General features: G+C 36.1%; 3 protein-coding genes and 1 long non-coding RNA gene across 4 annotated transcripts; 2 read left to right on the forward strand and 2 right to left on the reverse strand.

The window, feature by feature from the left end:
- Nucleotides 1–4,825: 4,825 nt before the first annotated feature.
- On the forward strand, nt 4,826–10,320 carry acot18 (acyl-CoA thioesterase 18). The gene is given in 11 exon segments (XM_042722292.1): nt 4,826–4,869; nt 5,630–5,832; nt 6,467–6,591; nt 6,745–6,934; nt 7,764–7,927; nt 8,081–8,200; nt 8,280–8,362; nt 8,703–8,796; nt 8,906–8,986; nt 9,840–9,981; nt 10,122–10,320. Coding segments are annotated over 11 exon segments (1,350 nt in total). The 5' UTR covers nt 4,826–4,852; the 3' UTR covers nt 10,253–10,320.
- Nucleotides 10,321–11,340: 1,020 nt separating this feature from the next.
- On the forward strand, nt 11,341–38,404 carry lamb1b (laminin, beta 1b). The gene is made up of 33 exons (XM_042722293.1): nt 11,341–11,554; nt 12,526–12,698; nt 15,428–15,563; nt 18,444–18,517; nt 18,772–18,960; nt 19,069–19,132; nt 19,724–19,923; nt 20,003–20,123; nt 20,242–20,430; nt 21,513–21,689; nt 21,818–21,930; nt 22,004–22,083; nt 22,216–22,351; nt 22,590–22,748; nt 22,843–22,964; nt 23,042–23,162; nt 23,941–24,130; nt 24,363–24,506; nt 24,604–24,835; nt 25,138–25,301; nt 25,389–25,613; nt 26,516–26,730; nt 26,819–26,915; nt 30,314–30,683; nt 31,552–31,736; nt 31,820–32,061; nt 35,173–35,370; nt 35,684–35,828; nt 36,100–36,304; nt 36,994–37,135; nt 37,235–37,411; nt 37,715–37,874; nt 37,950–38,404. The coding sequence occupies exons 1-33, from the start codon at nt 11,437–11,439 to the stop codon at nt 38,084–38,086; spliced, it is 5,400 nt and encodes a 1,799-aa protein (XP_042578227.1). The 5' UTR covers nt 11,341–11,436; the 3' UTR covers nt 38,087–38,404.
- LOC122137046 lies at nt 35,208–38,036 on the reverse strand. The gene is made up of 4 exons (XR_006154550.1): nt 37,911–38,036; nt 36,378–36,488; nt 36,111–36,281; nt 35,208–35,338 (listed from the first exon to the last, which is right to left on the reverse strand). It is a non-coding gene; the product is annotated as an uncharacterized LOC122137046 (long non-coding RNA).
- Nucleotides 38,405–39,474: 1,070 nt separating the features above from the next.
- Nucleotides 39,475–59,839, reverse strand: LOC109068902 (transmembrane and coiled-coil domain protein 3-like). Its single transcript, XM_042722294.1, has 4 exons — nt 59,579–59,839; nt 44,957–45,895; nt 43,937–44,071; nt 39,475–41,122 (listed from the first exon to the last, which is right to left on the reverse strand). Exons 1-4 carry the CDS (start codon nt 59,639–59,641, stop codon nt 40,820–40,822), a joined length of 1,440 nt encoding a protein of 479 aa, XP_042578228.1. The 5' UTR covers nt 59,642–59,839; the 3' UTR covers nt 39,475–40,819.
- Nucleotides 59,840–72,089: the final 12,250 nt, after the last annotated feature.

Consider the following 72,089-nt stretch of genomic DNA (forward strand, 5'->3'; position numbering starts at 1 on the left):
AGCCGCCCCTTAGAAGGGAGGATCTGTCAGATGTATTTTTGGTTTGATGTTCATGTCTTATTTTGTAATTTGCTGTAGCCATGTTTCTTGTTCCTTTTTCCCTTGCTGCTACTTGAGCTATATAGGCACATACAATGATCTGTCATGCTACATTAACCACTTCCATTCTGAGGCCTATTTATTTCTGCCTAAATTTGACATACTTGCATACCCAAGTTTAAATTTTCATCCTATACACATACAGAGGAGGAAATGTCACTGTACAAGGAAAACCCTCAAAATAATAAAACCAGACTGCAATGTCATTAATAAAATTACATGTTATTAAAATATAATAAGCATAATAGGTGAGTTTTGAGTTCTGTTTTCAAAGTCTGTACTTTAGGTTCTGTTTGCTCTAGTGACATGTTGATGAATTTTGTATGATTTTGTATAATTATAATTTTTGTGTGTTTTACACAAGAGACACAAGACTCTACAATTTAAAAAATGTATGTAGTCTATTACAGTATAGTACACATTTGTATCATTTCACTTATGAGCATCACTAGGATATTTTTTCCCCTGTGTTAAGCATAACTTTTCTCTGACCTGCCTCCTGGAGAGTGGGGCTCCTCCATGCCATCTACTGGTGGTCCACAATCTTCATCAGAATCTGAAACAAAGAAATCACTTCTTATGCACACAGTTGTTTGCACTGTAATATCAATTTCACAAAATTAAAATGTAGATTCACATGCAGACAGTTGTGCAAGCAGCCTTGAATATGCTAAACACAGTTTCAATATTTTGTCAGATAACAGGTAATTGGCTTAGTTGCTTAATTGTTTTTAGTTTCACAATGATTCTATTAAATGAATTCTATTAGCATTGTAAGTACAATGATATATGAGCTTACAAGCCAGAATCCTGTCTTGTTCTGTGTGTGATCTGATCGGCCAACAGCTCTAGCACGGCACTCACATGCGCGTCAGGAGGAATGTATACACTCACCAGAATAAATTAGGAAAACTCCCACGGTGAATAAAAAGGCTTACAGTTAATCAAGAGAGCTTCCAAATTTAGGCAGCGCATCTTCTTTAAAATGGTCACATCTGTACATTAGCCCTCATTGGTATAAAGACATAATCCACCGCCTCTCGTTTTCTCCGATGACTCGGTCTGCTCTGCTCCTGTTAAAGAAGAGATGGCAGAAACAGCATCATGTTTGTTTTTTTTATTTTATAAAAGCACAACATTTTGTTGATATTGTGAGTGCACACAAATAAAAGTAGACCCTTTGCAGTTACGAATGATTACTCTTACTGTACCTTTATGAGCAAAAAATAACAGCATATCCACTGAAAAGTGATCACACTGACGCCTCCATGTCCTGCAAAGCGTCTCTGCACAAACTATTGGATATAGCACACATTTATCTGGGTATAACATTTAAACATTGTTATATGCTTGAACTGTTTTATATCTATAGATTTTATTTTAGGAGAGTCGTGATGATTTGAGAAGGCTAAATTGATCAAACATAGGCTCACTGTCTGCCGCTGGCCGCTTGGTCGTTATTAAAAAAACAAACAAACAAAAAAAAACCTAAAACTTATATTTAACGAACAAAAAAAAAAAAAAAAATGCTCCAAACGTTTTCTAAATTAACTTAATAAAAAAAAATAAACGAAATATAAATCACTTTGCTTTTTTATAAAGTGTTTTAGTATTTTTGTAGATTAATAGTGTTAGTTCACACGTGTTTTAGTATCGATGAAAGAAAATATGGGCTTGGGTCGGTAATTCTGATAAGCTGTCGGACACGGGCCGGGCTAGAACCTGAGCGTCTCGAGCCAGGGCCTAAATTTGTCCTGTTTACACAATTTCAAACAGGGCCCACAAGCACAACCTGCACTGGGGACCACAAACCCCAGCTACAGCCCTGCCGTCCAGATGCCAATTTAGAAACCAAACCATTCCATATTCTATAAATTCACAACCAAATCTTCCATCAAAACAGCTCTTTACTCATCACTTGCAGGGGTGTTTGCTGGCTGAAGTCTTGAAAAAGATACCTACTGTATACGGAGATGTGAATTTCCATAGGTGTGAAAATGTCCCTCTTACTGGAAAAAAGACCAGGTAGTTAGATGACAAGTCACTTTCAAACTCTTCACATTAAAATGAAACCTGAATTTACACCATCACATTGTTTTAGTCCAAGTTCCTGTCCAAAATGGCACACTTCATGAGCACTTGCGGTCCTGCCGACTAACAGTGGCTGCTGCATGTGCATGTCTGTCCAGTCCACGAGACCGTAGGATGTCCCATTCTTCATTTGAGCTTTTAGAAGTAGTGAAGCAAGTGCCCCCTTTTCGGCCGTTATGCACCCTCGATTTCTGCAAAGCCCACACTTAGGCAAGTTCTGCAGCAGACTTCTACCCGACAGTCAAAGTGGCATTACATCACGAAAGGGTGCACTAAGAGGAAGACTACGAGGGTTTAGGGTGTGATTTGGGACAGGGACTTAGTTCCCTGAGTCCATGTCAGTTTCCTGGTATGGGCTTCATGCTCCACAGCAACCGGAGCAACAAGGAAGAAGTGCTTCAGCGCTGGGCTGAACACTTCAAGAGTGTTCTTAACCGCCCGTCCTCCATTAATGACGCAGCGATTGCCTGTCTGCTGCAAGCTGCAATGGATCACTCACTTGCCACCACCTTTTCCAACCACCCGCGACAGCGACATGTGACAATAAGCAACATGGGATTCTATTTTAGGAATGGTTTTTATTTTATGCGATGTCGCGGTAGGAACAACAAAATATGACAGTGATAATCTCAGATAATGATTATGTGCTTTGTTCGATGTTAAAAGTGTCTAATGTGAGTTGGAATATTATTTATTATATATTTATTATTATTTATTAATATTATATTGTGTGATCTTTATAGCCATAGTGAAAGCAACAATAGATATTTTACCTCAGATCTTGAAAAAGTAAAATAAAATTGGCTAAAGCACATCTGGTGTAGACATGATGTAAGTTAATGTCCCTTTCTGATGATTGTGTTTATCGAACAATGTTTTTCCTGGCTTCCACATCAGTGGCGTTTGTTCTGATATCTGTAGCTTTAACAGAATTCTTCGCTGAATTTGAATGCTTCTCACAAGATTTCACAGAGATGTTATTGATTCTGCGGCAAATCCGACTGCCGAGCCGAGTTTGCCAGAGTTGACAAACTCGACAACATCCAGTGATTCAAAGAAGTCGTGGTCATCTTCGCCAGCGAAGGACGAACAACATGTATAACAAATACCTGCAGAGGGCACTAACGACCTGGTGATGTTTCACGTTAGCCTACAGCTTGATTCAATGACGTCTAAATCCATGTAATTTTAATATTGGTGTGGAGAAGGGATTTTGGAAAACTGTTGTAGGACAGTTAAGTTGATTATCTGAATGAGCGCCACCTGTGCTTAATTAGTTGATTATCGGAACATTCTCCTGCCGAATTTTGTTAATAAAACAATTTTTTTGGGGTGAACTATCACTTTAATTACAGATTTATGTTTAAGATTTCTCATTACAGTGTTTAGCTTCTTTTATACATTTTTTAACATTCTTTTTATTTGTAATTATTACAGAATCACAAAGATCAAGAAAAAAAATCCTAATTTATTGTTTTTTTTTTTGATTTTTTTTTTGTGTTTTTTTTTTTATTTTTATTTTTTTTTATTTTTTTATAGAAATATTTCATTTCAGATATGAATGTGCTTTGACTGTCTTTAAATTAAATAGTGTGATATATACAGTACATATTGGCTTTATATACACCCTGCTCTCTAAGATATCTGCATTAGCCATCAAAATTCATATCAGCGTATATGACTAATTTTACACATTTGACCTGATCACTTTCATCTTTCATTGTAATGTCTCAACCCAAAATTTTGATTTTTCTTTAAAAAAAAAAAAAAAAAAAAAAAAAAAAAAAAAAAAAAGGGTGGCGGACAAGCTGTGCTTAACATACACTGGACCAAACTATTCCTTTAAATAATTAACAGTTTTCCTTTAAAGGCGTTTAAAAAAAAAAAAAAAAAATCCAAGTCATCACAAATTCGTCTGATTAAGCGGAAATCCGCCCAATCTGGCAACCCTGCAGTTGGGTTATGTAGTGAGTCAACAGTCAACACTGGATGGAAATCTAGGAAAACTGTACAAGGACATAAAAACACATGGATTGAAATGGCATTATTATGGTATGCAACCGATCGTTATGTTGTCATTTAATAATGTGCAGATTACTGCAATGAAATAGACGCGTTTTCTTCAGGCTATTGCTACACCGCGGTGGTGCTTGTGTCGCAGGTTTTGGTATGTTTCTCCCCTACAAAATGACATGTTAATTACGGTTTTTACACTGTATTACACAAAACATAAAACATTGAAACGGAAAAAGTATACTCTAAAAGAGTTATAAACGACCTTTGCTGCTACAAGCACACAAACAAATGTGTCAAAGGTAACATTTCATCATCAGCACTAACGTTAGCCCGCGAGCTGCACTTCAGGTTACTCATTATTACAGGCATTTTCACGACAGTCTGATAGCTAGATCATCTCTCTTCCATCGATATTTCGTATTATTATTCAGTTTTCTAAAGGTAAGATTTTAAATATTTGCACAGTTCGCAGTTTTAAACGCTTCTCTTAGTTCCGGCTGGGTGTCATAAACACCCCCGAGCACAACTTTAGCTCATGTCTCATGCTAAGCTGCTGCTGTTTGGATCAGTCTAATATCTGACAATAAGGAGCCCTTCTCAGAAGACACCTGGGGTCTAACTCAATCTTACCGCACTCATTTTCATCATGTTGGCACCTATAAGGTAACGTTACAGACATTTTTTCACACATGTCCCTTACAAAAAAAAGTTAACATAAAGACTATATGTTTACTACAGTAAAAATATAAATTTGTTCAGAGACTATTTTTTATTTATTTTGTTGCAAAGAGACAGTGGTGGCTAATACCAGGTTAGCGCATAATAGCATGCAGCGGGAAAAAATTATACCATGTTATAGTTAATTTCACAAACGCTTATCGTATCATCGTTTATAAGCACGCTAAATGTTTATACTTTACTCTCCTTCATTGTCCCAAAACCAATTTTTGTCTTTCTTGGAAAATTCTTTGACAATGAAAGTCAATGTTGACTGAATGTTATAACTTAAGTTACTTCAAAAAGCATGTGGAGCACCACAGAAACATCATAAATGCGGTCGACTTGACTCTTGCCTTGTATTCCAAGTCTACGGAAGCCATATAACAGTTGCTTGAAGAACAATCAGAATTCTCGAAATAAACGTCATTATTGACTGAAAATTCCAAATCCTCCTTAGCTCTTCTGATGGAGAGAACGATGCCCGATTCATAACCGTTTGTGAATCGGATCTTTTCAGTGAATCAAATCAGAACTAATTGGTTAATCCTTTGGTTAATTTACCAATAAATACTAACCCAAACTGCTACCACTACTTTTTTTATTATTATTATTTAAACATACTAATTGCTTATGCACAACCATGCTGTTTAATAGAATAGAAGACATTGGTTATACAGTTTTCAATCTCATTTAATTTGTATAGGACTGTGAGCACTGAGGTGGGGACTTGTCCTCTGCTGATTGTTCAGCCCAGTAGAGCACTGGTGGACGAGAAGTTTCAGATTGTCATAATGAATTTACTGCCGAATCAAAAGGTGACACTACACTCTCTGCATCAATCAGAGGACAAGGACTTCTGGGAGGCATTTGGACACTACATCAGTGATGAATACGGGACAGTGACAGGTGCACAGTCAGTCTAATGCATGACCCTTAGAGTTGTTAAAGTTATTACGGTAATATAGTACCTGCCAAACAACATACGATACCATTCAAAAGTTTGGGATTTTTAAAATGTTATTGAAAGAAGTCTCTCATGCTCACAGAGGATGCAAAAATGGAGTAAAACAGTCAAAGTAGGCCTATTAAATATTATTAAAATTTAAAATAACTGTTTACTATTTTAAAATATTTTAAAACGCCATAGCCAAAGGTTTCAGTGTCACATGATCCTAATGTGCTAATATGCTCAGGTAACATTTGTCAATATTGAAAACATCTGTGCTGCTCAAATGTTTGCGGAAACCATGATACATTTCAGGATTCTTTGAAGAACAGAAAGTTCAAAAGAGTATTTGAAATATAAATTTTTGTAATCTTATAAAAGTCTTTATTGTCATCTTGGATCCGTTTAGTTAATCCCTAACGAATAAAATCCTCCTGAAGGTGGTGTTTAGGGTACAAATATGGTTAATTTCATAACATAACTCTGTTTACTGTAGGGAGATAATGAAAGGAAATCCTCACCTAAACTACCTTGAATGATGATGAATAACCTACATCGACCAACTTAAAATTATTTTATCCTTTTGAAATTTAGTGGCCAAAGATGAAAGTCTGGGAGGCACCTATGAAGGCACAGAGCAAATGGGGTTGCTATGGAGCATGAAGCCCATACCAGGAAGTCGATCTGGACTCCGGTAACTTAGGCTGGCAAATTCTGATGTTTTGTTGATTGCTGTCTGTCTCACAAAGTTTAAATTCCCTTTTTTGCCAAATGAATACAAAAAGTGAGAAGTACTGTAAGTTTTGGGAAAAGTCATCAATTTCTTCAGCATTTGCCTCAACTAATCTTTGATTCCTGTCTCTTTTATTCAGCTGCGTAAGATGAATATACTCACACCAATAGTAATTCACATCTCAGTATATGGTGGGCATCTGTCTCAAGGATTCAGCCAGCAAACACCCCTGGCAACCAGTGTCATAGAGCGCTGGTATGTTGCGCCAGGTGTGCAGAGGGTGAACATCAGGGAGAATGGAGTACGAGGAACTTTATTTCTTCCTCCAGGTAAACACAACCACACGATGTAGTGATGCATTAACTGTTGATGTCGTTATGAAAAAAGCAATAAAAATAATAATGTTCCTAAAAAATATTACTTGAAGTAGTTTGGCATAATCTTTTATTAGCATTTGAAATAACTTTTTAGCATTTGAAAAAAAAAATTGTCTGCCAATTCAAGATTATGTTGTGCTATTAAATTTGTTTAAACATAAATGTAGAAACCCTCATAACATGTATGTCAAAGTCACTATATCTTTTAAAATATATGTGATAATTTAACAAATTTATGACAAGGCAATGTTAGTTCAAGTTCTAAGATGTCAAAATTGTGTGAGTTAGTAATCCAAGATACTTACAAATACCTTTATATTGAAATATATAATTAATTTGTATACTCAGATGTAAGAAAAAAATGTCTGTTACATTTGATTCCTGTTATATCAGTTGCTTGACACATGGCATTTTTTTAATAGTTGGTATGAAATTATTTTTTTTATTTAATTTTTAATATATTTGTTCATATACAGTATAAATGTATTTATCTATATGTACTTCTCTGTGGTGATGCATTCCAAAATTCTCCAGTCATTTAGTCTGCTCACACCAGTAATGCAATGCAATATTGACTGCAAGATATTTTTTGTTAATCCGTTTTACTTGATGTATGTCACAATACAAAAGAAAAGATCTTTCCATTTAAATTAGATCAAAACACTTGGCACATTTGACTGTGACTGTATGCTGTCACACAGCGGGTTATTATTGAGTATAAACAGACAATTTTCTTGGAGACTTTTAGATCCTGTAAATTGCTTGCCATGTGTTTTTTTAGGTCCTGGGCTGTACCCAGGAGTGCTGGATCTGTGGGGAGGAGGTGGTGGTTTAGTTGAATATCGTTCTGGCTTGCTTGCATCTCATGGCTTTGCATCCATGGCACTTGAGTACCTCGGTCCAGAAGACCTGAGAACAGCTGATGTTGATGTGTCATACTTTGAGGTAATGTAATTCAAAACGTTTGACTGTCTCCTAAAGTGTAGCAATTCATTTCATTTGTTACCCATGCATTTTCTTGCACTTCCAGTTTCCCTCTTCCCAGGTCTTTTTTGTTTACTTCATATTTGTGTGTGTGCATATATATTGTTCCTGTAGAAAGCATACCAGATCCTGCAGAATCATCCAAAGGTACAGAGGGACCGTATGGCAATGCTCGGGCTGTCTTTTGGAAGTGCCGTCACACTCAGTATGGCAGCCTACTCCAAAGTCATCAAGGTTTGCTTGACCTACATGTACAGTTATATACATTTAAATGCAGCTTTTTAGTTTGTAATGTCATAATACTGTTTTGTAGCCCCAGTGCTGTGTGTGTATCAGCGGAAGTCATGTGTTTCCTGTTGATAAATCCCTTTTTGAAGTCTTTGAGGGAATGAAAAAGTGAGTGAGCCTTATCCAAAGCTATATTAATTCATATTTCTTGATAGTGTAGTAGGACCAGAAACTTATTATAAAACTCAAAACTTTGGAGTTTGAAGAATGTTTAAAGAAAATATGACCTTTTTTTCCTTTTTATTAAAAATAATCATATTAGTTTAGTTACCCAGAGCATTTAAGGGGAATTTACTCACACATTTAATTGCTTAATTGATTGTAAAAAATGTGATTTGAGTTTTATCTACCCAGATATAAAATAACAGTCAATAAATTATCCATATGAAACATTTCCAGTACAAGACTGATCCTAATCATAAAGAGTAACAACAAATGTTTTTTGCAGGTATATAGGTAGGGTACAAGTGAATGAGGAGAACCAGGTAATACACAGAGACATTATCTTGCCAATTCCCTCAGACCCAGCTCTCAAAGTGGATGTGAGTACAATTTACAGATTATATAGGTTTGTTCATACATAGTCTTTTTCTTTGTCTGTTGTTGTTGTGCTTGTTTTTAATGTTAGATCTGTTTTTCACATACACAAAGGTTGGGAGAATAAAGTGTCCTCTTCTGTTGGTGAACGCCGGTGATGATCAGAACTGGGCTTCTGTTGAATCTGCTGAAGATGTGAGTCACATATGTTTCACTCTGGCTAAACTGAACATATTACTAAACATTTTTTAATTTCATAAGATACCTGAAAAGAACAACCCTTGTAAGACAATAAGACAGTTTTAAAGGAATAGTTACCAAAAATGAAAATTATGTTAATTCATTTTTTTTTGTTTTTTTCTCCTTTGTATCAGTGTTATTTATTACTAAAATTATTAAAAGCTGACATTAAATATTATTAGATAAAAAAAAAAAAGTAGTATTATTTGTTGTTTATTATTGTTGTTTTGTTTGTTGTAGTGGTGAAAACAGTTTTGGTTACCATTGACTTCCAGTGAATGGACAAACATAAAAGACTGAGACATTTCTCAAAATATCTCAAAATATGACAGGTGTGGAACATCTTGATTGTGATTATATATTCACAGAATATTCATTTTTGAGCTGTCCTTTTAACATGCGATATCAACCTTGGCCACTAGGTGCCACTATCACTATAAACACGAAATCTTAGGACTTTTAATACATTAACAATAAATAGGTGAATGAGTTTTTTAACCTTCAAAAAGACGTGAACAATGCATTAAAATGTGCACTATTACAAAAATGTTGCTTTGTACAAGGAACAAACTAAACGTATTTCGTTATTTGCAAACAAAAGAAAGATCAAGAACAAAAAGCACTGGTCAACTAATGTCTTTTTCATTTAGAGTAACACAAGGGTAAGTAAATGACTTACTTTTCATTTTTGGGTTACCTGTTCCTTTAAATTATTTACAGCAGTTAATCTTGGTGTAGTGTTCTCACCTGCTATGACTGAAATCCTCTTATCGGAATTGGATCCTTGATATGGGTCTTTTACGCTCAGATGGAGATAATGATGGAGAAAGCAGGAAATCGAGACCTGTTGACGGTCCTGACGTATCCTGGAGCAGGTCATCTGATTGAACCTCCATACTCTCCTCACTTCCGAGCATCTAACTTCATCCTCCAGGAAGTGAAGGAGAAGAGTAAGCATGCATGAGCTACTGTTTCTTTTCCTTTTTGCATTTTTTTGTATAGGATCAAAGTATTTAGACCTTCTTAAATGTATGCTTGTATATGCAGTGTGTCCCTTGAATATTCACTGAATGTGGTGTTGTTGCTGCAGTTGTCATGCTGTGGGGTGGACAGACGAAACCACACGCATACGCACAGGAGGACTCATGGGAGAAGATTTTAGCATTTCTGCGGAAGCACCTCTACTTCAGTTCAAACTTTGCAGTGAAAGCCAAACTGTAGTTCTATCATCTACAACTTTATTTCAAATAATGTTTATAATGATTATTTTGTTGTTTTTTGTAAAAAAATAATAGTGGTGGGTAGTTAGTTTTTTTTTTTTTATTTTTGTGTTGTATGTTTTACATAAATGCATTATTAAGGTTTGTAATGATGTAGGTTATGATGACAATAACTTAAGGCATTACAAGCACAGTTTAGGTTGTGTTGGGCAATATTTCTTGATACACTAAATACAATATTTGGGCAGTATTTCTTGATATGCTTCAGTTTGTACCCATAATCCATTTCTAAGAATGTGTTAGAAATGCAAAGTTGAAATGAGTTTTTTTTTTTTTAATTGAAATAACAATTATCTAATTTAATTGTTTAAAATTTATTTTGATAAAAAATGTGTATTTTCTAAAGCGAATATCAGGATTGTTATATAATTATGATAATATTTTGAACAGAAGAATTGATGCAAAAGCCACAAGATTCCAGATTTAAAATAGGAATGTAATTAACTTTGAATGTAATATGTTTTCAAAGTTCAATGTCATGTTTTTAAATTCACAGATCAGTTGTGGATGAATAAATATGCTATTTTAAAAATCCTGTCTTTTTCATTTAAAAGTGAAAGTGTTTTATTTATTTATTTATTTTGTATATTGCATAATGCTTAAGTAATTACAATTAGGCTTATGTTTTGTTTTTGTTTTTTTCACCATAAAGTTCAGAAAAATCAGTACTGTTGCATCTGGCTTTGGCGGTATCAATTTTAAAGGTATTGATGAGGGGAGTGACAAAATGTTAGTTTTAATGTCTAAAATGCAGAACAACTAATTCCAATAATGGTGATAATCTTTTATCCTGTTAACATTAGGCTTCCGGAGAAGTAGCTGAGAATAATTAAGAAATGTTTTTTCATTATCCATAATGCCACATAGAATCGTATATTTAAGAAGCTTTTTGTCTCGAAAGAATAAGAAAGAGTGTGGAAAGCATGAACGTTTTAACGTAATAATTTGTCACCGCGTCTACAGTATGATGGGCAAAAAATGTTGTTCGCGCTTGCGCCATAAAATCACGCTTATTCTAAAATGTGCAGCCCCGACATACTGTTAATTTGAGGCTCCGCCAGAGTGTTTGGCGTGATCCAGGGTTTGCAGTAGCAGCACAAGCGTAAATCAGCGTTGACTAAGTTCATGATGGGCGGGAGCTTCGCTTCTCCCACGATCCACACACACTTCTTCAGCTCTGGAAAACATTGCTGGAGAACGACAGCAACGATGTGGATTCTCCAGATTACAGCTCTTGCGATGTGTAAGTTTGTTTATTTGTATTCTTCCATTCATAACGTAAATGTAAAAGTCATTGGCTTTCATTTGATACAGTTTATGTTTGAAGTTTGACTGTGATCCAGAAATATTGTTTTTACACAGATCAGTGTGTTGGGTTTTTTTGTTTCTGTAAGGTAGACTTCGAAAGAACTAGATAATAAAAGTTGCTTAAGAGTTCCTGTCATGATTCAAAACAGTTTTAGTTCTAGTTTGAAGCTTTATTTTATTATTTTATCTTCTTAAGTGTAAGTGTGGAAGGAACGGTACAGGTATGTAGTATTTGTGAAATGTTATGTGGTCCAAAAAGAGCATCCAATATAAATGTATTTCGTTTTGGTGTTACATCGTGTCAAGTTTGGTGTCTAGAGAATGTGTGCATCCCATCTGGTTTCCTGCGAGCCACATTCAGCTGTCCATCAGGTCATTAAAAGTTCTGATGTGAAATAATTTCATTTCAATAATTAGAAACAGACTCCAAATACTGTAACCAGAAGCCAATATGAATAACCATGTACATAGTTCACCAATGTTTCAGTGATGTAATAGTGATATAATAGTATACACATTAAATAGAAATAATGTTTTTATTTAAATTTAAAATACTATTCTATTAATAATTAAATAGAAATAATGTTGCGTAAACTAAGGGGCTAGTTGTCATAAGAGTTGTATCACAGAAACGGTAAGATTTTGAATCAAAGTCACAGGTCAGTGTTTGTTTATTGTGTGATGTTAGTGGCTGCATGACAAATTGAAAAATAAAAAATGACCCTGAGAAACATTCACTGGAGCAATAGGTATGACATCTGGCTCCGGTCTTCCCTATAAAGGAACTTTTATTGTACACTTGAATGTCTTTGGTTATCATTTGGGATTCATGACACTTGTTATGCCACTCATGTTCAAAAATATTAGGATGCAATCTAATCAATACAATCAATGTGATTCCCATAGCTATTGCTTTGCACACCCTGGCACAATCACCCGATCACAATGACAAGTGTGCAGAGGGGAGCTGTTACCCTGCTACAGGTGATTTGCTGATAGGACGAGCACATCGGCTTACAGCCTCCTCCACCTGTGGACTGGATAGACCAGAGAGATTCTGCATTGTCAGCCATTTGCAGGTAATGCATAGTTAGACATATACAGTCATGCACTATAAAAGACAGACATGCACTTGAGAATTACTATCAAATATCCAAAGATACGTTAAATTGGTTTAAACACAAAACATTCTATGTATAATTATTTGTTATGCAATATAATGTAAATGTACTTTTTTGGTGGGTGGGTTTCTTTCCATGCTTATATTCACTGTCTGATAAACAATCAGATCTCTGTGTGGAGAGTATGTGGTGGGAGGATGAAGGCTCCACGTCAGATGTTCCAGACCCCCCTTAGGCCACTGTTTTGCTCATTACATTATCTATGTGGCCCTTTTTTTCCTATGTATTCTGAGTTCTATATTGTGAGCGATGAATTGAGCAATGAGAAGCTCAAACTAAAGTCTGACTGTATGTAAATGTCAATGTGTGATATGCGTGTGATCTGAACTGTATAGTCCAATGTCTGGATTCACAGATATAAGATGCTATCAATCCTTAATGACGTTCCAACTCCTTGACTTTCTTTCTGATCAAATGACTTACTTACTTTGTGGAGAAGGAGATGTTTTTCAGAATGTCCTAGTGATTCTTTTCCTTGCAATAATAATAAATGAAGTTGGAAGCTATTTAGAAACCCACCAAAAAAGTCAGCTAATTTGTGCAGATCTTGCGCTCTCACAATAATTTGTCCTGTTTAGTAAATCTGGCCCAATATTGTGCATTATGAAGCAAATATAGTAATTTAGACTGCTTTTATAATGCATTTTTGTCCGTTTTTGAGCTTTGCAGCACCAGTTGCTGTTAACTTTTATTGTGTGAAAAAAACATAACCAACCCAGAAAATTTGCTACATTTTTCTGTTTTCCTGACTTGGTCATGTACAGTCGTGGCCAAAAATATTGGCAAAATATGATTGGTAAATATGATTAAAAAAAAAAGACTGTGAAAATTCATCTGCATTGTTAATCCTTTTGGTCTATTATTTAAAAAATTCACAAAAATGTATCCTTCCATTGGATAATAAGAATTTAAAACGGAGGGGAAATATCATTATGAAATGAATGTTTTTCTCAAATACTCATTGGTCACAATTATTGGCCCCCCTATAAATTCTTATGAGTAAAAATATCTCTGAAGTATATTGCCATTCATATTCACAATTTTGAGCACTCCAGCATGATTATAAACATGAAATCATCCAGCTCTGGCTTCCTGTTTCACAGAAATGTAAAGCGGAGGGAAAACAAAGCCCAAATTCCCTTAATCATCCATCACAATGAGAAAAACCAAAGAATATATTTCTGATGAGCAGCAAAAGATTATTGAGCTTCACAAATTGGTGAAGTGGCTTTAAGAAAAGAGCTAGAGCAGTGAAAATTCCCATTTCCACCATCAGGGCAATAATTAAGAATTTCCAATCAACAGAAACTGTTACAAAACTGCCTGGAAGAGGACATGTGTCTATATCGTCCTAATGTGTGGTGAGAAGGAGAGTTTGAGTGGCTAAAGCCTCTCCAAGGACCACAGCTGGAGAATTGCAGAAAATAGTTGAGTCTCTTGTCTGGAAAACCTTTAAAAAAAAATGTCAAACAGAACCTACATCAACATGTTGTTTGGGAGGGTTACAAGAAAAATTCTCCTAACTCATCCAAAAACAAACTCCAGCATATTCAGTTATCAGACACGACTGGAACTTCAAACGGGTCTGGCTTCTATGATCAGATGAAACTAAAAAATTAGCTTTTTAGCAGCAAACACTCAAGATGGGTTTGGTGAACACAGCGATAAAAAGTACCCCATGTGTACAATGAAATATACTGCTGTATTTTTGATGTTGTAGGCCTATATTTCTGCTGGAGGTCCTGGACATCTTGTTTAGATACATGACATCATGGATTCTATCAAATACCAACAGATAAAAAAATCAATAAGTGACTGACTTTCTGTTAGAAATCTTATAATGGGCCACGTTTGGATCTTCCAACCGTACAATAATCCAAACACAAACATCAAAAACAACAAAAAAATGGGTCACTGAGAACAATACCAAGCTTCTGCTATGGCCATTCCAGTCCTCTGACCTGAACCCAACGGAAAATGAGAGGAGTGAACTGAAGAGGAGAAGCATCAACATGGAGCTGGGAATCTAAAGGGTCTGGAGTGATTCTGGATGAAGGAATGGTCTCTGATCTCTTGCCAGGTGTTCTCTAACCTCATCAGGCATTATAGGAGAAAATTTAGAGCTGTTAAACTGGCAAATGGAGGTTTCAAAAAGTGTTGAATAAAAGGGGGCCATTAATTGTGGCCAATGTGTATTAGAGATAAACATTTATTTCATAATGATATTTCCTCCCATTTTAAATTCTTATCATCCAATGAAAGGATACATTTTTGTGAATTTTTTAAATAAAAATCCACCAAAAGGATTAACAATGCAGATGAATTTTCACAGCCTTTTTTGATCATATTTACCAAGGGTGCCAATATTTTTGGCCACGACTGTATGTAATTTTACTTGACCAAGTCAGTTAGATTTAGTCTGTGTGAGTTCTTCTGTGTACATGTATACATGTGTTTGTGTTAGTGAGTCATGTGTATGAGAGGGTGAGAAAAACAGGTGCACGTCCAGAACATCTGGATTCCTGCTGTCCGCATGAATGTGTTTTTCTTTTTGCTAAACCCCAAAAGACTCTATATGTCTCACACGCTCCACTAACATCTGCATCTCGATCTCTGTCCATCGTCAGGAGGGGGCAGACTGTTTTCAATGCAATTCTCGGCGGATGTACAACGAGTTCTCCAACCCCAACAGCCACACCATTGAGAATGTGGTGACAACCTTCGCTCCCAACCGCCTCAAAACCTGGTGGCAGTCCGAGAATGGTAAGTTCTCACACAACAGTAAGAACAATCACAAATAATATCTCATTAATATCTCAGCTGTTTCTCCTAGACAGATTTCTTAGTTGATCGAATATGTCTCCTGTAGAGTTTCAGAGGAAATCTCAAGAAAGCACAGATTTACAAAGATAACAAAGTTGCAAGATATTTTGAGATATGTCTTTTTTCCATGCTGTGGAAGTCAGTGGTCACCAGAATTACTTTGTTACCAACATTCTTCCAAAATATTACCAAAATGTATTTCAGTGTGTTCTGAACATGAAAGAAAGTCACAGAGGTTTGGAATGACATAAGGGTGAATAATTGATGACAGAGTTTGTATTTGGGGTGAATTGTCCTTTAAATGCAACATAAATGAGACTCAAATCACTCAAATTTTTTGAAATAATGAAATACACCTTCAAGTCTCACAAAAACACACAATTCTCTTATCATTGGTCCCAGAAGAAACTTGGGCAGACAAAGAGAGAACGGGAGGGAGAACGAGTAAAAGAAATAGTTCAGCTGAGAAGAAGAGCTGACAGGAAGTAGTGGGAATGAGAGAGTAAGAGTCGGTATGAATGCAGCCGCTGGGCGTGGGAAACAGCTGCCCTGCTCTCTCCCTAGCTACTAGCTTCCACAACACTCACACTACCGGAGTGTACAGTGAGTGTAAGGGTGTGGCACGGCATCACTAATTCAGGAAATTTATGACTTTGGATGCTTTATTTGCCATTGTGCTGCTCTTTTGTTGCACCCTTGTTCCCACAAAATATAAAGAAAATGTGGACATTTTCTATAATGTTTTTAATAAAAGGGATTTTAAAATTATGCTTCTTTACATTTTCAGCTTCCTTTAGTGTGTAATGTTACTTTTGGTATTGTGATAGTTTGTTAATTTATGGATTGCATATACATTTAACATTTTTCATAACCATTTTCCATCTGACTACTAGAATTAAACAGCCTGTTTTACAGTTGCTACTGTACCTTTAAGATTTGTATTGTATGGAGCCCCTAAAAGGACATGGTGATGGAAAAATTATGTTTCAATGCTTTTGCATTCTCTTGCACAACTTTTGCATTTCCTCAAGAAACTTTGCATTCTCTTGCAAAAACTTCTCCATTGCCTTAAGAACCTTTGTGTTTGCTCACAAAAATGTTGTGATGGAAATTATATCAGGTGTGAGGGAAAGCTATATTTAATTTCTCAGAGGACTGCAGTACTTTTGGAAGAGAATGCACAAGTTTTGAGAGTGAATGCAAAAGCTTTGTATGTATGCACGTAAAATCAGTTATAATATTTATTCGTTTGCTGTGGGTTTTCCATCAAGTCTAACATTGTTTAAGCAGCCCAATCCTCCTCTTTGCAAACATAATTTAAATTGTGGATGAAAAAGCTATCCAACTATGTTGCCATCAACCACTATGTTGACTATGTTAAAGTTCAGCATTCCTGAGCATGATTCATTGAGCATGTTTTCCATTTCCCTGTACTTACATTATCCTCTTCTGGGGTTTTGGAATACTGGTATCTATCTTACTTTGTACTTCCGTTGTATTACTTCACTATGACTGGATGTTTCTCAACACCCAACAGAAATCCATTGATTGTAGAACAAGTCATTTTTGCAGCTAAGCTTAAAAAAATTAGCTGCATTTGGAATTGCATTCTATTCTAAGTAGCTACTACATCTGATGAATAAACATCACGGCTGTTAACAAAATACTAGACATGCTACTCATTTTATGTACTGTTTTTTGCCTACTATACTATATGTTAGGGAAGCAGGCATATTTGGCTTGAAGTTACATATACACAAGGATCTTTATAAGCTCTATTCGCACGGGATTAGTATTACCCGGTGACCATGTCTGTAATTTGTTAAGTAAAATTTCCCCTTCAAAAGACCTACCATATTTTGCCGAACACCGAGGTCCTGTGATAATATTAGTCTCGTGCGTATCGACATCTCTGTGATTTGGCCTGGATTTGGCGGGTCGTATATAATTTTTCGAGGTTTTTGTTTCCTGTGCGCCTTTTTATCCATCTTTCACAAAGAATGGAGGTGCGTTGGAGTGTTTAATAGTATTTTGGGTGCTTTCATCATATCGCTACACCATACAATTTGCAGAAAGAGAAAGCTGAAAACATTTTGAGTTTAATGTGTTACAAATAAATCAAGCATAAAGCTTGAGATATTATTTTAACCCGGTGAAATGTAAATGAAGCGCAAGAAACTATATCTATATATATATATTAATCTATCTGAACCATAGAACGGGACTCTCAAAGCCTTGACATTCGGGTATGCGGAAGATAAGTCAGTAAATTCGAGTAGAATCACAGGCTTCGCTTATCCCGTGCGAATGCACCACACGAAATTCAGATGTGGGAGGGTAATTTCAAAATCACACAAGGTCCCTAGATAATACTAATCCCGTGCGAATGGGGCTTTAGACTCTAGGAAGTTTTGACTTCTGAAACTTACAGTATGTTTACATAAGACAGTGAAGTCTTTTGTTTCAAAAGATCAAGGAACATTCTTTTTTCATGAAACAACCCACTGACTTTGATATATTTTGAACTAGGAAATGACCAGATCCTTTGCAGTTAACAAATATTTATATTTTATATATATATTACATAATATTAACATACTGTGCTTTTCTAAAATATATAAAATTAAGAGCATTTCAAAAATCTGATTGTAATATTATTTAAAAATATATGTAGTGTAACAAGTGTAACTTCACCAATCAAATCAGATGACTGGAACTGTTGCATAAAATATTACTTAGAAAGAGTCCAGTGAATTTCAACCTCTCTTCCTAACCTCATTTATTTAGTTCTTCACTCATTTATCCATTCCTTTATATTAGGAGTTGAAAATGTGACCATTCAGCTGGATTTGGAAGCCGAGTTCCACTTCACACACCTCATCATGACCTTTAAGGTGAGAAAGACACTGCTACACACACATAAACACACTGAACTAGAGCAGCCTTGAGGAATGCAGAACATATGTGCAGATATGTTTGAAGTTCTTGTCTTTAAGTCCAGAACTGTGTTTCTGATTGTAAGTTGATCGTAGAAGCCATTGGCGGCCTCTATGACCTCCTTGCTAAGTTGCTATGATGCTTTTGAAAAACTTTAGCTTTTTTAGTATCTGACCCTAAGTGAATTTAAACTTATTGTTTTTTCCCACAGACCTTTCGGCCGGCAGCCATGCTGATTGAGCGTTCCGCAGATTATGGGCGAAGCTGGCAGGTGTACCGTTACTACGCTTTCCACTGTGCTGAATCCTATCCACACGTCCCTCAGGGGCCAATCAGAAAAGTGGATGATGTCATTTGTGACAGCCGCTATTCAGGCATCGAGCCATCAACAGAAGGAGAGGTGTGTAGTACTCATGCATAAACAAATATACACATAAGTACTTATACATACCATGCAAAAATTAGTATTTAAACTCCTGAGCCACTGTTCTTGTATACTTGTACACAGGTCATTTTTAGGGCACTTGATCCTGTATTTAAGATTCCTGACCCTTACAGCCCACGCATTCAGAGTAAGTAAATCAGTGCAGCAACCCTCTTTCTACTGAATTTTTACACAATTGTGTTTATTTTGACAACTCAGTCTTAAAATAAGAATGCATATAACCCCCATAGACATTTGGTGCACCAAAGTATGAAAATAAATCAAAATATATAAAAGCATATAAAAATCACTCACTTTTCAGGAAAAAAATTATTTAGCATTTAAAGCATATTAAAATGTTAAGCATTTAAAAAAATATATATAGTAAAAGTGTAATATTTGATTTTTAATAAAAGGAACATTTAGGTAGAATTTTCCGAGAATGACAACTATAGTAGTCAACATTTGAAGTGTATCAAAAAAGTTAATCAAAGCTGTCCTAAGACAAGAACGGGTATTGTTTTTGTTTAAGAACAACTTTAATGAAAGGTTTTGATCCACTTCAAATGCTGACTACTATATAAATCAAGAGGGAAATTTAACCTGTACAGTGACTAATTGTGTCAAAAAGCTGAGAAGTGAATTAAAAAACAAAACAAAAAAACAATTTGTTTTCTTTGAGTGTGTGTATATATTTTTGGTCTGACTACTTTTTTGTATGTGCGATACCTACATGTAGACTTACTGAAGATTACAAACTTGCGCATACGGATGGAAAAGTTGCACACTCTAGGTGATGACCTGTTTGATGACCGAGAGGGGGTGAAAGAGAAATACTATTACGCTCTGTATGATATGGTCGTCCGTGGCAACTGTTTCTGCTATGGCCACGCCTCCAAGTGTGCACCGGTCGGCAATGAGGCAGGGGTCGAGGGCATGGTGAGTAAACAAAACAACAACAATCACAATCTAGATTCACTCGCACTACTCACCTGTGTGTGTGTGTGTGTGTGTGCAGGTTCACGGTCATTGCATGTGTAATCACCACACTACTGGACTGAACTGTGAAGAGTGTGAGGACTTTTACCAAGATCTGCCCTGGAGACCTGCAGTGGGTCGAGAGACAAATGCATGCAAGAGTAAGACAGCCCACAGCTTAATACAAATCATAACATTATTTCCCACTGACATTTCTGCATTCTGAGATGAAATTGAATGCTTTAAATGTAGTTTACTCATCTTTTTTCTTTCTCTCAGGATGTGAGTGTAACCATCACTCGAATTCCTGTCATTTCGACATGGCGGTGTTTCTGTCATCGGGAAACAGGAGTGGAGGAGTGTGTGATGACTGTCAGCACAACACAGAGGGCCAGTGGTGTGAGAACTGCAAACCCTTTCACTACAGGCACCCTGGCAGAAGCATCAGAGACCCCAGGATCTGTGAGCGTAAGTGTGTTTAACACTTTAAAGTGGATAGATTTTGTTACGTTACAATGCAGAAGGGAAGCTCTAAAGCTGCTTATGATATGCATTACTTGAAGGCATGTTATGGGGTAAATGTTTAGTTCACTTCCAAAATAAAAAGTTCCTGATAATTTACTCACCCCAGTGCCATCCAAGATGTTCATGTCTTTCTTTCTTCAGTCGAAAAGAAATTAAGGTTTTTGAGGAAAACATTCCAAGATTTTTCTCCATGTAGTGGACTTCAGTGGTGAACAACGGGTTGAAGGTCTGAATTGCGGTTTCAGTGCAGCCGAGGAATAAGGGATTTTTTTTATATACGTTTTAACCACAAATGCTCATCTTGCACTAGTTTGACCTCGTGCATTACATAATAACCTTGGAATGGTCACGTGTGACGTAAGCGGAAGTGTTTACAAAACTAATGTGCAAAAAAAAAAGTCAAACGCTCTTTACAAAAAAAAGTAAAACAATGATGTCGGACGATTTTGAAGTTGGAGGAGAGAATAAGATGTTACGTTTTTCACCCTACCCTTCCTTTTTGAACCGAAGTACACAAACGAAGAACTAACCGTGCGTGACCTTTCCAACGTGATTACGTAATGCGTGAAGTTGTGGACGTGCATCGCAAAGCTAGTGCAAGACGAGCATTTGTGGCTAAAAAGTATATACATTTGTATTTTTTTTATAAAATGACAGATAGTTTCACTAAATAAGATCCTTATTCTTTGGTTAGAGCCCTCTAAAGCTGCATTCAAAAATGCAATTTGGACCTTCAACCCATTGGCCACCATTGAAGTCCACTATATGAAAAAAAATCCTGGAATGTTTTCCACAAAAACCTTGATCTCTTTGCGACTGAAAAAAGAAAGACATGAACATCTTGGATGACTAGGGGGTGAGTAAATGTTTTTTTTTTTCTGGAAGTGAACTAATCCTATAAGAACAATTACATTTTAATTTGAATTCAGAGTTAAATAATTAAAGTAAACTGGCTCTGCATATTAAACTGAGAAATGTAATTAATTTGATCTTATTTTATAATTGTGTAATTTGTTTGTATTTAGCCTGTGATTGTGACCCACTTGGTTCTCTGCACGGAGGCTTATGTGACAGCGCTACGGATGTTTTAAGAGATATGATTGCCGGACAGTGTCGCTGCAAAGCTAACGTGGAGGGACAACGTTGTGACCACTGTAAAAAAGGACATTATGGCCTCAGTGACGACCCATTAGGCTGTCTGTGTGCGTAAACACACACACATTCACACACCAGCAGCTTTTTTCATGTTTTTTTTCAAGGCTTTGACCCCTGGCTTCCCCTATGATCATGTTTGTTTTATTCTTTCTTTTGTGTGTTTTTGTAAACCCAGCATGCAGCTGTAATCCTCTAGGCACACTCCCAGCAGGACGTCCCTGTGATATACAGACAGGAAGCTGTTACTGCAAACGTCTTGTGACTGGACGAAATTGTGACCAGTGTCTGGTAAAAGAGCGTTATTACGAGTTTATGTAATCTGTGTATTTGTGCTTGTGCATAAAGCAGTTTCCCCTTTCAGCCGCAGCACTGGGGTCTCAGTAATGATATGGATGGCTGCAGACCATGTGACTGTGATGTAGGTGAGGCTTTGAATAATAAGTAAGTACCCACATAACAATAATTGATTAGCATAACCTAACCTATGTCAATTGATTTCTAATTGTTTTATTATAAATGAATTCATCCGGGCCAACTTAAATATTCTTCCTTATATTTTTGTTCTCTCTGTAGTTGTTCTCGGGAGACAGGACAGTGTGCTTGTAAGGAGCATATGTTTGGTAGGCGATGTGACCAAGTGCATTCTGGGTACTACTTTGCGGCACTGGACCACTATATTTACGAAGCTGAGGATGCTTCCTTTGGACCCGTAAGTGTAACATTCGCCTTCATTCATGTAATAAAAGCAGATTTTTTTTATATATATATATATATATTTAAAAATACATTTTTAATACATTACTTTATTACTCGGGTATAGTTTGTTCTGCTCATTCTGCTGTTCTATGAATGATGCCCAATGAGTGTTTGAGTTCTTCACGGTAACATGTAACAGAACTAAATTTATTCGTACGAGTAAATTCAGAGCATTTATTGATTGTATGCAGAAAGTAAAAGTGCTTCAGAGGCCGTCACCTTTGGATCGTAAACCAACCTGGACGGGTAAAGGATTTGCAAATGTACCAGAGGGTGAAACACTGAGGTTCAACATTTACAGTTTACCACGATCTATGGAGTACAACTTAATGATCCGCTATGAACCACTGGTAATAAACACACATACCATATTCAATTTAAAACTTATCTGCTACACAGGCAGCATGCACGAAGAAACACATGTGTTTGATGCATTTATTGTAGTTGCCAGATGAATGGGAGCAGGTTGTAGTACAGATAGAGCATCCCACAGGCACTTACCCAGCAGCACACTGCACTTCTGCATACAGTGATGAGCAGATTGTCTCACTGCACCCTGGATCCAGGTAAGGTTGCATTAGTGTGTGTGCAGAGTTTAGTTTACCGTGTATTTGACTCCTGAACGTGTGTTTGTGTGTTTCAGACATGCAGTTCTGCCTGGTCCTGTGTGTTTGGAGAAGGGTCAGAATTACACAGTGAAAATTAGCTTCACAAAGTACTCATCATACATCTATCACTCTTCTCCTCACACACTTGTTGATTCAGTAAGTTTATTTAATGTATATATTAATTCAATTTATAGCCATTTTAGAATAAATATTATATCATTTACAAATTATGTACAAATCAAGTGGTCAGATTTAGCTATACTTTATCAATAAAAAAAATACATATTTTTATGTAATGGTGATGGCTTTCCGTTTACCTTTAATGGATTTAATGATATTGTTAACCTCTATCACTAAATTAGTTCTTTTAAAGACAACTTTTTGCATTTTTAAATTTTGATTAAAAATGTTATTATGGCTCATCGGGAACATTTATATTCCTATCAAAAAAAAATAATAATAATCTAAAATACCAACTAGTATATCTGGATGTGAAATAAGACATTATCGTACCTTTATGAAGCTGTACACTGTTTTGAGAACTTCACCATACTGAAAAAAAATATATGTGTATTTATTTAACTTTAAATTTGGTGGATTTAATTTGAAACAATTTCACTTAGAAATGGCTAGTTAATTAAAAAAATAAGTACAAAAAAACATGAAATAACACTTTAAATTAAACATAACATTTTGAAGTAGAAAGACTGAAATCGTATTTTCTTGCAAAACATACTCAAATAGTCTTTGTTTTATTTACAATGTTTGAAAAATCTACAGTGCATGAATATAACATAAACCATTTCACATCTGCAATTAACACACATATCCACCAATGCAAATAAATTTTTCCTTTAGCTCTACATTTACAATGCAGTGGTTTATTACAATATTCATTCAAATTGACTTAAACCGTGACCTCTGTCTTCTGTAGATAGTGCTTTTGCCAGAGGTGAAAGACCTGGATCTATTTTCTGGCGGACCCCAGCAGCAGGAGGACTGGGAGATGTTCCAGAAATACAGATGTTTGGAACGCAGCCAGAGTGTTATTAAAATCCCCCTAACGGATATTTGCAAAGATTACATCTTCAGCGTGTCAGCACTACTACACAGTGGAGCTCTGGGTGAGAAAGACAGAAGAATAACAAATGCAGCTAGATGTATTTAATACTAGAGTTTTCAAATGAAGTACCTGTTTATGCTTTTTTTGAGTTTATATTTCCCACAATCTTTTGCTGCTGTTTTTGGGAAACCTACTTTAAAGCAGTCATTATTTTGCTATTTAGTTTGGTGATGCTAGTGGTGGAGTTTTGCTGAATAACTCCCCTTTGTCTCTCAATTATTTATCATTGGCAGAGTGTAAGTGTGACCCCCAAGGTTCTCTGAGCACAGTGTGTGACAATAACGGCGGGCAGTGTCAGTGTCGACCCAACATTTTAGGAAGGAACTGTGACACCTGTGCCCCGGCCACCTACCTGTTTGGACCCTCAGGATGTAGATGTAAGGGAAAACTACACATACACAAACCAATGAACACCAATATAGCCATTAGCATAGAATAACATCAACAATGTTTTTCTGATCACTTCCTCATTAGCATGTGACTGTAACCCATTGGGCTCTCAGAACCCATTCTGCCACCCCACCACGGGCCAGTGTTTATGCGTGCCAGGGGCATATGGGAGGCAATGTGACAACTGTAAGCCCAACCATTGGGGCTTCCCTCAGTGCCAGCCCTGCTTCTGTAATGGGAACAGTGAACAGTGCCACCCAGTTACGGGCGAGTGTCTGAACTGCAGGGGTCACACCACAGGCAACAATTGTGAGAGGTAAGAGAGGATAAAATATTGTTTAATAGGTCTGACACTGTACATATGATTTGGTAGTATAATGCCATTTTGATACCATTTTTCACACATTTAAGAGATAGTTCACCCACAGTTAAATAAAAAAAATACCCTGACATTATAATGGCAATAAATGGGTGTCAAGATTTTAAAGCCCCAAAAAGTGTGTTAATTTTTTTTAAGGCATTTTATGACATTGGGGTTGCTAGTGTGATGCTCTACTGTTTAAGCTACATTGAATATTTAATAAAGATGCTTGTGTTTCTTGAAACTCTCTGTTCCAGGTGTGAAAGTGGTTATCACCGTAACACACTGCTGGGCTCCAGTGAGCCGTGTCGCCCTTGTATGTGTCCTAACGGACCTGGAAGTGGAATGCAGTTTGCTGAAAACTGTTACCAAATTCCCAACTCTTTCCAAATGGTGTGTGTCTGCAGCTCTGGCTACAAAGGTGAATACAGCAGTCTGAGAAATGAACAGAACAAGCTATTATTTAAAACTCACATAAAACGAATTTCACTCCTGTTCCATCCTATAGGACCTAAGTGTGAGGAATGTGCCTCTGGTTACTATGGTAACCCTCAGGTCCCTGGAGGGCGGTGCCATCCGTGTCAGTGTAACAGAAATATTAACATGCAGGACCCTGAATCATGTGATGCCCGCACTGGTGCCTGTCTTAAATGTCTGTTTCACACCGATGGCAATGCGTGCCAGTACTGCAGTCGTGGTTATTATGGAGATGCCCATACTCAGAACTGCAGGAGTGAGTATACAGTCTAAACAAGTGTGGGTTTTTCTTTAAAAATCCATACATTTTCAGTGCTCTTTTAGTATGTGATATAGTTGTTCTATGTTAGATGTCCTACTATAGAGAAAATAAGTTCTGTCATGACAACTCTTGGAGTGATTTGCATTGTAATTTACATGACAATGTTAATGTATTTGGTCTTGGCTGAATATATCTGAGAGAGCAAGTACCGAGACTTGTTACTGCCAATACATCCACAACATGCTGCCATGAGTGTAAGAAATATTGCTGATGCACATATAACATAGCATACCTGAATCACCCCATAGCAGATCTATACAGGTGGAGCTGGGGAAGGTGGAGGGTTTATGAAGTGTGCTGCTTCTGCTACAACATACACTAGCCAAGTATTTGAATGTTGAGCAGCAAGCTCATTGGCAACCGATACAGGAGAGAACCAGTCAGCTGTGACATGTGAATAATGATGTCATTATGTCATATTGAGTTAGATCTATCGGACTGCACCATCTAAAGTTCCATGATAGAACTTCGATACAGGAGAGAACCAGTCAGCTGTGACATGTGAATAATGTATATACCTCTCATTCCATCCGACGATTCCGCTGCAGCTCGCATATAACAGACATTTCTTGCGACATGTGAATAATGATGTCATTATGTCATATTGAGTTAGATTTATTGGGGTGCAAAATATAAAGTTCCATGATAGAACTTTGTAAAAATATTTTAAAGAATTTCTTTTTTTAATTTTTTTTGTATCTTTTGTATTTTTTGCAGTAAAAATTTGATTTTTGTTTATTATCTATTTATTTGTGTTGTCTGAGTAAAAGATCCTTGTCAAGGCATTGATGTTTGCATACAAAACCAAGGCCTTTTTTGTTTCGCTTTGTCTTCAGGATGCATGTGCCATCTTGTGGGAAGTTCCAGGCAAGGATGTGTTGACGGCTTGTGTGAGTGTGACAGGGTTAGTGGCCAGTGCCCATGTCTGCCCGGTGTGGTGGGTCAGCACTGTGACCGCTGTGCTCCCAACACATGGAACATCAACAGTGGCAAAGGATGCCAACCTTGCCAGTGCCACCCTGAACATTCTTACACTTCCACCTGTGATCTGGTATGAACACATACGTCTTAATTTTTATCATATCAACTGAATCACAAACTAAACACTTTTTTTTTTCATGTGTTCATGCTCGTCCCAGGTGACTGGTCAGTGTTCCTGTAAGCCTGGTTTTGGAGGCAGGACGTGTGAGGAGTGCAGGGATCTGTTCTGGGGGAATCCTGAGGTCCAGTGCCATGGTGAGTCTGCACTGCGTCATTAAAACTGCTCCGTGCTGTGCTGTCAGTGCAGTTGAGTAGCACATTTACAATCTCAATTTAGTGCCGCACATGTACTTCACTAATAGCAGAGTTTTCATGAACACATTTGTATGCAAATTTTGGCATAGTGTATAAAAATGAATGGATGAAAACACCAAGATGCAAATAAATATTCCAAAATTCAGAAAAAAAGAATACCTTTCATTTTAATTTCTATTTTGCATCTGTTTTTTCTTGACACTTCTTTTTTCACAAATTGGTTTTATTTTCTTGTTCATTCATATTTATTTATTAAATTTTTTTACTTAAAAGTCTCATGATTCAGGAATTTCTCTTTTTTTTTAACATGGCTCAGACATACAACATAACCAATTCTGTATGTAACAATGAGAAGAAATCATGCATTAAGATTTTTTTTTACACTATTTCATTATTTTCTTGACAATATAACATGTTCTGTGCCCAAATTCTTATAATTGTAATGCCTTTAAATGTATTACTTTCGAGGTTTTGTAGTTATCCTCAGCGACAACCCTAGATTTTCATTAAACTATTTCTATTTCAAAATAAAATTATAAATAAAAAGATTATTTTTCAATGTAACTACACTGTAAGAAAACAAAAATCCACAGAAATGTATCACAAAAAAATAAAAATAAAATAAAAATAAAAAATTAATTTGTAAATAAAGCAGTGTTTCTGTTTAATGTGTTTAAGAAAAATATTCAGAGAAGCTGACGCAAAATAGAAATGAAAATGAAAGAGATTACATTTTTATATTTTTGGGATTTTATTTTGGAACACATCTTGGTGTTTCCATCCATTAACTTTTATGCACTAAATTAGCATTAAAATGTGTTGATTTTAACCCCGGTCAAAAATAAACAAGGGAAATTCCTTCATATTATCATTGGACATTGGGCCCTATTTAGACTTTTCTTAGAGTGTATTATTTAAAAAATATACACTTTATGTGGAAACTATTATTTTGTTCTCTCGAACACATTAGATGGAAATGCTTGTGATATTTCTGTGATATTGTGATTCATTTGCAACTTAGATGAGAACATAGTTGATAATTCATGAATTCTCATGGATTTATTAACATGACCTGAACATCAAGTAAAGATTTCAGACCAGACTGAACTAATTTGTCATGAAGCAATGACAAAAAATTTTGCATGAAGATACAGTATGCCTGATACGTATGAAAAAACAGAAAACAGCTGAGAGTGTAAACGTGGCATAGAACACATTAACCACATACATTTACATACTAACATACTCTCATGGAGAAACCACCATCTCCAATTAGTTCACTTTTATAACCTTATATTGTAGAATTCCACAAAGTCTTAATCATGCTCGCACCTTATTTCAGAGAAATCTCCAAAACTTTTGCCAGCAGTTGATTTTAATGTGATCTGGTTCTATTTATGTGAGAATTTCTAAGTATTCCTTATTCTTGTGTTACTCAAATACAACACAGCATCCAAAGTCATAATGGATTTCTCCAATACACAGTTAAAAAGTTACCAGACAATGTTTTCGTGGTACGCTGACAAAGTTTCCCTTGTGAGACTGGGCTGCTACAAACAAATACATGCAGAATGTTTAAACTGGTTGGAAAGTATATGCATAGGTGTTTATTTGTGTCAGTGTGATTTATTCTCTTCTCTCTAATATTCTACAGATAGAATTCAAGAGACCCAGAGTTTATTGTGTGTATGAGTATTCTTGTTGAACTATAACCAAACAAACAATAACTCCTTTCCTGCTTTTTATCTTTCTGGTACACTTAATTAAGCGCTAATGCAAAACATCTCGAGATTCAAGTGGATTTTAATGGTTTGGGGATAATGACTGCGTTTACATGCGCAATCTTTGATTTGATCAAATAAACACCTTTAATGGTTTTCTTTTGTCAGAGAGAGATCATAAACCTGATATACCGTTAAAATGCTGTTTGTTTATGTTTTGTCTCCTCTAAAAAGAGGAGGAGGAAATTCCAATGGAGATAACACAAGCTCTCTTAATACCAAAATAAAAAAGGTTAAAAATTCCAATAATATTCCAAAGGAATGTTATGAACCAAACACTGTTTATAAAAAAAAACAAAAAAAAAAACTAATATTTTATCATTTATCATTTGTGTTCATACTAGTGCTATTTTAGTATCATGCATATACTGTGTTAATATATTGAATAAGATTTGATTTTCAATTTGAATTTAGTTAATTTTGTTGGGTGTTTTTGTCATTTTTATTCATTTTTATATAGTTTATTTAGTTTTAGTTAGACTTTTTGGCCTTGGCAGCTAATTGAAATAAAATAAATATAAAAATGTTTATATAGTTTATTTCAGTAAATTTTTAAGTCATTCAAATTTTTTTTTTTTTTAGTTACTAATAACCCTGATCCATGCTGTACAATTTATTTATTTGTTTACTTTGTTTGTGTACACAGAAAAGGATTAGGGCCAAACAATAATAATAATAATAATAATAATAATAATAATAATAAAAAACATCTCAAGATTAAAGTCATTATAATGCGAGATTAAACTTGAAAAATTTCAAAATGAAATGTTGAGACGAAACTTTAAATTTTGAGAATAAAGTCGTGTTTCGAGAAAAACTTCCCAAATTTTATGGCTTATTCTAATTTTATTTCAGAAATCTAAAAACATTATAATGGCTTTAAAATCATCGTGTTTCGAGAAAAAAAATGGTTAAATTTCAGAAAAAAAGTCAAAATAAAATTTTTTTATTATAAAATTTTTTTATTTTTTTAATATTTTATGAGCTTATTCTCAACATTTTATTTCGACACTTTTCTTGAAATCTAACTAGTTTAATCTTGCATTATAATGGCTTTAATCTCGAAAATTTAATGAGTTTATTCTCAACATTTTATTTCGTCACTTTTCTCAAAATTTAATGAGTTTAATCTTGCATTATAATGGCTTTAATCTCGAGATGGTTTTATTTTTTTTTTATTTTTGCTTGGGCCTAATTCTCTTCTGTAGTTTTCCCACTGCTATAATGAGAATATTTTTGTTACCTAACAATATTAAACGTTAGAAAATTTTGTACTAATAATTGAAAATAATGTGAAGTCTTATTTTTTTATATTTTTCTTTAAGTTTTGGGGTTAAATATGATCCAGACACGGCCTTTAAGAGATTCACCCAAACACACATATTTCCCAGTTTCTTCACTCGGTATATCATGCGTGGTAATAAGCAGATGTGTTCTCACACATTCCAGCGCTCACACGCATACAAGAATTCACTGTTCCTTCCAGCACTCACATCCAAGATTTTAAATCCTAAGAATTTTGGCATCATTTCATTTTTTAAATCGTTTGTGTTCCAGCATGCGACTGTGATCCACGAGGCATTGCCACTCAGCAGTGTAATAAGATGACCGGCGAGTGTGTGTGTGTAGAGGGTGTATCCGGGCGGAGGTGTGACTCATGTGGACATGGCTACGTTGGGATCTTTCCTGACTGCGAGGCCTGTCATCTGTGTTTCCGTGAATGGGATGTTAATGTGGGAGAGCTGACCAATCACACGCAGAGACTGGTGGATACAGTGGAGGAAATTAAAGAGACTGGTGTGGCTACGCCATATAAAGACATCATATCGAGTCTGGATGATGAAACCAGACAGCTCAGACAGATTCTGGAAGATGACAAGGTTCAGCAAACGCTCACACACATGCAGAGGATGCTGCAGCAAGCCAAGTGTGTATTACACATTTACACTCGTATCACAAAACTTTTTTATTCTGTTAACTCTTTTGAAGAGATTTTTAAGCCAAATAGATATTTTAGCGTAAATAAATCATAAAAACCTGATATCATTTAACCATAAATTGTTCTCGCCATGAAAAAAGCCACAGAATTTAGCATGGCATTAAACACAAACAACCAAACGCATTTAAAGCAATAGTTTTTCAAAAAATAACATTCAAACATTATTTACTCACCCTCATGTCATTCCAAACCCATATAATGTTCGTGAAGTAAAAATCATGTTCATTGTCTCCGTAGGGGAATTCATTTGTAATTATAACTTACAAACTGTTAAATCTATAGATGTTGATCATTGGTATATGCTCCTTTTAAAAAAAGAAAAGATTTTTCAAAATCTTTTGTAAGTATATGGTAAAATGGCATAAATGTAGGTCATACAATTTGTGCATTAGTAAAAAAAATAAAATAAAAAAAAAAAATAATAATAATAATATATATATATATATATATATATATAGTCAAATACAAACATCTATGATTGAAGTCAGACTGGGGGCATGTGAACTCAAATGTGAAAAGTGAAAACTCAAATGTGAACTTTTGATGTTTTCATCAAAGACTCTTGGTGTCGAAATTATTCAGTAAAGGATACGGTATGTACTCTTGAACTTGAACTTATATGTATAAGTCTAATACCTTATTATTTGCCAAGAGACTATTGGACTGAGTCTCAGAGTCACAACAAAAATGGACCAAAGAGATCTGAGTCTGCTTTCAAGACCAGGGTTAGTGTGAATACAGTTCTTTTTCACACGGTTCACTTTCTGCTATTTCGGTTTATTTCTTCTGATCTTAGTGAGACAGCATCACTGCTGAGGAAGTCAATGAACCGATCTGTAACAGATCTGGACAAGGTATCTGCTGACCATCAGCAGGCCGTGGAGAACATAAAAAGCCTAACTGAGGAGGCCCAAAACCTACAAGAGATCTCCTCTGACAAACAACAGCATGTTCTGAATATTAAACATTCAGACCCCAGAGGTGAGCAGAGCACACAAACATACAAGTTTAAATTTAAGACCCACGTGGTGTTATCTGAAGTGTGTGCTGATTGTCTTCTGTAGGTGCGGCGGACAGCATCAGAGAGTATTACAAGGAATCTGGCGAGGCGGAGTTTCGTGTCAATCAAGCTGTCTCTGGCCCAGAAAGTACAGTTAAAGAGTCTGCCCAGATACGGAAAGCTGCGGAGGCCAAATTAGACAGCACAGAGAAAGAATTTAACCTGAAACATCAGCTGCATTTACAGAGGCTGGACAAAATTGGATCTGAACTGGACTCCACAGACCTTTCACGACTAAGCCATCAGGTAACTAGTTAGTGGGTTATCTAAATGGCTAATCGGTAAGTTGGTCTTAAAGGGATAGCTCACCCAGAAATGACAATTCTGTCATTTATTACTCACCCTTATGTCGTTCCAAACCAGTAAGATCTTCGTTCATCTTCGGAACACAAATTAAGATATTTTTGATGAAATCCGAGAGCTTTCTGACCCTTCATAGGACATTGTTAACATAGTCCATGTGACATCAGTGGTTCAACCATAAGTTGTGGTACTACTGATGTCACATGGACTATTTTAACAATGTCCTTACTACCTTTCTGGATCTTGAGCGTGTCAGTTGCATTGCTGTCTATGCAGAGTCAGAAAGCCCACGGAGTTCATTAAAAACATCTAAATTTGTGTTTGGAAGATGAACGAAGGTCTTACGGGTTTGGAACGAAATGAGGGCAAGCGATTAATGGCAGGATTTTCTTTTTTGGGTGAACTTTCCTGTTAAGCCCCAATTTTTAGGGAGGCGTACACATTGCACACATTGTGTTTAGTAGTAGCTATTTTTAAACTTGGCACAAGACACTGAAAAAAAAAAAAAGATAGAAATTACACCACCTCTCATAATGGGAAGATTTTAGGATTATATCTAAACATTTATAGTGTTCCTTAAACGTTGCAGCTTCAAAAACAATGCAAAACAAATAAGATGATAATCCATATGACCTCTGTTGATGTATTGATGTCTTCTGAACAGATACGATAGGTGAATACAGATATTTAAATCTTTTTAAACTATTAACGGTCGTATGAGTTCACACTTGACGTAAACATCAGCAGATTTTGCAGATTGAAGTTTTTGAGTTTAAATTTAAGTTTTAGTCATTTTAGTACTTATTTCAGTTGCCAATTGTTCTTATTATAAAGTTTTTCATCCTACATTGTTATAATAATTCAAGTTTTAGTTTTAAGCAATAACACTGATCTAGACTCATTATTGAAGGAGCCTTTTTGGTCAACTTTAAAGGAATCAGCATGCGTTACAATTTTGGTGCTTGTGCTAATCAGTTCTCAGAAACGTATACTTCTGAGAAATATTAGGCAAAATCCAAACAATGTGCTGCTTGTTATTGTAATGTATCAGACCCTATGTTTGTCTATGATTGAAGTCAGGACTGGGGGCATGTGACCTCAAATGTGAACAAGTGAAAACTCAATGTGAAATTTTGATGTTTTCATCAAAGACTCTTGGTGTCGAAATTATTCAGTCAAGGATACGGTATGTACTCTTGAACTTGAACTTATATGTATAAGTCTAATACCTTATTATTTGCCAAGAGAGACTATTGGACTGAGTCTCAGAGTCACAACAAAAATGGACCAAAGAGATCTGAGTCTGCTTTCAAGACCAGGGTTAGTGTGAATACAGTTCTTCACACTGTTCACTTTCTGGTATTTCGGTTTATTTCTTCTGATCTTAGTGAGACATCATCACTGCTGAGGAAGTCAATGAACCGATCTGTAACAGATCTGGACAAGGTATCTGCTGACCATCAGCAGGCCGTGGAGAACATAAAAAGCCTAACTGAGGAGGCCCAAAACCTACAAGAGATCTCCTCTGACAAACAACAGCATGTTCTGAATATTAAACATTCAGACCCAGAGGTGAGCAGAGCACACAAACATACAAGTTTAAATTTAAGACCCACGTGGTGTATTTATCTGAAGTGTGTGCTGATTATCTTCTGTAGGTGCGGCGGACAGCATCAGAGAGTATTACAAGGAATCTGGCGAGGCGGAGTTTCGTGTCAATCAAGCTGTCTCTGGCCCAGAAAGTACAGTTAAAGAGTCTGCCCAGATACGGAAAGCTGCGGAGGCCAAATTAGACAGCACAGAAATTTAACCTGAAACATCAGCTGCATTTACAGAGGCTGGACAAAATTGGATCTGAACTGGACTCCACAGACCTTTCACGACTAAGCCATCAGGTAACTAGTTAGTGGGTTATCTAAATGGCTAATCGGTAAGTTGGTCTTAAAGGGATAGCTCACCCAGAAATGACAATTCTGTCATTAATTACTCACCCTCAAGTCGTTCCAAACCTGTAAGACCTTTGTTCATCTTCAGAACACAAATTAAGATATTTTTGATGAAATCCGAGAGCTTTCTGACCCTCCATAGGACATTGTTAACATAGTCCATGTGACATCAGTGGTTCAACCATAAGTTGTGGTACTACTGATGTCACATGGACTATTTTAACAATGTCCTTACTACCTTTCTGGGTATTGAACGTGTCAGTTGCATTGCTGTCTATGCAGAGTCAGAAAGCCCACGGAGTTCATTAAAAACATCTAAATTTGTGTTTCGAAGATGAACGAAGGTCTTACGGGTTTGGAACGAAAATGAGGGCAAGCGATTAATGGCAGGATTTTCTTTTTTGGGTGAACTTTCCTGTTAAGCCCCAATTTTTAGGGAGGCGTACACATTGCACACATTGTGTTTAGTAGTAGCTATTTTAAACTTGGCACAAGACACTGAAAAAAAAAAAAGATAGAAATTACACCACCTCTCATAATGGGAAGATTTTAGGATTATATCTAAACATTTATAGTGTTCCTTAAACGTTGCAGCTTCAAAAAAACAATGCAAAACAAATAAGATGATAATCCATATGACCTCTGTTGATGTATTGATTGTCTTCTGAACAGATACGATAGGTGAATACAGATATTTAAATCTTTTTAAACTATTAACGGTCGTATGAGTTCACACTTGACGTAAACATCAGCAGATTTTGCAGATTGAAGTTTTTGAGTTTAAATTTAAGTTTTAGTCATTTTAGTACTTATTTCAGTTGCCAATTGTTCTTATTATAAAGTTTTTCATCCTACATTGTTATAATAATTCAAGTTTTAGTTTTAAGCAATGACACTGATCTAGACTCATTATTGAAGGAGCCTTTTTGGTCAACTTTAAAGGAATCAGCATGCGTTACAATTTTGGTGCTTGTGCTAATCAGTTCTCAGAAACGTATACTTCTGAGAAATATTAGGCAAAATCCAAACAATGTGCTGCTTGTTATTGTAATGTATCAAACCTATGTTTTGATGAGTTATAATATCAGATGTGTAAATGTGTGTGGAGGTGTGTGGAGGGGCGTCAGGTCTAGGTTGCGGTACCTGTGGTGGTCTGGGATGTGTGAGCGAGGATGGCACGTCCCAGTGTGGTGGGGAAGGATGTGAGACCATTGTGACACGATCCCAAAATGCCTTGAACGAAGCCAAAAACTCAGACCAAGAGGTCCTGCATGCTTTAAGAGAAGTAGACAAGCTAAACAAGATGGTAAGTATTCGCAACAGTTTTAACTATTATAAATGTTTTTATTTGCTAAGTCCCCTGAAATGCATGTATATATACACATTACCATTTAAACATTTCGGGTAAGTATGATTTTATTTTTTATTTTTTGCAAGAAATTAATAGTTTTATTTAGCAGTCACATATTAAATTGATCAAAAGTGACCATAAAGCCTTATACATTGGAAATTGTAAAATTTTTTAATAAATGTCAAAATATTCGCAGTTTCCACAAAAATATTAAGCATCACAACTGTTTTCACAAAACTATAAGGACATGCATGTGTGTTTTTTTTAGGTGTCAGATGCTCGAGGACGTGCGGATGAGGCCAAGCTCAATGCTCAGGATGTGTTACTGAGAGCCAATCAGAGCAAAGCACGAGTGGAACAGACCAATGAGGAGCTCAGAGACCTCATTCAGCAAATACGAGACTTCCTCACAAGTATGAATTGTCACATACAGTAAACACTCACACTTTGGCTGTGCTGAGAATAGCATATTAACAAACTGTCTTCAAACACACAGTATGTATAGTGTGCAAGCTGTGCAGATCCACATGAAATGATACTAGATTTGTAAAAAGTATAAAAGCTTTACATTATACCCATTATGTCATTTGCTACAAACCCCTGATATCACATATAAATGATGTCACAAATACAGTAAAAATCGAAATATTGATGCTAGAAACTTGAATCTGTTTGTTTGTGTAGACGAAACTGACCTGAAGCGTATAGAGGAAGTAGCTGATGAGGTGATGAAACTGAGTTTGCCCGTCTCGCCCGGTGCACTAAAGAACGTGACCACAGAGATCCACCAACATTTGGCCAGACTGACCCAGGTGGATGATATTCTGATCCAGACGGCAGAGAGCGCACACACTGCAGAGAGACTCCTGCAACAAGCGCAGGCTGCCAAGTGAGTGATCACATACACACTTATAGACATTACACTTTCAAAACCCACTAGTGTATTTCATTTGTCCACTTACAATGTCCAACAGTGGATACAAAACCAAGTTTCTCAACCTTTTTGACTCCAAGGCCCCTCTTTGTCCAAGACAAAGGCCTTCGAAAGCCCTGCTATCTATGCTGATTTCAACCTATGGTAATAAGAATAGAGATATAATGTTAGTTTAATGCTGTACATCTCTATTTTTAGTGTTTTTTACCTTTTCCCTTAAGTTAATTAAATAACTAAATAAATATAACTGAATTCAGATCATTTTAAGACTACTATCATAGCTTGACTGGAAATGACACATTAATAAATACTAATTGACACACTTATAATAAAATCTGTTTAGTGATATTTGCTTTTTTTCACACAGTTAATATTGAAAAAAATATATATATATTTCATAGTTTAAAAAATAATTACTGGGTATGGGACTAGGGAAAACTTCAAGACAGTCTAAACTTAAAAGGCATTTGAAAAGTAGCAAAAATACATGATGGTTTGGTATAAAAAATTAAAGAAAATACAAGAATATTTAAAAGTGACCTTCAAGAAATACATAGAGAAAAGTCTAAATCTGTTACATAAAATCCCTGCATCATAAAAACATCCTTGACTACAGAACCGTGTGTTTTGTGTGTGTATCACAGTGAGAGAGCTACAGCACTGAAACAGGCCACTGATGAGGTGAAGGAAACACTGGAGGACACTGAGCGCGCTCAGACTGCTGCCGGCGAAAAACTGAAGGAGGTTGAGAGAGACATGAACCAAACAAAACAACAAATCGCTGATGTGAGTGTATATATACACCTTTAAAATCCCCATGCGTCCTTTAAACAAAATCAGTGGGGTTTTTTTTACTTCTTTTTAACAAAAGGTGTGTGTTTACAGGTACAATCAAAAACTGAAGCGACTGAGTTCAGACTGAGTAGCAGCACAGGAAGGCTTCTGGATCTTGAGAGAGAGGTTGACGAACTCTACCAGAAAACTCGAGAAACATCCAGCAGCGCAGATGAAACTCAGAGACAAACTGATTACATCACAGCAGAAATCGACCACACGGAACCGGTAACCGGCTACTACTGACAAGCACTGCTTCATCAAGTAGTTTAGCATAATCATTTTTTATTATTCCTTATACATATAAAAACTGTGTCAATGCAAGGTTAGTTCAGGTAAGAAATGTGATGGAACTCACACATGATACTTCTACCTTGAACAGCTATACTATAGATTTAAATATATTTAAGGTGTAAGGAAAATATTACTTGATGGATACACCAACGGCATTAAATTGATACTTTTCTTGAATATACTCTCATATACACGTTTGACCCTCACAGGCTGCATTTGTATATTCGTGTATTTTAGGAGATTGACTCACTCGTGCAACCTAAGTACGAACTGGCCAGTGGTCTGATAGATCAAAAGGCAGCAGGTGTGGTTGATGCACGTCAGAAGGCCGAGAAACTACGTCAGGAGGCAAAAGATCTATTAATAGATGCCACAAGCAAACTGCAGAGACTAAGAGGTATACAACTGCTCCCAGATTTGATTATAGATTTACCTATGGTTCCTCACTTTTCTTCCTCTTTAACTCTTCCAGAGCTGGAGAGATCGTTTGTGGAAAATCAGCACATTCTGGTGGAGAAAGCTCAGGAGCTGGATGGACTGGAGAGTGAGGTCAGAGATGTACTGCAAGAACTGAGTCAGAAAACCACCATCTACAGCACCTGTGCCTAACTACTACTAATCATTTTATCAGCTCAGATAATAATCAGTTGTGTATTATCAAAAACATGTTACCTGAATCCAATTCATTTAGGGTATCACGTTGAAAAAGCAATGTAAGATTTTACTATGACCCTTCAATGTATAGGTATATATTTTTGCCTTTTCTATGAAACTATGAAAAACTCATCCAGTGTATTGTGTCCTGTATGGAGAATACTGCAGTGTGCGATAATACTCAACAAACATTCCTCTGGGCGGAATAAGAGGAAGCCCCATCCGTTGTGAACAGCAAATCAGCTTGGATTTGCTTGATAAAACTAATGGTGACAAACGAAATGCCAAAAATAAAAATTACATGATGTAATGAAGCTAAACCACTGTGGCTTGTGGTTTTTATTGCTTTCATAAAACTGTGGAAACAGTAAAATGATGAAAACAACTATTGTACGTTGTTTATTAAATATTTAAACGCATTAATTGATAATACAATAATCATTTAATAATAATAAAGCCTGATTCAATTGGATATATAAATAAGGGCTACGTCTTCTCTAACTGTCGGTTTCATTTGATCGATTTCGAAGGTGATGTTGCTGTTATACATATCTATGATTTTACTGAAAAAAAAAAGCCCGTGAAACGACTAACTCAAAAGTAAGGTAAACAGGTTTGCAAATTGCTTCTACAAAAACGAAAACACTGTTGTGGAGTAATGAACTAACGTAAACGTACAAGTATGGCGACGCTGTTAGCTTAAAATGTACAAACAAATTATTACTGTTTATTTATTTTCACAATAATTCAACCATCTTACAACATCATAAGTCGAATATTTTCTAGCAATATTCACTCTTTTGAGTCGGTTTTTCTCAATAAATACGTAAAACGGAAAGCGAATCGAACAATTTTGGTTTGGTCTGAGGCTCAGACTGAATCGGTTCACTCAAGTACTGAATCGTTTGGGGTAAATTCGAGTCTTTTCGGGTTTAAAAGCTCGTACAGTAGTTTTGTTAAATATAGTAAAGTGTACCGTCACGCTTTTAAGTTTATTATCCCACTGAGTCTGACGACATTGAAGCTTTTTTCCTGTAGTTTCTTACCGGAGTTCATGATGCTCCGTTTCCTTCATCAGCCACAAGAGTGCGACAACCATCTGAAAGTCGCTGAAGCAAACGCGTTATCAGTGACCTTTAAGATTAATGAAAGCCATTCAACGCCTCAGGGCTCGCAAACGATTATGTTTCAGGTAACAAATGTCAAACAGCACAGGCAGTGTAATATAAAAAATAAACTGAACAACTACATTTTAACAAGAAATAGCTGGAAGAAAGAACAAAATGGTTCCATGAACTGAGAAATGCATCTGTGGCTGAGTAAATAATCAACAAATAGTCAAATTTCAGTAAAAATGAGGCCGTTTATTTTTAAGTTTAGACCATATTTAAGACCACACCAGTCTCCTACCACATGGACACTGAAGCATGTATAAAATAAAATCACTTTCTCCATGCTTAAAGGTAAAAGGCCTCTAAAACTAATTATACACCACATTTTAGTTCGGGTGGATGGGTAAATTCAGATTTTGTGGCTTATACAATCTTCAGTCAAAATCACAGGCAGGCACACACTCAAACGGACAGTGGTAATCATGCTGAAATCAATTTGCAAGGTGGGAATCATTAAATCATTCATTAAACAAAGCAAATTAAAAATGTATATAAAAATAGTAATTCTTACTTCCGTGAGGAACAGTTCCGAATATGTTACATAAACTTGACAGAGACATTTGTTTCCTTCTCATGTTCTAGTTTCTATAACTCCCAAGGCATTTCTATTACACAACAAACAAAAAGACAGTGTTTCCATCTTTTGTGGTCAGTATAGTGCACCACTCCTCAGACTAAAGAATAATAATAAAAATTTTAAAAAAGCCCCACACAGAATCTCATAAACCTGGGCGCTGAGTTTAAAGTGCTAGTGAAAAGAACTTCAGGCCATTTCAATAGTACAAATAATGCTAGAAGACAGTAAACGGATAAAACTCACAAAGCATGTCTAAAACATGTGCGTATTTGTTTGTATTTCGCCCAAAATTTAAAATAAAAAAAATAAGCATACATTTTACTGCATGAAGAAAATCAAGCATTTTTTTAAGACCGTTAACTTTTTTTGCATTCTAACATTATAATTAAACATTTCCCAAACATTCTCATTACTGCAATAAAAATCTTATTATTAAAATGAGAAAAAAAAAGTTGAAAATAATTACTCAAAAGTAAACCACCCAAGAGAAAATCATGACAATAATGTCACAGTACAAAATAATAATAATAATAATAATAAAACTATGGTCTCTAATTAGTCTTCATGTTCTTTATGCAAAATATTTTGTTCTTATGATTATGGGATGAAATATTACCCAGATGTGTTTTTGTGAGACTATACACACATCGCCTCTTAAAAAAGCACATAAAACGTGTAACCTTTACTTTTAAGACACAGCTAACAAAAGTTATTTGAAATAACACAATATAGTCACAGAGATGGATCCGTTTCTGCTACAGTACATCATGAATACTCTTTCACAAACACACAAAAACACAACAGACCAAAAAAAAAAGAAGAAGAAAAGAAAGAAAGTGTTAAAGCCGTCGTCTTGGGACAGTCACATTATGAAGGGAACATCCCAGGAGGAGCACTTTATCTGAGAGAACATCACTGAACATGCATGTGTCACATCCCTCATCTGGGCAGCAGCATTCGTTCTATTGCACACTGCAAATGCTCCCAGTTGCTCCAGCTATACAGCAGTAGACATGCACATACGAAAGTCCCAAACATGTGTAGACGACTCCGCATCAGTGGAGCGGAAAACTTAGCAGCAGTGGAGACGCACACCAAGATCACGGTGACGATGGCCAGCATGATGTTGATGCATTTTCCCAGCAGCACTTTGGCATCGGCGCTTTCCAACTGCAAGACCTGCTGCTGCTGTTGCTGTAACTCCAACTTACTCACTCGCGTCTGACAAACTTCTAAAGCATCCTGCGGAGAGGAAAAAAACTGAAGTGATTATAGAGCACTTTTGCATTGGTGAAGATCTACAGAAAACTTGACAAACTAAATGATCACATAATGTCTAAAAAGGTAAGTGCTTGATATTAACTTGTTTTATTTAAATAAAAGCAATAATTGTGAGCATCCCAACCTAGGGTTCGTTTCCCAAGAGCATTGTTAACCAACTATAGTCCAAGTTCCGGCATTATCAAAATCAGAATATTTGGTGTCTAAATACAGTTAAAGGGATACTCCACCCCAAAATGAAAATTTTGTCATTAATCACTTACCGCCATGTCATTCCAAACCTGTAAAAGCTTTGTTCGTATCACCGTATGCTGTATGTGCTCTTCTATATCATCCGCACCACAAGGATGCGCTGTTTCTACGTGTATTTAGCTTTGATTTGAAAGAAAACAGAGCATCCTTGTGGTGCGGATGATACAGAAGAGCATATGCAGCATACAGTGATATGGAGACACAGTATATATTTGTTTTCATAGGGGAGTGCATCCATCTGCACAAAAAGGGAGTGATTTTTTTTTTCAATCATACTTTTATATATTTGTTTTCGTGGTGGTTTTTTTTCGTGATGCTTGCTGCTGCACAATGGTGCCAGATTGTTGTGTCCAATGTTTCTAAATTTTTTATGTACATGTGCTAATGGGATTCTTTAATTTACATTTATTCATTTAGCAGATACTTTTATTATTTCATGTTGTAGACCACGAAATAGCAATTGATTTACCGTTTTTTTAGTTTTAACATAAAACAAAATAAATTATAAAAATGATAAACCTCACAACTGAAACTTTATATATTTCTGGGATGAGTCAGAAGTATAAATTAAACAGATTTATGTGAGTGAATATTCGCATTGGTCTGAACAAAAACTGCAGACTGGATTATTGAAAATGCACATTCATTCTCTGCCAGTAGGAAGTGCTTTTGGAGTCAGAAATATAGTGGGTTTCCCCCGGTAACAGCTCTAAACAAAAACAGCTCAGCTCATAAATGGTATATCAGGTAAAATGGAAAATGTGAGTTACCAGCGTAAGCCTACACATTTATTTTTAGTCATTTTAACTTAGGGCTGTCAATCAATTAAAATATATAATCACAATTAATGGCATGAATTGTCATGAGTTAACTTGTGAATAATCGGCAACTTAATTGCACATTTGTATCTGTTCTAAATGTACCTTAAATGAATATTTTCCCCATGGTTTCACAGACAAGGCTTAAGCTAGTCCCAGACTAAAATGCATGTTTGAGCTGTCTCAACTGAAAATATCTTGCTCTGACATATCTTAAAACTCATTGTTCTGTGTCAATATGCACACCTGTAACACTTTCTTTTAAGGCATTTTTGTAATGCAAAAATTAATTTATGCAATAAATGTTTATTATTAGTGAAACCAGTTAACAGAGCATGAAGAGTAGACATGTTTCATAGGTCATAGATGTTTTTCAAAGAACTTGTTCATGTCTATTAGACACATGAAAGAAAAAAAAAAAAAAAAAAAAACAGAAATACTAGCTTCCTATTATTTCTTTGCATTGAGCACTTTACACAAACCTGTTTGCATTTTCGCATGACAGGGCAGCTCACTTCTGAACATGCAAAATGTACATTTATTATCTATTATTACATTTGTTTGCCTCTCTGTGCCACATACTGTATTTTGATGCAGCTAAATTCTCAAAACTGTTTTCATTGATACATTTGACTGTTTGTTGTTGTCAGACAACGGGATGAATATGAAATAGTGACTGAAACGCGACCCATTAAGACTAACCAGCTCTCCCTTCCGAGAAGTTAATCTGCACCAAAAAATATATAATCGTCGTGCCGTCGTCTGATAAAAATCAAATAGGCTACAGAATAGCTTGAAGACAATAGCTGTGCTGTGATTTCAGCTATACTTATATGTAAAATTAGAGAAGCAACAGATCAGTGTTTTAATTGAAAGCGCAGCTCCTTTCAGCCGCGCGCTGAACGCAGAGAGAGAAGTGTGTGCGCGCGCTGGGAAAGAGGGACCTCGCGCTCGTGCGGCAGTCAGCTTTAAATTTTTATTTTGCTACAAGCTGGATACACAAGAAGCACGTTCAACTCGGACGCGCAGACGATTGTCGTGCATAAAACACCGTAAAACAGCAACCGTTCGCGTGTGTCCGCGCTTAATGCGCATCTCCTATATGAAAAGCATTAGGGGGCCCTTGGCGTTTTGGGGGCCCAAGGCAGTCGCCTACCTTTGCCTAATGGGTAAGTCCGCCCCTGAGAGAAGGAGACTGTTGACAAAGGAATTGTTGAATAAAGTCGTTATTTTTGTTTTCTTCACTTACAAAATGTATTCTCATCGCTTCATAACGTTACGGTTGAACCACTGATGACAGATGGAGTATTCTGATGACGACTTTCATACCTTTTATGGACCTTGACACTGTAATTTACTTGGCAGTCTATGGGACAGTCACAAGCCTCACGGTTTTCATCCAAAATATCTTAAATTGTGTTCTGAAGACGAGCGAAGCTTTTACGGGTTTGGAACGATATGGGGGTAAGTGATTAATGACAAAATTTTCATTTTAGGGTGGAGTATCCCTCTAAGTGGAGTGAGATTTTACTGTGGGCTGTTGTGGTTGTGGCTGGTTAGGACTAAAGCTCAAGTTAACATGGAAAAGATAACGTCATTGTTTTATCACAATGCATCTGGTTCGAACATGGAGTAACATTAGGCTGGTATTCCTTTTATTGAGCGCTTTACATAAGTGTGTGAGTGTTTTTGTGTAGGTCTGTACCTGTATATCTCGTGCTCGTTCATTAGCTTGATAGGCCATCTTCTCTTCAATGCTGGCTAGCTCCAGTTTAAGGTTTCCGGTCTCGTTTTGATGTAGCTCTGTGAGGTCATTCAGCTGTTCTTCCAACCGCTCACATTATACAGAAGAACAATAATTAGGGAGAGTGTGTGAGAAATATAGAGTGGAAATGAAGAGTTGAAGAGGCCAGCTTATGTTGAGTTGCATGCTGATGTCCCAACATGCCACAAATGGTCACAAGACATGTGGGAGCCTATGATACTTGATGTTCAAGCTGATAATTACTTGCATGATATGGCCGATAATTTTTGTCTAAATAAAACAGAACTCTAAATGTGCTAAAAGTGAATTTTAGAAACAACATTATAAATCAAAAGTTCTGTCATGAAACTCTAGATGCCGCGGGCCGATTGGGTCTAACTAAGTTTTTAGATAATGACATCATTATTCACATGGCGCAGCTGATTGGTTTCTTTTTGTATCAGTAGCCAATGAGCACGCTGCTCAACATTCAAATATTTGGCTAATGCGTGCTGTAGCATTTGCAAACCCTCCACCTTCCCCAGCTCCACCTGTATAGATCTGCTATGGGGTGATTCATGTATGTTATATACGGGGGTTGTTTCATACATGTTATATGTGGGAATTTTATTTCTTACATGCTCACAGCAGCATGTCTGTGGTTGTATTGGCAGCAGGAGCATAGCAGATCTATTCCGCCAAGACAAAACACATGAACATAACCATGTATATTACCATGCTAAACTCTCAGAGAGTTGTCATGACAGAATTACACTATACTGTAATGTGTGTAATGAATAGTGTTTTTAAAAAATGAACATTAAATGAGCATTAGACGATGGTAAAGGTAATCTAAAATGAAAAATAAAATAAATAAATAAATAAATGAGCTTGCATAACTAATTCGATGTCGACCATTATCAATATATATCGATTGATTGATCATTATCTAGAACACTAATGTGTTACCAAGACTATTTACCTGAACCGCTCCTCTTGTAGTGTTTGCATAATACTCTCAAATTCACATTTAAACTGGGTCTTCAGAGTGTCAATGTCTTCTGACAGTAGATTCTGAGCTTCCCTCAACTCCCTGATCTCCTCCCAAGCTTCCACCAGCCGGCTGCTGTTTTCCCCTTGGCCTTCTTCTCTCCCAGACCCTGCCACACCTGATCCAGTCACATGACCATTACTCTCAACGGACATTGACGTCTCTGTGGAGCACTCGTCATCACTCGGGTATTTGGGTTTAGGGGTTATGGTGGCGCTGCCGCTCAGATTTCGGGCTCCCCCTTCCGCCTGTAGCCCACTTCCTGTCTCCATAGTGCTCTTCAGGTGTGCAATGTTGTCCGCGCTCCCAAATTTGTTGCGAATGAGGTTTGCAATCCCTTTGGATTTGCTGAAGAAGAATGGTGGTGACAGTGAAACTCCCGGGCCGATAGTTTTGACTTTGTCCAAATGTGAGTGGTGCCCACTTCCTGTGACCACACTGTCCTTGAGGTTGTCTTTGAGCATCTCATTTTCTTTGGAGTGTGGTGGGGTGTGTTTGGTCCAATTTGAGATGTCACACTCCTTCATCTTGCGTTGATACTGCTCTAGCTTCTTCTGAAGCTGAGCGATATTGTGTGCCGTTTTCTGGTTCTTTTTCTCAAACACCTGTTTGATGCGGCCGCTCTGCTGCTTGTCGGCGCTGTTGATGAGTTTGAGATACTCAGCCACATTTTCATCCTGTAAATTTTGCTCAATTCTCAGCTGCTCTTTCACTTTTAGCACTTTCTGCTGCAGGGTGTTTAGACCAGTACGTGATCGTGGGCCGTCCCGAACCACCAGATTAGAATCCAGATCTAAACAAGTCTCTGAACCTCCTCTACGCATGACCATTGGCACGCTGAGGGTGTGCACATCAGCACCTCTCTCCGCCTGAAAAGAAACAGAGAAAGAATAAAATTAATAACTTTAGGATGGATACAATAAGTGTCACACAAAGAGCTTGCATTTAGTACTGGGCAAAATAATAACAATACATTTGATATTACATTGTTGGCCATACAAAATAGTTTTACTATTATTTTTGTAGTATATATGCTTTAGTATTATTTATTTTTATGTGCATTTTTATCGTTTTATCGTTTCTGTTAGCACCATTCTATTAGCAGTGCCTACATCTTGTTTTAATCTATGAAAGAGAGACAAAAATTGCAAAAAAAAAGATTTTTTTGATTTTTAATACCATCTCTAAATTAAACCTCAACAAAGATGCAGATAATATTGGTAATTTGTACAGCAGTTCTTTTGAACTGCACATTTCAGTGAATGCACATTGCAGTGAAGGCTTATTGAGAAAATAATTTTCATCCGCAATTAAAAAAAATGTGTTTTAATTATTTTTTTAAAGTACCATAATACAGTTTCATAAAAATAAATCATCCCTTGATTACTATCTGCATTTTTTCTACTCTATTATTTAGTTTTATTTCTTGCTCTAATATATATATGCATATTTATAGAATAGAGGCATAAAGTTGTATAAGATCCAGAAAACAACCATTAACCTGCCTTAGCAACAACTGGACAAAAGGCGGCATACTTTGTTGGAACAGGAAATAAGCCAAGTAGACATTTTTTTCAGCCACACAGTCATATGATGGCACTACACAGAACAAAAAACTAGAAAAAAGATGTCTTAAGCTTAAGACATTACCATTAAAAACTATTTCTGTTGGCTCACTTGTTTTGATTTTTCATGAGAGTCTCTCTCTCACACAGAGATTTCTTACTGACTTGTTACTGTTAACACATAATCCATAATCAATCACCATTAACACTGAATGTAATCAAATCAGAGACATTCTTTCCAAACTGTTAGTGCTTCTCTAGTTATTTGTTGTTACTAGAGAAGCACTAAATGTTTTAACCAGCCTACTTGTCCAGCAAGTAAAATTCTCTTTCACTTTCCCATTCAAAAAAATCCCCTTCCCCTGGACAAAGGGTTAATGTTGAGTCATGCAATATAATGGCTATGGATGAAGAAAATAGGTCTTTTGTACCTTAGTAGTAAATAAAGATTTGGGTCAACAATTTTTGGACTGAAATAAGCTCTTGACCAAATGGAGTGGAAGGAATTCCTCTCAGAATGAGGAAATGAATGAAGCCCTTCATAAGGTCACTTTATGTTCCTGTGCAATGGGTTGACAATAATAAGCCACCCCCAGGGTCCTGAAGAACATAAATTCATTCAGGCAAACTAAAAGGGTAGTTAGTCCAAAAACTCTATCATAATTTACAGGGCAATCCATTTTAAAATGGTCCAGCGGACCTTTCAATATTCTGCATGCACACTGTACTTTGGTACCCACTAGCAAAAAATGTATAGGTGCTGTATGTAATTTTTTGACTGTACTAAAGCATAAAAATACATTCGCAGATACTTAGGAAACATGCTAAGTTCATATTCTTGTTTCTTTGAAAAACAATGGTACAGTTATTCTTCTTCTGAAATGTGTGTTCCGTGTCGGAATGTTTTTTTTTTTGTTTTTGTGTGACTCCGCCCACAGCCAGTTTGCCCACTAGTATTTTGACACTCCAGGTTGCCAGTTGGTGTAAAACACAGCGCACTGGAGCCATGGAAGTGAGCCAACAAACTGGGTCAGAGATCCCAATGTAAGTGGCCGATAAAACAAAATGCATCTTTGCATCTAAAAATGCGAAGACTCTGCACTCAGGAAAGTTTTTTATAATAGTGCAGCATTCCATTTTGAGACATGATGCAATAACAGAAATAAAAACAGTTGCCATGCCAACTTGCTACTGTAAACAAAAGCTCACAAAGCTTGCCCCGTCTCCGTGGTCTTCTGATTGATCCACTGTTTTGGAGCTGACAATAATGAGCGGTGCTTCATCTAGAAGTGTAATTTTTGTGCGAGATGCTGCAAAAGATGCGAGACACAAGCACAACAGTTTTACATAGAAAAACAATTTGCAAAAGTGGCGCACTGGAACGTAAAAACGCATTCTGTGTGAATAGCCCCTAAAGCCTAAGGCAATACCTTATTTTTGGGGCCTTTACTCAAAAATGTCAAACCCACATTAATCTTCCATGCAACGCAAAATTAGATATTTACTGTATGAATGTCCAAGGTGCTAAAATGGATGCTGTTTTAAACTGTCAAGCTCCAAAAAGACTATAAAAGTAAAGATCTCATAACTTTTTAAGCGTTTTCATAGTCTCAGAATTTAAATGATTCATTCATTTTCAGTTCTGAAAAACCCTTCTGCTGTCAGAAATGGTGCTTTGAATTCTTTGAAGCAGAAAGGAGATTTTTGAGCCAAAGTGGAAATTAATTAATAGCTAACAAGATGAAAAATACAGAGATGACACGAGGATGAATAAATGATGACACTGAGATCAATTTGGGTTGGATTATTCCTTTAAATTGCCTGGGATGAATCATCTCTTCTACAAGATTGTGAAGATGGTTCATTTTCGTCAGGCCATTCTCAAGCCTTACTAAGAGCTACATTCAGCATCTCAACACGTACAAACAACACTAACAAGAGACAGATGGAGGCTGCAATTTTCAAACTTATGAGCCATCACTACAGCTTTAGAAAAGCTCTTTTCAGAGCAGAATACTTATTATTATCAGCTCTTAGGGGTGAATTATCTGTGTACGCTTATATAAAACTTAATTCAAATGTCCAAATGTCAGATATTTGCAATGAAAATAAGCCTGTTACCATGGCAGCTAGCCGTCAAGCGGTAACAGGCCGACAGAGATCAGGGACACAGGCTTTTATGACTCGACTGCAGTCAAGGAGAGGGAAGATAAGACAAGCAAATGCAGAACACAGGGAGCGAATCCATGTCAGCTCAAGCAGTACTGGCTTAAAGTTCATGAATCTGAAAAGAAATCATTCTAAAAAAACATCCAGTGGATCATTTGACACAAGATACCTTCATTATTTTACTCAATACGTACATCAATCAAAAAAAATTTCAAACCAAATATGTGCACTTAATCTGCCAAGGAAGCACAATTATGATGCTGTTAATATCAAAACAGCTCAATATCATCTACTTAATTGGCCTGTCTAATATATTGCTTTATCACAAGTGAAAAGAACTTGGCTTTTCCTGTCAAATGGCGTTTAATGATTAATGCTTGTAAAAGAGCTCTAATCATGTTTGCGCATGTGTCACTGAAGCAACTCTGAACTGTATCAGTGTCTTCAGGGCAGAAACGGTGCTCTGGAAAACTAGGTCAGTCAGATCAAACGTGTAAAACAGGCTGTCTGCTCATCTAACCTTCCTTACTTTCTCCTTCCTGTGACATACACACACCTGGCGTCTGAATCACGTCATCAGTTATCTCTGCAATCTGGAATTTGTCTTTCTTTAAAAAAAAAACATGCAAATTTCTTTAATAATATTGGCATATAAGTTTTTTCTTGGATAATAATCTTAAATATTTAAAGGATTTAAAGGATCCAGAATAAAAATTGCCTGATAATTTACTCAGACCATGTCATCCAAGATGTTCAAGTCTTTCTCCAGTGGGTTGAAGGCACAAATTGCAGTTTCAGTGCAGCTTCAAAGGGCTCTACACACGATCCCAGCCGAGGAGTAAGAGTCTTAATATCTAGCGAAATGATCAGTCATTTTCTATTTACTATATTAACTATTTATCTACTTTTTAACCACAAATGCTCATCTTGCACGAGCTTGACCTCACGCATCATGTAGTCCGGTTGGAGTGGTCATGTGTGATCTAGGTGGAAGTACCGATCCAGTGTTTACAAAGCATGCAAAATGTGCAAAGACTAAAGGCCATTGCACACAGAGTCTGAAATTTTCGCATGTTGAAATAAATACGACCTCACGTTGTGTCAATCATATTTACACACTGCCTCCGAAACTTTCGTCCGTCGTAAAAAAATTTGGATCAGCTTTGATTTTCTGCGTTTTCACATCCGTAGCAAGCATTTTGATAGGAAAGGATGACGAATACGAAAAACTGTACAAATTTAAAAATTTTAAAACAGCAAAACGCATGTGAAAATTTCGGAATTTCAGAGTGTGTAATTGCCTTAAATCAAACACCCTTTACAAAAAAACAAACAAAACAAAACAAAAAAAAAACAACAGTCAGGTGATCTTGAAGTTGCACTGTAAAGAAAAAAAAAATTGTTTCAACTTAAAATAATTTGTAACCCCGCTGACTTAAATTTTTTGTCTAGTCCAGGTCCTGGAGAGCCGCAGCCCTGCAGAGTTCAGCTCCAACCCTAATTAAAACTCACCTGCCTGTAGCTTTCTATTAACACTTCAGACCTTGATTAGCTTGTTCAGGTGTGTTTGATTAGGGTTGGACCAAACAAAATGAGCATTTGTGGTTAAAAAGTACAAAATAAACTTTATATTTCACTAGATATAAGACCCTTATTCCTCAGCTGGGATCATGAAGCTGCACTGAAACTGCAATTTGGACCTTCAACCCGCTGCTCCCCATTGAAGTCGCCTATATGGAGATAAATCCTGGAATGTTTTCCTCAAAAACCTTAATTTCTTTTCGACTGAAGAAAGAAAAACATCAACATATTGTATGACATGGGGGTGAGTAAATTATCAACAACCTTTATTCTCCAATTGAACTAATCCTTTAAAATCACCTTAAAACATAATATTGTATCTAAATGAAGCCTGTGTATCACATGTCTGCATCATATTTCTTTCCACCAATTATTTTTAACTTCATAATAACACATAATAATAAAAATTACACATAACAACAATTACACATGCACATATACATAACTGAAACTAACAGAATCTCTTTCTGATCTCAACAACCAAACCTGTTAGTTTACATATTAAAAGTACATCATGTTTACTCTGAACAACTAACGGCTGAATGAGGTTTACACCCCTACAAATTGAACAAGGAATGTGTGTACTGAGATTGTATAATCCAACCCTTGTTTATTACTCGAGAGAGACAGGGTTAAGATAAAAAGATTAGAGTTAGCATGTGGCCAGTGGAAGTGACCTCACAGCTGGCCTATCATGTAAAGAGCTCTCAGCCATTGATTACAGAACAGCTCTGTCCACAGAAGACTTATAAAAACCCTTGTGTGTGTGTGTGTGCTTGTTCACATGCTTTACATAATGCTGATGTCTACAGAAAGAACACTGTTGAAGTGAAACTACGTGAAGCTGAAATCAAAACTCTAATGGAAATTCCTTTATGACACACTCAAACAAGCAGACCACAAAAAGCATTAATCATTTGCATTTAACATAGTTTGAGTGCCAGATGGAGAAAATGAGGAAATGAAAAAAGTAAAAAACAAAAGCAAAAAAAAAAAACAACAAGACTATAAATGCCAAAGGGCTGAGATGGCAGTTTCTAACACAATGCTTAAACTACATCCCAAATGCAGCTGCATACACACTTCTCTTATTACACACACAACACAGAGAGTGAGAGTGTCAGTTTTCAGCCCTCACAGGGAAGCCAGTGTTTTGTAAACTCAAATGTAATAAGAAATCGAACGTTCAAAGGCTGGGACTGTTGTAGTGGAACAAGTTTTTCTATTGGCAATCCCCTAAAGATAAATGATAAGACTGAACTGGTTAAACTGCATACACAGGTGGTGTGACTACACATACTTCACAGGGTTTCCGACATGAATCTGCATTTGCATCATCCTACATACGGAACAAAACAATAGTGCTTGTAACATCTTAATGTTTTATTAAAATACAATTTGTTTTAATTGTAATAAAAACTGCTTATTATAATAACAAAACAAATACAAATTCACCTGAAATCACGGAGTCTCTTTAGAACGTACTTTTGAGTAATTATTTACTTTGCAATGGTTAAAAAAGTATGTTTCATGTAGTGTGAATGTCTATAGTACAAATGGACCTCATGTTGTCATTGTCACATGACCTACAGGGTCAGTTGCATCCCTTCACCGCCATTTCCAACTCATCTACTATGGCCTCGTGGTATAGTAAAGTGTATGAAGTGAATGAACACTTCAGTATCTCGCTGAAAGTAATGAGTCTGAAGTAGTAGTATTTTAAGAATACTGTGAATTCTCTTTTCACATTTATTTTTCGCCTATGTATAGTTGGGAAGTAGGCAAATTTGGTTGCAGCCTCTGTTTTTGCGTCAAGTCCGAGAATAGCGCAACGAATACATGTTGTATATTTATTATCATAAGTCATTATTATTATTTAGCATTACCCAGTTGTGAGTTGTTGCACTTATTCTCAAGTGCAGTATGGCGGCAAACAAGGATTGTATTCATATAGTAGCTACTACGCAGAAAGTCCATAACATAATTCCCACAAACAAAAAGCCCAAAAAGATGTTCACTCGCTTCTGACTTCTTCAAAAACGTTCCTAATTGAAATGTGGTTTTCTTCTCCAACTGTGGAATGTGCTGCAGGAAACAGTTATTTTGTAATAATTGTAAACTGTAAAAGGAAGTCACAAAAAAGACTAAGCTTTCTAAAAGTTCAATATAGTGTAACAGGAAGAAACATTACTGATGGACTAGATATCTTACAGTTGCAATAAAATCATTTTTACTACATCATTCTAGTCACCTGGATGTGTTTTTCTCTGTAGTGTTAAGGCTGCTCAATGAATTGAACAAATAATTAAGATGTAATTTCATTTAAAGATGTTCTCCAGTGTTTTCCAGTTTTATTTGTACACTTGAGTTGAGTGTATATAATCGCTGATAATTCTGGCATGCACATAAATGGTGAATTTAAGGACTCCTTTCACTATATGTGTGTGCTGTCTGAGAGACTGTTTCTGAGTGCTGTCAGAGGTGCTCATAGACCACGGGAGTATTGAACAGAGTTATCTGTGCCGCTTTATAGGCCTTGAACGGTTATATACACAACACTTGTATATGTTAAAATGCCCATCTTTGCAAGTACGCTTGTAATCACAGTAATTTAGGTCTTAAAGGGATACTCCACCCCAAAATGAAAATTTTGTTATTAATCACTTACTCCATTGTCGTTCCAAACCCGTAAAAGCTTCGTTTGTCTTCAGAACACAATTTAAGATATTTTGGATGAAAACCGGGAGGCTTGTGACTGTCCCATAGACTGACAAGTAAATAACAGTGTCAAGATCCATAAAAGGTATGAAAAGCATCGTCAGAATACTCCATCTGCCATCAGATGTTCAACCGTAACATTATGAAGAGATGATAATACTTTTTGTAAGCGAAGAAAACAAAAATAGTGACTTTCTTCAACAATTCCTTTGTCAACAGTCTCCTCTGTGTCTCTCCATATCACCGTATGCTGCGTATGCTCTTCTGTATCATGGGACAGTCACAGGCCTCCTGGTTTTCATCCAAAATATCTTAAATTGTGTGTATTTGGTTACTTTAAACAATGTATTTAGCATTTCTTATTTTTGTTCTACTGTAGTTTCCCCTAATATATATAGACACGCAACAGTATGAATTTTCCGTTTTAGAAAAAAACAAATGTACAATAAAATTGTCAACTTAATTTGCACAAAAAAATAATTAAAAAAAACATTGGAAGCTGCATTGAACTCACTTACCGTTTACCAACTGTACCCCTTCAGTTTAAATGGTCGTGACATGTCTAGTTTGTTTTTCTTAAAATATCTGATAAATTTAGATATTTCAAAATATAACACCTTTAAAACACCATTACATGTACCAGTTCTTGCACAGTTAGAAGTAGAGAAAAGAAATACTCAACATACAGTAGTATGAAAGCCCTCCCACATGCAGTGCAGTAAACTATCACACTTTTTAATGAGGTCAGTTCATCTCATATCAGGCTCATCAGGATCAGACACTGAAACCCCAAAGTTTCCTCAAACTACAGAGAAACATGCTCATATAAATTGAAGAGATCATTTAAGCCTTTAACTGTAGAACTGCAGTCTCAAAAGTAAAAACAGGCATGGGGCACTCTAGTTTAACTGCCTTAAATTATGTGTAAACACAACAGGCCACAAGCTGTCAGTTATCACACTGTTGTCTGCTAACATATATCTGCAGGAAGACACACAGATACTCGGGTGTGTCCAGCATGTGGGTCCTGCAGAAACTTGCTCTGTCTGCTTGTCATGTGACTAACTACTTAGAAACTCAAGTGCCAGAGGGCAAAGACATGTTTGCCTTCAAAACTGACTGTAGATCAGTCTGACTATGCTCAAATTTCTCTGAAACACACATGCAAATGTATTACACATAATTGCCATTTATATAAGCATAGAGGATTGTTTGCGTTGTGATCTGATAATTACTTTTCAATTACTAATCAAGAAACTTTTCAAACATGCACATTTACAAAGAAAATAAACCTTGCTTGCATGGCATAATTAAACCAAGTGACAAAAGTCTTAGTTAATGGTTAAATTTTTTTTATATTGATATTTAATAAACTTTTACCAAAAACAGTTTAAAGGGGTAATGAAAGTTTAAATTTTTTTTTTATTGTTTTGTTTTTTTTTTTTTATTTTGTTTCACTTATTTTGTTGTGGTGATTTTTTAATATTTTTTTTTCCAAAAAAAAATGTTATTTAGATTTTTTAGTTTTTTTTTTGTAATGATTTTGACCCCCCTCATCGATGCAGACAATGCAATAGTGATCACGTAATAAAAACAGCTGCTTTCATATACAATATAGTCAGCACTGAATCGTTTTTTAGTTTCAATCTTTCTGAAAATCCTGCGTTGAATTGTGCCTTGTTTGCAAACGAATCTGCGGTAAAATAAGGTGAACAAAGGACCAAATTCTTAATGACATGGTCTGGATCTTCATTAGAAATAAAGTTCATCAACTCTTTACTAACGTTGGGATCAGAAGGAAGGTGATGCAAAGACTGTTTTTTCGACAACTTGGCACTGCATAGTGTCTTGATGTCTTCGGAGTGTTTGCTCTCTCGTAAACATTACATGTGCGAATCAGTGGGCGGGGCTCAACAGACAGCGATGTAGAGGCAGGCATTGATCATCTTCAGCGGAGGCGGTGTTTAGCCACACTATTACATCATAGAGTGGTACATTCCTCAAGCTGTTTCAATATAAGCTGTTTTTAGACTAACGAGAATGTTTTGAGTTCTGAAACAGGAAGTTTTTAAAGTACAGTGACCTCTAAGATCAAGGTCATTTTGATTTCTCAGTTCAAGACCTTTTTAAAACACACTTGCCAAGTTCTCCTAGATGTATTCAGGTTGGTTTTGTATTACTTTGGAATAAATAAATAAATAAATAAATAAAACCTTCCATCATTGTCAAGAAAGGTTTCTAAATGACAGGTTTCTAAATGTCATGTGGTGTAACCAAGTATAAAAAGCATTAACATTTTCCTCACACATCTGGGGATGCACATCTTAAATCTATTTTTTCAAGTATTTTTAACAAATGTAATGAATTACTAAATTTCATATATTCATATATACATATCATAAGATTATTTGGAGCGTCGCACCACAAGACATTTTAATCCTGAACTAACCATATTGTGTGAATTTGTGTGGCTGGTGTCTTTACATGGCCACAATATGAGTTTTTATTAGTATTTTAATATTCATTTTTGCATTCACAAAATACACATTTTAGCAATCCAAAGGAAAGTTTTTCCCTGTGTGCTTCCACTGTCAGTTCATTACTGTGAAGCCCCCTTTTGTTTGCTTTTACAAACTCTGTGATGCGTCACAACTGCTTTTTGTAGAAATCAACAATGTCAGATGCTGTCCACAGGACTTCAGTTTTATTAAACCCGGAACATTCCTTTAATTTGTTTTCCACCAGTACACACATCGTATATCTCTTCCAATATAGTAGGAAGATAAAATACCAGATCCACCCTCATCCACAAATTTCGTCTTTGCAGAGAGCATTCTGGGGCACAGCCAGTTCCACAATCTTATTTGTGACACACACACAATAGTACTGCAGTAAGTTATGGCCACATCGGACAGTGTCACAACCGGGACAGAAACATTAATAACTCTGAGTGAGACTGAGAGAGTGTGTCAGGACAGAGTGCAAGCATCTGAAGTGAACAGCACTGCTGATGGGAGCATTCTAGGGGTTTTTTGTTTGTTTTTTGAGCATTGCATCAGTCCAATATCCAGACATGCTTCACATGCTGGTGAGGGGGTTGAGGGGGGATTCTACAGGTTACCCTGGAAACAACAGGAATGCAGAACACCCATAACCACCGAAACATCCTTAGCACAACTACATTCTCAAGTGTTTGCGTGCATGTAGTAGTAAGTTATGAGTTATGACGAAATCTCCTTTCGGAGAAATTCTCAAAGATAAAAAAATAACTGATTTAATTTTTTTATTTATTTTTTAGACTTAAGCAGAACACAACAATAAGGATTTTCTCTGCTTACTGATACAGGTTAGTAGGGCAAATTCCTACAACCCTGCCGACATTTCCACTGGTCCAAACACCAAAAATATTACATTTCTTATTTTAAAATGTACTTACATTTATTATTGGTCACACTTTATTTTAAGGTCCAATTCTTGCTATTAACAAACCATTAACTATGACTTCTGCCTCAATAAACTTCTAATTTGCCGTTTATAAATAGTTAGTAAGGTAGTAGTTAAGGCTCCATCCACACAGGGATGCTTTTAGCTGTATAAACATGACTATTATACAATATGTGCCTTAAGAGTACTAATAAACACCCAATATGTTAATAATAGTCATGCTAATAAGCCACTATTCTAAAGTGTTACATTACTATTTAATATTTTGTGGATGGTTACATCACTTTCTGTAACCCTCATATCAAAATGTATAAAATACAAATGTACATATCTGCCAGCTCTACATGATCAAAACAAAAGTTTAAAGGATATAATTTTATAACATATACTTAGAAAATAATTTACACCAGTCACATTTTAAAGTTTGTTCCAATAAAATGTATTTCTCCACAAACGTCCAACCCTAAGTATACACTAAATAATAAATTATTTAAAAATAATAATAATAATACTTAATGTTTTAATTTTGGTAATAAAATGTGTAAAAATATGACATATTTCTGTTTTATACACTATTACTTATTACTTTATACACTATTACACTATTATTCACTTATTATTACTGGAGACAGAAATAAAAAAACTATTTTGTTGGAAAATAATGGACTTTTCCCTCCAGAAAAATACTGACATATTCAACCCATTCTTAATGATATACCTATCAAGTCATTCTTGCAATTTTCCACAAAACATCTGTCAGCCGGTTAGATCATTAAAAGCTTGACAAGCAGAAATCAACCAAAATGTTCAAAGAATCAAATGCTCATTTTGAAATGCAAGTAAATGCATGTATACATAGATCGAGTAAATGTGTTCGTTTGTGTTTCTTTAGTGCCCCAAAGTGTCAAAACACAATTCTTATAGCATCACTTAAGCATTAGTCATATGAACTCAACATATGTTTCCATTTGATCTGTCATCTAATCAATACTTCATCTACTGGGCAGATCCATAAAGGCAGCTTCACTAACGCAACACGTTTGATCCGTCAAAGCGTACACGTAAAGCAATTCAATTACGAAAGGCTAATCGAATGTGTTTTACGTTCTTTCTCTCCATTGACCCCAGGCTTCATAAAGCACTGGCAGACACATTCAAAACAATCAGAGACTCCTCCATTCTCTAAATCCCACATCTGTGCTAACAGCACGTAAATGTGCTTCCTCCAAGAATCTCATTTAAACACACAGACTGATGCGGTGCTGCTAATGCACTCATTTTCTTCACTTTTAAAAGTACACAAATACTCTTTAGGTTTAGCAATGCAAACCAACACGTTCTTTTAACAAAGTGGCAACAGCATCAGGCTGGCACACATATTGTCTTAGTGCCAGGGTTCGGGGTCTACACACACACACACACACACGTTCGTTGGACACAGAAGCACTTGTTCTGCTTACAACAGCCCGACTCAAGCCCCGAGCACATGCCCCAGCACGCCACCATCGCCCCAGTGTTTCAAATGCATTTCAATGTAGTTTAGGCGTGTATGCAACAGATACTTGGAATTGAGATTTTCATGAATGCTGAAGCATCATTATTAATTCATTCCGTTACGGCAAACACCAGCGTAACCGGTCCGACTGGGGTTAAGTATAATTTGATCCAATGACCTCTGAACACACTCTCTGGAGAGAGAGAGACAGTTTCGATAGTACAGTTTCAGCATTACTGAAGTACTTTACTACTCAGCATATTTTTATGATGTTTATACCAGACCTAGTTAAAAAAAAACTTGATTTAAAAATTAAAATAATTATAATAAACAAGATGGTAGAATCCCATTTTATGCTTTTAGGACTGGTTTCAATTTATGATAGAATTTCCTCTGGCATTCCTTTTGGATGTTGTTGTTGTTGTTGTTGTTGTTGTTTGTTGTATTTTGTTGTTTTTGTTTGGTAGATTAACTTGAATGTATCAGGCATGTAAATGAAAAGTCTCAGGCATGAACACGTAAGAGACTTCAAAAACTCTCTTGTGCTCTCCAAGGCTGCATTTATTTAATAAAAATACAGTAAAGGTATTGTGAAATATTATTAAAAATGTAAAATAATTGTTTTCTGTTTTTATACATTTTAAAATATAATTTATTCCTGTAATGGCAAAGATGAATTTTCAGCAGCCTTTACTCCATTATCCTTCAGAAATCATCCTAATATGCTGATTTGACATTCAATGGGCATTTCTTATTATCATCAATATTTTTGTGTAAACCATGATACTTTTTTTCTGGAATCACTGATTAACAGAAAATTCAAAAGAAAAGCCTTTATCTGACATAGATTATTTTGTAGCAATGTAAATGTCTTTAGTCACTTTTTTTTAAATAAAATTATTGCATCCTGAGTATTAATTTATTTTAATTTTTAAAATCTTACTGATCCCAGATTTTGAAAGGTAATGTACTATGCCAGGATGGGATGTCAACTAACCTTGAGGTAAACGGTATTTTTATGAGATTTACAAACTATAATATTTGAATTAAAGCACTATTTTGAAAAAGAAAATAGGAAACCGAGCCCTAATGTTTTGAAAAATAGCAGTAAATTATTTTTTGAGGTATATGTTGCCATTTATAAGGGTTTAACAGAGATATTATATTACTATACAGGCTACACATCGCTATACAGCCAAGTTGTAGATGCAACATTAATACAACACCCTTAATACATTTACACCTTGTAAAACAACAGCAATGATAACCATGCAAATAAAACAACACGACAGCTGTACCATATAATGTATGTAAAAGATAGTAAAATCGCGGTACGTTAACAAATCCACTGTAACAAAACCATTGTTTACATCAAAACAATAGGCTGGTCACAGTAGTATTACTGTAGTCAAATTAAAGATATTTCGGAGAAGCACGCTAAACAAGAAAAACACCATCTTCTTAGGAGCCATAAACAGCAGAAACAGATTTGATCATACAATATCCACACATCTCCTGCACAGTGTCAGGGTTAGATAACATGCTGCATGGATGGATTAAAAAGACTCGAGCATAACTACCATTTCGCAGTGAAAGAAAGAGTTCCTCTCGAGTTCAGGTAAAGTTCTTTCGGCGCTGGGCATAGTTCAGTTCACCTCGGTCCGGTCCGGTCAAACTAGACTCTCGTGGAAGATCACGGCGTGTCGGTTTGCTACATTGTGTCGCGGGTTGCGGGGCGCCGCCGCGCGCTCTCGGTCCGTGGACTCCTCTTTGTAATCTGCGCGACACACACATTCACTCACTCTCAGTCACTCAACCCTCGAGCGCATTTATCTGGTGAGAGAGAGAGAGAGAGAGAGAGAGAGAGAGAAGGGAGGGAGGGAGGAGCTTGGCGCGAGTTCATCATTGCGTCACAGCCATTTAGGGGAGGCACTACAGGTGGTCAAATATTTTCTTTCCATTCATCAAAATAAAAATGTAATTTAAAGTATAATTAAAAAAAAAAGTATGATTATACTTAAAGTATATTCTGATTTCACACACATAAATATGTAGATGAGACACCTTACTAAATATGCACATTTGCATATTATATATATATATATATCTTGACATATATATATCTATATATATATATATATATAGTACAGAGATCAAATGTTCACAAAAATGTTTTTTTTTTTTCTATTAATCTGATCAAAAACGCAGTGGTTGGTAATTATTTGGCCCTATTTTTTATTTTTCTTTCTTCTCTTTTTTTATTAATACATGTTAGCCTATATATGTTTTTATTTATATATGTATGTGTATATGTATGTGTGTGTGTGTGTGTGTGTTTCATAAATGATACAGATATGGAACAATCAAGTAAATTATGACAAATTTTATTTTAGGGTGAACTACTTTTAGGCTTGAATTTAGTTCAAATTCTGTGCAGTGTTGTTATTGTAAATAAATTAATAAATGAAGCTGAAATAAATGAAGCTGAAATAAAATATAAAGATGAAAACTTAAAAAACTAAATCCAAAATTACAAATTTTGCCTTTGTAACTACTAAATAATAACACACTAAGTATAATAATAATAATATAGTTTAAGTACTAAAATTTCCAAAACTACAATTGAAATAAAAAATAAATTAAAGCTAAATAGAGTCATAATAAAAGTAATACAAACTTATTATATATTAAAATAAAAGTGTAAAAATGTTTTAATACTAAAATAGCACTGGTTCTGTGTCCATGAAACATGAAATTAAAGCTTTAAAAAAGTATACTAAAATTAAATACTAAAATATTGTTAAAATGGAAAATAAGATTCAACATTTGGCTTATGGAACAAACATGTTTTATAGATAATTTCAATAATATCTGAATATATATATATATATATATATTAATATACAGGCTTGGTGAGCAGAAGAGAATTATTTCAAAAACATGAAAAATCCTACTGTCTTTTGACTGGTTGTGTGTGTGTGTGTGTGTGTGTGTGTGTGTGTGTGTGTGTGTGTGTGTGTGTGTGTGTGTTTAATAAACCAAATTTTCCATTGTCGAAACTTATTTCCTATTTTGAATGAGATTTGCATGTACAAACAAGTATAAGCATCTATTAAAACTTGAGGATTAAAATGATCAACAAGCGTGAGTGATCATAAAAAAAGTTACAGCATGTCTTAGTCAAGTAATTATTTATCTGACCTGGACAGTAGCTGCAATTCACAACGTCACCCGATAGTCCCAACTCCCGAACCATAAATAACCATCATATCTCACAGCATTAATGTTTCAGAGGAGAAACCTTTTCAAATGAGTGCTGAATATTTTAACATCTTCTGGTCTGAAAGAGTTACGTCAAACTCATTCAGGGTGTGTCACCTGTCTATCGCTGTCTCTCATAGAAACACACACACATGGTGAAAGGTCAATACCACAAGGTCAGAGCTATTGTTTACTAAATATACCCAGATTTAACTGTTAACCTATTGTTTACTTCACGAGTTAACAAAAATAGGAACATTAAAATATCAGTACCCAGATAATTTTAATGTTTAATAATAATAGTTATGCTTAGCAAACTGTACAAATTATAATAAAATAATACACCAAAGCTACTTTACTGTATGAGACTGTCATTTATTTAATGGGTTTAGTAATGTGTTTCCCAGAGGAATTGTTACAATTATTCTCATCTGCCCTGCTGTGATGCTAAATAATCTCATTTTTATATGCACAAATCCCTGACTGTGAATTTTCTCTCATCTAATCGCATTTAAGCGCAGAGTTCTGATGGATGAAGGTCACGGGGGGTCAGCAGGGTCAGAAATGGTTTTGTTTGGGAGTGCTAGATCCAAGCATTGCTTTCGGGCATGAATAAAACAATGAAATGTTTGATTCATTATTTCTGTGGGTAGAATGATGCAGTAATATGTGGTTATTTGATTCTTTTTTTTTGTTTGTGTGGGTAGAATGATGCAGTAATATGTGGTTATGGAAAAACACTGATGCTTGTATTATGTTTTTTTTGTTGGTATTTTTAAAATTATTTTGCATTGTTGTAAACAGCTAGGGAGAGCCATCTACAGTATTACCAAAACAACAGCATTATAATATAAAGACAATGTTGTAATTTAAAGCATATTTCCCCTATTAAGGATGTTATGCAGAAACAGAGACTTGTTGGTACATAATAAGACACTGGCCTTGGAAGAACTGGAATTAATTCTGAAAAGCCAAGAATTTAAACTCTAATTTTTGCAAATTAGTTCTTTCAAAAAGATTGTTTAATGAAACCGTTCATAAAATACCATTCTCATAAAATTCTTGACATCTTGTTACATTCTCTAAAATGTTCTAATGTAGCCATATGTAGTACATATTTCGGTTTATTACATTTTCATACTTTTTTATGATTAAAAAGTGTTTTATTATTAAAAGTGTTTATTTTATTTTGTGTATTTTTTTTTCTCATATAAAACAACAATATAAAGTAACAATAATACAAAGTTCTGTCATGAAACAGATGGCGGGGGGCTCAATTGGACATAGCTGCATGTTGTGGATGTATTTGCAATAGCAAGTCTCTGTACTTACTCTGCTGCAGCAGGAACGTAGCAGATCTATTCCACCAAGACTAAACACATTTGCGTTGGCATGTATGCTACCATGCTAAACTCTCAGAGAGTTGTCATGACAGAAATAATATAATTTGCGTGTAAAAGAAAAATCTATAAACTTTAATTAATTTATATATTTTCTAACCTATTGGTTATGTTTTGTATGTCATATTTAGGTCATAAACATATTATGCTATTCTGCTCTTACACTTACAGTACATCAAATGTTTTGTAGCATGTGAACAAAACCTTTTTAAATGCATTTAGTTTTTGATTTAATCTGTTGTCCTGCAGCAAATCTACAGAAAAAGACTTTTAGAATGAAAATGGTTACACACCTTGCTGGACTATGACCAGTTCTAGGAGATCTAATCTCTGGCTGTTTTAAAAACAAACAGAAAGCATAAAATATTCACTAGTTGAAAATATACTGCTCTCAAGGGCCTACTTTATTTCAAGTCTGTGAAATAGCCCTGCTGGTAACACCAGCTATGCACAACACTCACACACACACAGACACACAGGCTGATACCTTTTCACTTGATGTTCATCGAACTGAACAGACAATGTAATAAGATCTTCACACACACACAGAGTTCGAAGCCACACACTCCTGCTTGCTCTCCATTCACAAGCACCTTGCACAATCACACCGGCACTTATCCTACTTGTGAGAGCTTGTACAGTCATACCAGAGCAAACTGTGTGTCTGGAGTTCAACCTTCCTGTCTAAAATGAAGGATTGTGTGTATGTACAATCACATAGACGGATTATTCAGTTGTTTTACTGTGAAGTTACATTAGCATTTAGACCAACTGAGATGGCCATTAGCATGTGACGTCAACCCAATGGACAGCAATGATCCCCTAACCGCTGACCCTCAAAACACGTTGGTCAATACGACAGCAATTAGTGATTTTTAATGGTAGTAAGGTCAAAAACGGTAAGCACATAAAGGGTCAATATTTAGGGCCAGATTTACTAACAGCTTGCGCCAGCGCAAATTGTCTTTTGGCGTTAAAATAGTACTGTCAGGAGGATTTACTAAAGACGCCCAGTGAAGAATTACCGCTGAAAAGGCGTGGACACAGTTATTATTTGCGCATGACCTCATTGAATATGGATTTGTAGGAGTTTCCCTTTCAGATGCAAAATTTATGGGAGGAGAATATCAAAATGAATCGCGCAAGGAGATTTACTAACATTTGCGTTCGTCAACATTCAATCTGGTATTTTCACCATTATTTAACAGCCAAAAAAGCATGTCTTAAAGCAGGCGGTTGGTAGGTTGTGCTGGTCAATATGGAATTTTTTGTGAATCATTTTTAAGATCTAACCATTTTTGTTCATTCCAGCATAAGATGCATATGAGAGTTCTGAAGCAGCTGTGTTTCTCGCCCAGCCTCTGCTAGAGCAGAGCTGCATTTTAACATCATGACCTAAATCACTCATACAGACAGATGGAAATGAAACTGTTTTAGTGACCTACAGACTGTATGTGCCAAACATAATTAAATGAATGAATCATCGCTTCTGACCCTTCCATAAACTCACAACTGCTTATAATCACTATAAATATGCAATTACTTTAACCCTACCCCTAAAAGATAACTTGTAGAGTAGAAATATTTATGAATGATATTTATGAATCAGTTTTTACCTTTGATGTTCCCAAAGGGAGGTTTAGAGAGATTTAAGTGGCTTCATTTTTGTCCCCAAAGTATTGCTAAAACTAAGCCCATGTATACATTCATGATTAGCTCAATGTTTATGCAACAAGTCCGGTTTGTTCCCTCCTACTTCCGCAAGCACTTGAAGTCACTACCCAACACACACACACACACACACACAGATGTCAAAGTGTGACAATAGGTGTTGCAAAAGCCATGACTTCTATTTTTAACAATCAGTGGAAAACCTAATCCATGAGAATGGCCACAGGCTGTTTCTGTCTAGCTGAAAGCTTTTCTACTAAAAACAAGCCAAAACAGAGTCTGACAGATTGATTGGCACCGATCATGCAGAAACCACATTAAATGAACAATAAAATCAGGTTTTGTAATGAGATAAAATGGAAAAGTGTGGTTTATTGTTCTGGAATAAACACTTCCATCTACTTCCATGAAATGCTATGGAAATGCTTAGTGCTAATGCTTAATGCTTAGAATCACATAAGTGTTCTACTTTATTAGTTTGAATGTTTGCATATATAAAAGTAATGAAAAAAAAAAAATCTGTCATTTACTCACTAATTTCATTCTAAACGTTTTCTGATCTCTGATCTCAGCATGCCATGTTTCAGCATGTATATGTGCAAATTAGATTAGAAACTTGAGAAAGGGAAGACTTTCAGTGAATAACTATAGAACTTTAGATGACTTGAAATACAGTGTGGGCTACTTATATGGTGCTTTTTTGTCCTTTTGAAATGATAGTAAATGGAGACTGGGGCTGTTTAGATCCCAAACAGCACTAGTCCCCATTCACTTTCATTTTAATGAAAAGAGCAAAATGAACATTCTTCAAAATTTCTTCTTTTGTGTTCCACAGAAGAAATAAAATGAAATGGGTTTAGAACGGCATAAGGCTAGGTAAATGTTAACCTTTCAATCATTCTGACATGCCAAGTTTGTGTAAGTGTAAATTAGATTTAAAACCTATGTAGGATCCGTAGCCTTGTGGACATCCTGAGGTCCCTTTACTTATTCTGTTCCCCTCTCTGACCCTATTTCCCATGTCTCATCTTCACTCAAAAATACCAAACTTTAAAAACACCCAAACAGCCCTAGTCCCCATTCACTTTCATTAATAAATGGAAAAGAGCAGCATGAACATTCTTCAGAACTTCTCCTTTTGTTTTCCACAGAAAAAAAAATAAACAGGTTTGGGCGAAATATTCCTTCGGCAACAACTACAACAACAGGTCAAGCTATCTTATTAGTTACCTATCTTGAAATACCACCCTGCTACCTTTTATCAAACCACTCCCTTTCTCTCCCCTCTATCTCTGTCCCTCTTTTATTGTCCTTAGTTCAGGATCTAGTACTGTTCTTTAGTCTCTCTAACACACCCACTTAGGTCTCTTTTGTCCTTTCCCTTGTTCTTGTCAGTGAATTAGTGCTGTGAACTGCAAAAAGCAGAAAGACAAAGAGATTGAGAACTGAAAGATAAAAGAAAGCAAATGACCTTCGCCCTTTCAGTTCACTCAGCTCCCCCTGCAGGACATGACATCACTACGGTGTAGTTTTGATCCTCTAAGGGTGAGATGAAAAGAGCTGGTATACGCACACACACGGGAATGCATCAGTTGGTCATCCTTTCATCTCAGGCAATAACTGCTTTTTCTTTCATGGCACATGCCAGAGTTGGCGTCAAAACTCATCCCTTATGACCAAGATGCAGAGATGCAGAGAAACGGTTTAACTTTCCTCCGACAGCTATCATTAAATCCTCCTTTATTAATTTATAAATTATAGAGCACAACAACAAGCATCCACTTAAAAGGATAGTGCACCATTTACCTTCTCTGATGGAACACAAGAAGGTATCTGAAGAATCTTCACAGAGATCTTTTCCATATATGACTGCTGCTGTGAAACAATAATTTTGTTTTGGAATAATATGGGCTTGGAACAGCAAGTGAATAAATTAGACAGGAGAGTATTAACTTCGGTGGACTTAAACATGAACAATAGTGTGTATTGACGTCTTTCCACGGTTTAAATAAAATATGTTCTGATGTTCATTCATGTTTATTTTGTGCTTTTAGTACATATGAACAGACGATTGAGTCACGTTCCGCTTGAACTGAGGCAATACTGCGATCTGTCGCAGCACATTAAAGATCCACAAAATGGTATTTGAAGTTTGTAGAAACCTGCTCTGTCTTGTCTGTCGGCGTGTTGACAGCTTCCTCTTTGCTCCACAATGCATTTCAGTGCGTGAGAACATGTGTAGTGTGAAAGCGGCATATCTTGTCGTACATAGCAACAGTAAAACCGCAATAAACTGCAATATCTATAATGTAACAGGCCTAAGACAGTGCTACAGGAAGGCAGGAAGAACAGTTGATCGTCCTTGGAATGGCAAACCACATAACCACGTGTCCCCCAGACGTGTTTGAGAACTTCCAAGTGCCCTGGTGGAAGAGTGATGTAACATCTTACAGCAAGAACTGGCAGATCTGCTGCGGTCCGTGAAAATGAGATGCACTATAATACTTAAAGCAGCTAGAGGCCACATTAGATATGTTCTGCTGTTATTGATATTGACCCTCACTTTGTTCATCAGACGCCTGTGAAACTTGTTTAGTTCTGTTTGTCTCAGTTGTTGAACTTGGGTTAGTATAAACCAATTAAGAAATTTGCTGGAATTAAAAGTTGAATGTGTGAGGATGTTTCTATTTATTATTTTTTTTATTTCTTATTTCAGTACTTTTGGGAGCAAAACATTTGCATTTATTTTTGTGTTTGCTAGCAAAACATTTGTGATGGAAATGAGGTGGGAGAAAATATATTTCAGTGCTATTGCAAGCGAATGCACAGTTTCTTGGGAGAACAGTTTTGCAAGAAAACGCAAATAAGCGCAAAGGTTCTCGAGGGGACAAAGTACTTTTGCAAAAGAACACAAATGAGTGCAAAGTTTCTCAGGGTTACCACAATGCTTTTGCAAGAGAATACCAAAGCATTGAAATATCATTTATTTATACTTTAGCAAGTATACTTCCAATATATATATATATAATTTATATATATATATACACTGCCCGTCCACAAAAAAAAAGTCACACACTCTAATATTTCGTTGGACTGCCTTTAGCTTTGATTATGGCACGCATTCGCCGTGGCATCATTTCAATAAGCTTCTGCAATGTCACAACATTTATTCCCATCTAGAGTTGCATTAATTTTTCTCCAGGATCTTGTATTGATGATGGGAGAGTCGGACCGCTACGCAGTCTTCTCCAGCTCATCCCAAAGATTCTCATTGGGGTAAAGGTCTGACCCTGGACTCTGTGGTGGCCAATCCATGTGTGAAAATGATGTTGCATGCTCACCGAACCACTCTTTCACAATTTGAGCCCGATGAATCCTGTCATTGTCATCTTGGAATATGCCCGTGCAATCAGGGAAGAAAAAATTAATTGATGTAATAACCTGGTCATTCAGTATATTCAGGTAGTCAGCTGGCACATATTATAATCATGCATGCAGTAATTATGCATGATTAACTATTTGCTTAGTTAAATCCAGGTGGTGACTTTTTTTTTTGGATGGGCAGTATATATATATCTTTCACTGAATGTCCTGAAAGGCTTATTTGGCTTTTTTTTTTCTTCTTTTTAACAATTTTATTTATTGATTTCTGGAACCCTACTGTTGCGCTCTATTGTCTTTAAGATCAAGATAACTAAAATAAAACTGAATATCTGACATGTCACGCAACCTTTCGCTCAATAACTCTAATGAACATCTCACACACAGCCTCTAGAGGAGCTTTCATTGGAAGTCTTGCTGTCACATTATTAATGATTCATCTTCCTGACTACCATTCAAAAGTGAATTATTGATGAATACTGTCTGTGTGTGTAAAATGACCAAAGACTTGAGTCTAAATATAGCTCCTCTTTAATTGATGAAATTAACTTTCACAAATCAGTGGCATCGTGATTCTTTGAATATGGATTGATAGACACTTGATTGATTTGTTGTCATTTTAATGCTGACAATGGGTCTAGTCTCAGTTTACAGCGGAAAAAACACAACAGGAAGTTTCCACCTATGTTGCCCTGAAGAATTCCCATGAAAATCACAGCATGAATCGGTCTCCTCTTTTCATCTTTGCTATTTTCGTGACATGCTTTCCTTTCTCAATTTGTACAAAACAAGCAAAAATTGCATTCATAGAAATACACTTACAATGGAAGTCTACGGGGAGAGGCATTCTGGACAGTTTAAGAGCAGAAACATAAAGCTTATATATTTGGTTACTGACCCTCATGTTATGCCAAACCTGACATTCTTTCTTCTGCAGAACACAGACAGATTGATTTTGAAAAATTTGTATCCATATGTAAGCCACTGAGGTCCAAAACAATTAACACTGACTCATTTTACATGTATTAAAAAAAGAAGAAAAAAATTACATGTAATTTTTGTTCTATTGCTTCACTGCCATTTTCTAGTATGTGTCTTGTGAAAGTATGTGAAAGTTACCTGGTTTTGTATTTTTTCTAACAAATAAATAACTTTGCGCAGGTAAGTTTAGCACGTGATTCTATACTTGTCTTGTGTTATATATTATATTCAATTCCTGTGATTTATGCTTGCAAAACTCTGTATTTTATTATATTTATCCCAAATACAAAACCTTGCCCCATAGACTTTCATTTTAAGTGTATTACTGAAAACACAATTGTATTTTGCTGTTACAAGGAATGAGTCATAATTATTTTCTGTGACAACATAGAAACTGTTGATAGAACTTAACCTGAAATGTGAATTTTGGTACATTTTTGTACCAGCAATACAAAACAGCGTGCAATATAAACGGATCATAAATAGACGTGACACTAGGTTCATTTCACTTCCTGTGACTGTTCGAGGCAGTGTGTGCTCTGGAAAGCAAGTTGCAACTGTGTAACAACGGTCTTTGTGTCACACTGACAACTACACTGACTTTTTATAGTACTATATGACTATAGCACTATATAATAATATATCTTTCAGATGTGTTCAAAGACTGTTTGGTGTGTAGCATCCATCAGTCTGTTTCAATGGGGGAGTGGCCGGATTGGAAAAGCTATTTGTTTTGAACCTCTTCCTGTTGATAAAACCTCAACCCTATCTTACAGGCTTTGTCTTCCTCTCTTTATGCCCTTCAGTGCAGAAAAAAATAGAGATGTGCTTTTAAAGTCCATGTGGGCCAGTGCTAAATTTATCACATTAAGTGCCTCAAAATAAGGACATCCAACATTACAGTAAGATTCCAAATACATAGCATAATTACTGTTATAACTGTAAAACTGACACCATTCTGACCGCACATTACTGGAAAACTGCACCACATTTTAAAAATGGCAGAGTTGTACATTTATGAAGTGAATATGAGTGGCCACAATGGTGCTTGGATGCTCTGGGTGGCTACCAGAGTGTTGCTATGCAGCTACTAGGGTGTAATAAGTTGGGGTTGCAGTGTGGTTGTGTGTTCTGGATAGTTGCTATGAGGTTGTGTTATGAGTATTTACTATGATGGGTGTCATGAGTAGTTGTCAGTGTGTTGTTAGGGTGTTGGGTGGTTGCCAGGTGGTTCTGGCGTTGGTATTTTTGATATACAGGATAATATACATATATACATATATATATATATATATATATATATATATATATATATATATATATATATATATATATATATATATACATATATACATATATAGCCCAAGTGTTCTGGGTGGTTTCTAGGGTGTTACTATGCCGTCGTTCAGGTGTTAGGAGTAGTTGATATTAGTGTGTTCTGGGTGGATGACAGGCTGTTGCTAGGTTGTTCTGGGTGGTTGCCAGGGTGTTGCTAGGGTGTTCTGCAGTTGGTATTGGTGATATACAGGGTAATATACAGTTGCCTTAGTGTTCTGGTCGTTTCTAGGGTGTTGCTATGTGTATATAGTTACCTGGGCGTTCTGGGTGGTTTCTAGGGTGTTGCTATGCAGCTACTAGGGTGTAATACGTTGGTGTTGCAGTGTTTTTGTGTTCTGGATAGTTGCTATGAGGTTGTGTTATGAGAAGTTACTATGTGTCATGAGTAGTTGCCAGGGTGATGTTAGGGTGTTCTGATAGATGCCACGGAAATGTACAGGTCTGGGTGTGTTTTTTTTTTCTTTGCTTGTTATTGGTGGTTGTCTGGGTTATATATAGCCCAAGCTGGGTGGTTTCTAGGGTGTTACTATGCCGTCATTCAGGTGTTAGGAGTAGTTGATGTAGGTGATATTAGTGTGTTCTGGGTGGATGACTTCCTGTTGCTAGGGTGTTCTGGGTGGTTGCCGGGGTGTTCTGCAGTTGGTATTGGTGATATACAGAGTGTTACTAGAATTCTGGTCCTTTCTAGGGTGTTGCTATGTGTATATAGTTACCTGGGCGTTCTGGGTGGTCTCTAGGGTGTTGCTATGCAGCTACTAGGGTGTAATACGTTGGTGTTGCAGTGTTTTTGTGTTCTGGATAGTTGCTATGAGGTTATGTCATGAGTAGTTGCCAGGGCTTTGCTAGCATGTTCTGGGTGGTTGCCAGGGTGTTGCTAGGGTAATATACAGTTGTGTTAGTGTTGTTGTCATTACTAGGGTGTTGCTATGTGTTGTCAGGGTAATATAAAGTTGGGTGTTCTGGATGGTTTCAAGGGTGTTACTATGCAGTTGTTAGGGTGTTATTTGGGCTGTCAAGTTGTTATACTTTAGTTGGGGTGTTGCCAGGGTGATCCACATAGTTACTAGGACAATAAAGTAACAGAAACACTCCAGCTCAGCAAACTGCACAGTATGACACGGCATAATCCAATAGCATTAGTGAAACCTAACCACTAATTGCAGACACTGCTAATAAAGAAAAACGATTATGCATGGAAATAGTTAAATATTCATCAACAACAATGGTAAATGCATATGTACAGCATGGCACATTGTAACCGAGAGTCCTGGCATTTATCTGACATACGAATACACCCTACACACTACTCTAACAGCCGCTTATTCATGGGGATATGAAATTTAAACCACTTGGCGGTGTTAAATGACACCATGCTAATGTGCGTATCCATAATTCATTACCTCAATCCATTTTGCAGTGAACTTGTGTGTGTGTGTGTGTGTGAGAGAGAGAGAGAGAGCAATGAAGAACAAAACTAGACATTGTAAATTACCAGCCTGCCTGTTTTACACAGATGAGTTACAAACAACTCTGACCTATTAGTGTGTTAACCATAAGCTGCTGGTGTCATGCACATATTGATGTCCTCTGCTGACAGCACAATTTCTTCTTTTGTTTTTCTCATGTGAACATTATGGGTTCAGTGATATTAACTTCTTTTTTACTTTTTTTTTGCATTTATCTGCAAGCACGGATGTACTATTTATGTGAAATTGAAACTACAAATTGTGGCTGGCACAGTTTACATTGTCACATTATACTTGCAAACTTGCTGCAGCCCTGTTTGGTGATACCATGGTACTTAGGCCTGAGTATTGAATCCCATATTCATGCACCATGGTATTGAAACAATATAATAATATCACCATGATACATGTTCAAAAAAAGAAAGAAAACACATTTTAAAACCATTATGATAGCATGATACATTTTGATAGTGGCGATGGGCAGAGACGCAAATAAACATTTGAACAATTAAATAATTCATATTTTAAATCGACAACCCCGTTCAGCCTGAACTTTGAGTGGGCTTTACTTTTAGCTGATCGTTCCCTCAAAA

The sequence above is a fragment of the Cyprinus carpio genome, chromosome B4 (assembly GCF_018340385.1).
Source record: "Cyprinus carpio isolate SPL01 chromosome B4, ASM1834038v1, whole genome shotgun sequence".
In the NCBI taxonomy this organism is placed as follows: domain Eukaryota; kingdom Metazoa; phylum Chordata; class Actinopteri; order Cypriniformes; family Cyprinidae; genus Cyprinus; species Cyprinus carpio.

Excerpts from the sequence above, each read along its gene's own strand:
- lamb1b (XM_042722293.1), top strand. The coding sequence starts at position 11,437 with ATGATGGGCGGGAGCTTCGCTTCTCCCACGATCCACACACACTTCTTC. Across the intron at positions 22,749-22,842 it reads TGATCCGCTATGAACCACTG|TTGCCAGATGAATGGGAGCA; the intron begins GTAATAAACACA and ends CATTTATTGTAG. Across the intron at positions 26,731-26,818 it reads ACACTTCCACCTGTGATCTG|GTGACTGGTCAGTGTTCCTG; the intron begins GTATGAACACAT and ends TGCTCGTCCCAG.
- LOC109068902 (XM_042722294.1), bottom strand. The coding sequence starts at position 59,641 with ATGCCCAGCGCCGAAAGAACTTTACCTGAACTCGAGAGGAACTCTTTC. Across the intron at positions 45,896-59,578 it reads CTTTCTTTCACTGCGAAATG|GCGGAGAGAGGTGCTGATGT; the intron begins GTAGTTATGCTC and ends GTTTCTTTTCAG. Across the intron at positions 41,123-43,936 it reads AACGAGCACGAGATATACAG|GATGCTTTAGAAGTTTGTCA; the intron begins GTACAGACCTAC and ends TCCTCTCCGCAG.